Source organism: Haliotis rubra, unplaced genomic scaffold (genome assembly GCF_003918875.1).
Source record: "Haliotis rubra isolate DU_JTF1 unplaced genomic scaffold, ASM391887v1 Scf784, whole genome shotgun sequence".
In the NCBI taxonomy this organism is placed as follows: domain Eukaryota; kingdom Metazoa; phylum Mollusca; class Gastropoda; order Lepetellida; family Haliotidae; genus Haliotis; species Haliotis rubra.
This window is the reverse complement of record NW_025767506.1, coordinates 248,347-320,435: the sequence shown is the minus strand read 5'-3', so window position 1 is coordinate 320,435 and position 72,089 is coordinate 248,347. Positions and strand designations below refer to the sequence as shown.

General features: G+C 40.5%; 1 protein-coding gene across 1 annotated transcript; it reads left to right on the top strand.

Annotated features, from left to right (window-relative positions):
* Positions 1-17,811: 17,811 nt before the first annotated feature.
* Positions 17,812-56,410, top strand: LOC124261008 (nectin-3-like). Its single transcript, XM_046695328.1, has 9 exons — positions 17,812-18,002; positions 40,467-40,865; positions 43,234-43,593; positions 44,731-45,006; positions 45,589-45,681; positions 48,227-48,346; positions 49,146-49,167; positions 50,481-50,559; positions 51,414-56,410. The coding sequence occupies exons 1-9, from the start codon at positions 17,945-17,947 to the stop codon at positions 51,534-51,536; spliced, it is 1,530 nt and encodes a 509-aa protein (XP_046551284.1). The 5' UTR covers positions 17,812-17,944; the 3' UTR covers positions 51,537-56,410.
* Positions 56,411-72,089: the final 15,679 nt, after the last annotated feature.

Genomic DNA, 72,089 nt, shown 5'->3' with positions numbered 1-72,089 from the left:
CGATGTTTTGAGTTACGTTTGACAGGCTTCCTCGTCTTTGTACATTTCAAACAATGGAGCCACGCGCGGCTCAGATGACTGTCTGGAAGACTCAGCAATCATATGGCTCTTAATTCACACATTCTGGTAATTAAACGACAATATTTTTTTCCCCTTTGTGCCAATGAGAAAGTATGGTGTGTTTTTAAAGGATAGAATTATTATTAAACGATTTTGTTCAAACTATTGCAATTTCCAACGATCCTAATGGTGTTTGAGCAGTTAACATGTTTTTCATAATTAAAAACATATGTTCGGGGTCACGGCTACAGAGGGAGCTGGTGCGAGGGCGATAACAAGAACTTCACTCTTTGATTGCATAAAACTTCTTCAGGCACCGCAAGAGTTATGTACCTTAGTCGTTACAGGATCCATAACCTGAAAATGTGAATTCCAGACGCTGGCTGACTGACTGACTAAGTTTGGTTTTACGCAGCTTTTAGCAATATTCCAGCAACATCACGGCGGGGGGACACCAGAAATGGACTTCACACAATGTACCCATGTGGGGATTCGAACCCGTGTCTTTGGCGTGACGAGCCAACGTTTTAACCACTAGGCTACTCCACCGTCCCTCCAGACGCTGGTGAATCTTTGGTTGTAGTTTTGGGACTTGGGTCCCAGTTAAATCATTTGTCAAGCCTCCATCAACTAACGGAAGAATACACAGACAGTATGAAAATGTTGTTATTTATTTTGTTGTTGTTGTTGTATTACTGCTGATTCGAGGGCGACAACTTCTTTATAGACCCATGGTAACATTATTGTTCACTGGTAACCAAGGTTTTACAATAAACCATACAGGGCCACATAGTCAGAAACTACTGGTTTATAGACTTAACTGTGAGAAACTTGGATATAGGTATAGTGAGATTTATATATGAAGTATTTAAAAGGCATATTTAAAAACTCAAATATTGGATCAAAGTGATCAGTTGAACCGAACAAGAGAGTTTCCACAGAAAATATTTGCTGTCAATACTTAGAAAGAAATTTTGCATAATCATTAAGCATTGAAGTAGGAATCACAAAGTTTACGCGACTGAAAACAGTCGCCAAAACAACGTAAAAAAATAAAGTCCAAAACGCAACCATGATACTGTCTCAAATGGTATATCAATATCGAACAACACTTTCTTGTTGGTTTAATTTAGGCCTTCACAAAAAATGGGTGCATGTTTCCTTTTCCAGGGCAGTTTATTTCTTAAATACTGTTTAAAGCGTGTTAAAACATCACTCGCTCGTTCCCCCCTTCCCTCCCTCACTCATTCACTCACTTCAAAGAAAGATCGCACTTTTATAAGATAAAACACCAGTTTCACGTCCGACTTTCTCTCCAACATGGTAAAAAGTACCAGCGCCCTCTTATGGCAAGTTGCTCAAGAACACTTCACAAAGCCCATTGTCTATGCACACCGCTCAAATTTGATGTGTTTTGAATGCAACAGAACCATGACAGTAGATTTCTTCGTAGTCTGTCTCACAGTCCCTGAACCATTATATTTTCCCTACAGCCGAGCCCTCCCTGCAATGCTAAAGCCCTAAATGAAGCAAGTCTACATTTCCCCAAGCTCTCTCCCTGGGGCGCCTTTTCAATTTAAATGGGTTTATTTGTTACAATCAAAATGAATATATTCAGAGACTAAGCGTTAGTCTAATTTCTTCAGTGTGTGTTAATATCTACAAGGGGCGGTGGGGTAGCCTAATGGTTAAAGCGTTGGCTCGTCACGCCGAAGACCCGGGTTCGAATCCCCACATGGGTACAATGTGTGAAGCCCATTTCTGGTGTCCCCGCCGTGATGTTGCTGTAATATTTCTAAAAGCGGCGTAAAACCAAACCCAGTCAGTCAGTCAGTAATACCTATAATGTTTTTGCCCCTTCTATGTACAATCTAAGTACAGTGACCTTGTACCATGCGTACGCAGTGACCTTGAACCGGAGCTTGACGCAATGGCTGAAGCAAGCATTACGACGATGTGGATGAAGATAACGTATCGAGCAGCACACTTGTCATTGTGTATACTCTTGTAGATATCGTACATTAATAATGCCAAGCACCTGTCAATCATGACTGCAATAGACAAGTGACAAAGACCCTGTTGCAACATCTGGCGCAACACGCTAGGGTTAATATTGACGACATGGAACATTTCAATATATGACTGAAATATATTTTTCCATAATATTGCCTGCATGACTATATATTCATGTCTGGGAAGTTATGGTTGGCAAATCTGAAATAAAATTATGAGTATGGTTATTATAATAATGATAGATATTGTTGGGAGACTGACGAATTCACACGGCAATGTAGACGTTATTCAATAGTTTCCATCTGAAACTCAATCAAATTGCCATACCAGAATGTGCATATTTCTCTGTGTATCATAAACACTGGCCAATGTCGTGGAAAGGAAAGTACATAAACTCATATTTGATGGCGGCGAAGAAAACAGGCAAGAATAGGTTATTCGACAGTCTCACAGTGCAATGTTAAAACCCTAAATGAAACAAGTCTAGATTTCCCCAGGTTCTGAATCTCTCATCTCACTGGAGATGGAATCTCTCTTTCTCTCTCTCTCTCTCTCTCTCTCTCTCTCTCTCTCTCTCTCTCTCTCTCTCTCTCTCTCTCTCTCTCTCTCTCTCTCTCTCTCTCTCTCACACACACACACACACACACACACACACACACACTCTGTCGTATTAAAGCCAGTTTACCATCACTTGTATAACTTGCATTTTGTGAACTAACTTTCAATATTTACTCAATATAAGGAAGCCTTGAACTACACGCACATCAAACAGTTTTCCTTCTTGGTAACGTTGTTTGAAGTGTTGACTGTAAGGAAACATTCGATGAATGTCACGTTTGTTATCGAAGCATGTCCCGTTGCATTGTTTGAATCTAAATTCACATCTCCATCCTGATTGTAAGGAAGCTGGTTCAGGGATGTGTTAATTCGAAAATAGTTACATTTCCTCGTTTGTTTATTTTTGCCTTATACTCTGTCGTCACGTCTGCGCCGATGATGATGATGATGAAGATGAGAGTGAATGGGGGAATATGGTTTTACGCCACTTTTAGCAATATTCCAGCAATAACACGGCGGGGGACATCAGAAATGGGCTTCACACATTGTGCCCAAATGATGACTGACTGACTGAGTTTGGTTTTACGCCGCTTTTAGCAATATTCCAGCAACATCACGGCGGGGGACACCAGAAATGGGCTTCACAAATGACGATCCAACGAACCATTCGGCTACCCCACCTTCCCCCCAAATGATGATGATGATTTTGAGATTTAACGTGGGCTTTCCGACGCTATGCGTATTTCGCATCGAAACAATGGACTCAGACATCAAACAAACTGTCGTGTTTCCATGGCAACCTAATTCGAACAAAAGGGAATAGCGTTCTGCAAAAAAACAATATCATATTTTTGTTGAGTCATTTAGGTTTAATTGTTGTAGTCAATTCTCAACAGACCATGCGAGTATCCTTTCGCAGCGACTTCAGACAAACCGGAATTGGTTTTCGTCTTTGTTGGAACAATGAAGTTGAAAGATTTAACGATTTCCATGAAAGAAAAGAGCTGCGTTGCCATATGGCAGCCGGTGTCCTAGAGGGTTCGGATAAAGGAAACAAACATGTGGCGAGTAGAGCCACACAACCGTGTAAGGAGTCGTAATTATAAGGTCAAGGGTTAACACAGGTTTACAGTACATCGGCACGTAAAAGTCCGAGATTTCCTGTGAGCACTGCAGGTGTTGTTGAATGTAAACGCTGAATGAAAACCCGTGTCAACTGGGCGCCGGCTTGCTCTGAATACCGAATTTGGCAGTCGTAATTATTATGCATAATCTTTTGGCCTGTAATGTTATATTTCTGATTACATTTGTCATCTATGCTGTGCTAATCTTTTCAAAATCTATACCATATGTTAAAACTATCACATTCTGTAGGAATGACAAGTCTTAATGGCTGATCAACATCCTTTAGCGACGTTTCGGTATAGATACTTTTACCGTTTCCAAGCATGAGGTATAAGTATAGGGGTCGTTGTCGGCACGGGTACTGCAGATATGTACCCCAGGTACTTCTGTATACAGATATGTACCCTGGCCATAATGAGAATACAGAAACGTACCCTAGGACGATTCCATTCCCATTGTGTCGTATTCTTGATCGGAACTGTCGTGTTGTTGTATTAGATACATTTGATTGCGTTATGTAAGTAATGAGAATACACAGTAATGGATATTTCGCGATGCATATGAATACCACTCGCAATCAGTTGAACGGGAACAACTACATACGGTTTCGGTTTTGGACTGCGTAATATGGACTCGTCCGTCGTTTAGGGTACCGGGTACGTTTCTGTATTTTGACTTTGTTTAGGGTACATATCTGTATACAGAAGCGTACCTGGGGTACATATCTGTAGTACCTGTGCCGACAACGACCCCTTCAGCGGTATAAGTACCTATACTGAAACGTCACTATTGTACAATAAAGAAGTTGATCATCCATAAAGGCTTGTCATTCACACTGCTCACAACTTCTAGAATGCCTCTCAAACAGTTTTATCACATTCTGTGTGTTCTATTCCTGGTGAAGCTATCCTAAAACACTCAGATTTACTTAAGTAAGAAATAGTTCACGAAACCAAATACACTTGTACTCCGGAACCCAGCACACTCTACCCATATTGTAAGTACAGGACGGGAAACAGACCCACCCACTTCAAAGAAATGTCTGTCGCTCGTTCCGAATCTCTCTTGATAATAAATGTGCAAATTTCCCCTACCATTGTTTCTAAAGATTGTATCTGGGGCATCACAGCGTCTCTGGAGATCGCCGGGCCTCGAAGTCGGGCATTGTTTGACGCCTGCAGCACAGAACGGCTGTCAGCGAAGTCGGAGCGGAACCTTTAAACCTGACCTTCACTTCACTCAACAGAAAACAGCAGTAGATTCGTTGAAGTTAACGGAAAGAATTTAGATGTTAGATTAAATATCAGTTTGCTTTAAAAGGTCACTGTGAAGTGTATGTACCTCAACCTCTATCACTCTCCAACTGGCGGGTAGGAAATTGAATGGCGTTGGATATAGCCAGAGACCATATAATGGATCTATTATATGGTCTCTGATATAACATAACAAAAGTGTAATTCTGCATAAATTTAGTTTGGATAACAGTGACCAAGGGTTAGATATAAGGGATGTTTATGAAATACACATTTAGGTCCTATATTTACAATATAGTGTAAATATCTCGTCTTGAAACTCTTAAAGAAAGTACTTGGGTAGACTTGCACAAGTCTCTAAGGTAATGATTAAAAGTTTAAATGATAATTTCAAAAAACATATATGTAGCACACTGGCGTCCGATTATCTAGACTTGCCTCTTAAAGGGAGTGAGTGAGTGCGTTTAGTTTTACGCCGCACTCAGCAATATTCCAGCTTTATGGCCGCGGTCTGAAAATAATCGAGTCTGGACTAGACAATCCAGTGATCAACAACATCAGCATCGATCTGCGCAATTGGGAACCGATGTGTCGACCAAGTCAGCGAGCTGACCACACGATCCCGTTAGTCGCCTCTTACGACAAGCATGGGTTACTGAAGGTTCATTCTAACCCGGACCTTCACGGGTCGCCTCTTTAAAGGATAGAATTACTACACATGCATGGGCTTAGCACTCAGTACAGCCTTGGGTAACAGCTAGTACGTGGGTAACCATCAGTGTCATGTCAGTGTTACCGGGAGGTACACGGCAAGGGGCTAGTTTTCTCCTTCTTCTTGCATAGTATTGTTTGTTTGTTTGTTTGCGTGTTTTTTGTTGTTTAACACCGCACTCAGCAATATTCGAGCTATATGGCGGCGGTCTGTAAATAATCGAGTCTGAACCAGACAATACAGTGATCAACAGCATGAGCATCGACCGATCTACACGATTGGGAACCGATGACATGTGTCAACCAAGTCAGCGAGTCTGACCACCCGATCCCGTTAGTCGCCTCTTACGACAAGCATGTGTTACTGAAGATCAATTCTTACCCGGATCTTCACAGGTTGCGTATACCGTGAAAAGAGCTGGATAAACTTTTTCCATAACCTAGATACGGTTTGTTTTCAGAACATACGTGTATTCCACAGTCGTGGGGCAGAGTGAAACAAATGGCAGAATCTGAAGCTGTAACCAGGTTGGTTCTTCTCTATCGCAATAGGGGCGGTGGGGTAGCCTAGTGGTTAAAGCGTTGGCTCGTCACGCCGAAGACCCGGGTTCGATTCCCCACATGGGCACAATGTGTTAAACCCATTTCTGGTGTCCCCGCCGTGATATTGCTGGAATATTGCTAAAAGCGGCGTAAAACTAAACTCAGTCAGTCAGTCTATCGCAATATCAGCTGTAGTGACTCAGAAGCCACCATGTCTCTATACTTCATGCCGAGCGGTGGCAGCCAAGTGGTTAAAGCGTTTGCTGGTCACGTCGACCGACCGGGTTCGATCCCCCGGTACAATGTGTGAAGCCGATTTCTGGTGTAGCTTGCTGCGATATTGCAATAATTGGAATAGTCCTCAAAGCGGCGTAAAACCATACTCACTCACTCCACTGAAAGCTGTGTAAAAGCATACACAGTTACTCCCTGCAATGCTCGTGGCTTCCACACAGGTCATGTGATTGACACGTGAGAAACACTTCCTGAAATTTACATGAAGCTGTCAGGATTCAAGAATTCGTATCACGCGCGATTGAGATAGGGTCTGAATTTTTAATTTCAAAAATGCAAAGCGTTTGCGTTTGATTGGCAGGTGCGAGTTTCAGCAACGCCGCCCCGGCGCTATTGATTGACATCTTGCATGTTTCACATTGTTCAGTTCACAGAGGTGAAGGTCATATTGCGTGATGAGTTGTATAACGTACTTTGAAGAGTGACGGTTATTTTACGCCGTTGTACGAGTTATTTTAAATATTTCGTAAACGTTTGCCAAAAGGAATGAATGTGTAGAAAGGAATGTTTCGATTTTTCTCACTGCCCTCGTGTTAAAAACTCAGCAAAAGCGGTCACAGTCGGTAACGAGGGGTGTTCGGATTAACGAAGTTCAGTGGTGGTGTGTGGTCTTGTGCATAGAGCTCAGGGTTCAAATCAGTTGAAGTTACGCAACGTTGGCCGCGGAGAGTCATTGGATGGGTGACCGTGTTTGGCAGCTTGACACCTGAGAGTTTCTAGGACTTCAGTCCTGCCCCACAACGAAGCACATGTGATACATGTGGTCTCACCTTAGGCAAGTGGGTTTGTTCAAAATTTCCCTCTGTTCAGCCAGCAGAAAATGGGTACCCGGTGGGATAAGTCATGTGACTTTTAACCGTCCAGCGCCTCACGGGCAGCTTGGGTTAACCGGGGTAATAATCAGATTGTGATTCAGTGTCCAGTGAGCTACTAGACAGATTGATACTAGGCGCTATATAAATGAATTATTATTATCATCATTGTTAGTTATGGAATTTCGCTGTACAATCAACAGAGCGAAGACGTTTTAAGGTAGCGTGCGAATGGTTGTTATGTTTTCGTTGTATATAATTATTAGAACCGATTATTGTGGATTTTCTTATTGCCTGTCTGGCTTTTCACATTTGATGTTGGAAAACATTGGCCTAATGTACACACATAATAACACTTCCTGGACTGAGACAGCGATAGCGGTCACAGTATCAACGTCAATGAATATTATAGTGCGCAGATTCAATACAACACCGAGACAACTCTCTGGCCGCCTGCTGTGAATAGAAAGCTCAAACGACAGCATCCCATTCCCAATTATCAAAATCTGCATTATGGTTTCAGATGTCCCATATCTCTTCCATGTCTCTTCATCCCCACATTTGTGTTTGACTGTAACCAGGAAAAAAAGATCTGATATGTTATTCATACGGCGACATTTAGGTGAGCATTGTCAAATGTTGAAGCGACGAGCCCGGTGTTTATTTATGCATTCTCTGAATTCAGATTGTCAGCTTTGCTGGGGATACGGCGTGTCCTCGCACGTTCATAAAGCATGTCTCACAGACCATAGACAATAATATATAAGGCGCAAAACTAGGGTCTAAAATGATTGGGCATGTCTTATTAGTCTCACACTCCCTGAACTGCACTATCTTCCCTCCTGTCTAGCCCTACAATGCTAAAAACTAAATGAAGCAAGTCGATTATTTATTATGAGCCCATGCCGAGGATGGAATATATAGATACATCATACCGGACAAAGTACAGCACGCCATCATGATTCGTGGTAAAGCCCAACTCACGGTGACTAAAATGAGAGTGAGTGAGTGAGTGAGTTGGGTTTTACGCCGCTTTTAGCAATATTCAAGCAATATCACGGCGAGGAACACCAGAAATGGGCTTCACACATTGTACGCATTTGGGGAATCGAACCCGGGTCTTCGCGTGACGAGCGAACGCTTTAACCACTGGGCTACCCCACCGCCCCAACGGATAAAGGCGGGATGAAGGGATCTAGTAGCCAGAGATCAATGTCACGGTGCGTATGCAGTGACAAGGCTGAAACATACACGTGGCTGAAATTGACACAAATGTGTTTTAACATATGCAGATGGTCCGTCGTGCATAACAACATCTGTGTTATCTTCAGGCGATTATTTATAATTATTCCATGCCGAGGCTGGAATATACAGACCTATCATGCTGGAGAAAGTAGACTAAAATGGTGACTAAAATGAGACAAATGAAATAGCTATCAGGGCTGATGTAATTGACACCAGTATCACTGTTGTGTTCTGGGAGTTACCTTTGCGGTGTTTGTAAATTTTATGACGCCTTTTTTTTTTGTTAAATCCAGTTTAACACAGACTTACAACAGTCGTAGCACTAATGTCGCTTTGTGAGTGAGTACAGTTTTACGCCGCCTTTAGCAATATTCCAACAAGATCACGACACCAGGAATGGGCTTCACACATTGTACCCATGTGGAGAATACAACGAATTTGAGCATGAAATTGAGTTGAGCACGACATTTTTTTTATAACCTCGGGGCCTGGTCTCCGCCTGAGAAAACGCTTTAACCACAAGTCCACCCCGGCCCACATCGTTTGTGCAACGGGAACGAGTATTTTGCAAGGTTAGCTAATTGGATCCGTTCGACTCCCAAACGTACATTTGTCAGTATATTGGATGGAATGATACTGAAAGTGTCGTAGAAAAAAGACATTTCAACGTCTGTGGCTATCTACCCTGCAATGTTTGATAACGTATTAACACAGTTCTTCAAGTGATACTAACAGTGGTTTAGAAAAACACTGTCACGATGTTTATACTGGCTTAGGAATATTGATCTTGAAATTTACAAACAAACAGTCCAGAGTATATCGTATCACCGTGTGCTCAAACACACAATCTTACATTATGTCATACACAAAGACTGTGTACCAGTGCGTTTTGATATGCGAGACATCAGAATTGACAATAGACGCGAACTGTTGAAAAACCTTGTCAAACAAGGAAGTGTTGGCATGTCGATAGCGCCTACACTGCACGACCTCCGCGTGCATAGGTAGTGTGTATATTTCACTTGTTGAACATGACAGGTGAGTTCAATGTAAACGTGTACAATCACGCTGCGTACTTAACAATGCGTGTCAATATCGGGGGATTTGACTTACATAAACACGGGGACTTGAGAAGGGATTATGAGGGGTATAGTATACCAGACAAAAGGTATAAATCTTTATACTTCGAGATAATGCAACACCGTGTTTAAACTGTAGTTCCCGTTTCAAATTTGAATTCAAATTTGATCATACCATTCACAGCATTCGACCCTCCAATTCCAAAAATTCATTTGCACCACAAAAAACATGGTAACATTATGAATGAGAAAACAGACTTGAACTTGATGCTGCTTTTGAAACAGTTACGTTTTTAATGAAAATTGTGTTGATGGTGGTCGTTACCGGTATGGAAGGACATGTCTATCCTTTTCTCAAACAACTGGTGTCATCAGCGGTTTAATGTGTGTGTTGGTTGATGTGGAGAAGTCTCGTATGATCTCCTTGTGAACCCCAAGGTATACGATGACAGCAAACAACCACTTACATGATGCCAACAAACAACCACTTACTAGTATATGGTGCCAACAAACAACCACTTACATGATGCCAACAAACAACCACTTATATGATGCCAACAAACAACCACTTATATGATGCCAACAAACAACCACTTATATGATGCCAACAAACAACCACTTATATGATGCCAACAAACAACCACTTATATGATGCCAACAAACAACCACTTATATGATGCCAACAAACAACCATTTATATGATGCCAACAAACAACCACTTATATGATGCCAACAAACAACCACTTATATGATGCCAACAAACAACCACTTATATGATGCCAACAAACAACCACTTATATGATGCCAACAAACAACCACTTATATGATGCCAACAAACAACTCATATATGATGCCAACAAACAACCACTCATATGATGCCAACAAACAACCACTTATATGATGCCAACAAACAACCACTTATATGATGCCAACAAACAACCACTTGTATGATGCCAACAAACAACCACTCATATATGATGTCAACAAACAACCACTCATATATGATGCCAACAAACAACCATTTACATGATGCCAACAAACAACAACTTATATATGATGCCAACAAACAACCACTTACATGATGCCAACAAACAACCACTTACATGATGCCAACAAACAACCACTTATATGATGCCAACAAACAACCACTTATATCATGTCAACAAACAACCACTTATATGATGCCAACAAACAACCACTTATATGATGCCAACAAACAACCACTTATATGATGCCAACAAACAACCACTTACATGATGCCAACAAACAACCACTTATATGATGCCAACAAACAACCACTTATATGATGCCAACAAACAACCACTCATATATCATGCCAACAAACAACCACTTATATATCATGCCAACAAACAACCACTTATATATCATGCCAACAAACAACCACTCACATATGATGCCAACAAACAACCACTTATATGATGCCAACAAAGAACCACTCATATATGATGCCAACAAACAACCACTTATATGATGCCAACAAACAACCACTTATATAATGCCAACAAACAACCACTCATATATGATGCCAACAAACAACCACTTACATGATGCCAACAAACAACCACTTACATGATGCATACAAACAACCACTTATATGATGTCAACAAACAACCACTTACATGATGCCAACAAACAACCACTTACATGATGCCAACAAACAACCACTTATATAATGCCAACAAACAACCACTCATATATGATGCCAACAAACAACCACTTACATGATGCCAACAAACAACCACTTATATGATGCCAACAAACATCCACTTATATGATGCCAGCAAACAACCACTTACATGATGCCAACAAACAACCACTTATATGATGCCAACAAACAACCACTTACATGATGCCAACAAACAACCACTTACATGATGCCAACAAACAACCACTTATATAATGCCAACAAACAACCACTCATATATGATGCCAACAAACAACCACTTATATGATGCCAACAAACAACTCATATATGATGCCAACAAACAACCACTTATATGATGCCAACAAACAACTACTTATATAATGCCAACAAACAACCACTTATATATCATGCCAACAAACAACCACTCATATATCATGCCAACAAACAACCACTCACATATGATGCCAACAAACAACAACTTTTATGATGCCAACAAAGAACCACTCATATATCATGCCAACAAACAACCACTTATATGATGCCAACAAACAACCACTTATATGATGCCAACAAACAACCACTTATATAATGCCAACAAACAACCACTCATATATAATGCCAACAAACAACCACTTACATGATGCCAACAAACAACCACTTATATGATGCCAACAAACAACCACTTATATAATGCCAACAAACAACCACTCATATATGATGCCAACAAACAACCACTTACATGATGCCAACAAACAACCACTTATATGATGCCAACAAACAACCACTTATATGATGCCAACAAACAACCACCTATATGGTGCCAACAAACAACCACTTATATGATGCCAACAAACAACCACTTATATAATGCCAACAAACAACCACCTATATGGTGCAAACAAACAACCACTTATATGATGCCAACAAACAACCACTTATATAATGCCAACAAACAACCACTCATATATGATGTCAACAAACAACCACTTATATGATGCCAACAAACAACCACTTATATGATACCAACAAAGAACCACTCATGTATGATGCCAACAAACATCCACTTATATGATGCCAACAAACAACCACTTATATATGATGCCAACAAACAACCACTTACATGATGCCAACAAACAACCACTTACATGATGCCAACAAACAACCACTTATATGATGCCAACAAACAACTCGTATATGATGTCAACAAACAACCACTTATATGATGCCAACAAACAACCACTCATATATCATGCCAACAAACAACCACTTATACGATGCCAATACTGCCCTGATCCCTGTTTCACATAGATATCGCTACGACAGTCGTAAGTCTATGTTACAGTATAGGAGGTACGAGAGTCGTAAGTCTATGTTACAGTATAAGAGGTACGAGAGTCGTAAGTCTATGTTACAGTATAAGAGGTACGACAGTCGTAAGTCAATGTTACGGTATAGGAGGTACGACAGTCGTGAGTCAATGTTACAGTATAAGAGGTACGACAGTCGTAAGTCTATGTTACAGTCTAGGAGGTACGACAGTCGTAAGTCAATGTTACAGTATAAGAGGTACGACAGTCGTAAGTCAATGTTACAGTATAGGAGGTACGACAGTCGTAGCGCTACGATAGCTGCATGTGTGAAATGGGGCCCTGTATACCGAGGATGCTCTCCGAAATGCTGTCCGAGCTTGCTGTTTGCACACGTGCAATGAATCATTTACCGTCACGCCCATGTAACTGGCATCTGATACATGTGCTGCCTAGCATTAATAACTCCTGGAACACGATATTACAGCATATGTTTAATAACAGATGGTATCGCAGGTTGTATTCATCAGATATTTTGGGATGTGACAGCCTTTGGGAATCAAGTGAATGTTATCAGTGTCTATATATGTACAGATTTGTTTTCGCGAGGGATAAAATACATGTAACTACGTCACTTGATAGTCACGTGGATGTAGAATTGAGTGGTGCACTGCTGTGTAAAAAGATTATTGTGGGTGAATTGACTGACTGACTGACTGACTGAGTTTGGTTTTACGCCGCTTTTAGCAATATTCCAGCAATATCACGGCGGGGGACACCAGAAATGTGGGGATTCGAACCCGGGTCTTCGGCGTGACGAGCCAACGCTTTAACCACTAGACTACCCCACCGCCCCTGTGGGTGAATTGACGAGTTAACGAGGCCTTTGCTCCAATGGCTACAAATTGTAATATTTAGTAGCAACTTTCCAACTTTTACGGAACCAAAGACTATATGCAATTTTCCAATGCCTTTGATCATCAGTATGGGCGAAGGGGATTGGTAGCCTAGTGGTTAAAGCGTTCGCTCGTCACGCCGAAGACCCGGGTTCGATTCCCAGAATGGGTACAATGTGTGAATCCTATTTCTATTGTCCCCTGCCGTGATATTGCTGGAATATTGCGGCGTGAAACTAACTCACTCACTCTGCATGGGTGCGGTGAATACAGGAAGTGAAACCTTGCATCAAAGTCAACAACAAATTAAGTTGCCTCTGATCTAATTTGAGAGCGGACCAACTCGTGATAAGACTGTAGTCAGTATACTGGTAAGATCGTTTGCTCATCGTGCCGAAAACCTGGGACCGATACCCAACATGGGTCAAAGTATAAGGCCAATTTCTGGTGTTCCCATCTCTGATATTGCTCGCGCAGTGTTAATGCGGTGTAAAACACTATCCACTCATTTGTGCATGGCACAACGAAGGAGGCACTCGCGCAAAAGTCATTGGGAAAATTATTCTTTAGGGGTTTATATATTTGAAGGCGCGTGCATTACATTTTTTGAAAAGAACAAAATATATTTTCACAACATCCATCTTATCTAGCGAACAATTACACTTTTAGAAAAAGCCTGAGGCTAGTTATTTTTCCAGTATTTTCTGAACAGATGAGCCAAAAATATCGCAGCTAAAGAGCAAACAGTTTAAACAGAGGGCTACTCGCATCTGAAACTGCGTTGGACCAGAAAAGGAAAACTGAACTCGATGAATAACACACTCCACTCTTGTTTATCTCACCTAAACACAGACAGTTATACATATATACACCTCCGGCCATGTCGATAGCAGTCTATATACACCAGTCGTCATGCATATTGCACTAAGAACAGCGTTACAAGTCATACGTGCAAGTTGTATATCGCGTGCACATTTCATTCAAACCGGCAATAGGACAAGTTGTATATATAAGCGATATACATTCTCATACCCACGCCGTCTCTGAAACAACATTACCGTGTATATTGACAAGTTTGACTGTGAAATTAGCATCGCGTGTCAATCGTGTATTTACATTTCCAGGTCCACGTGGTATGAACTGGTGCTATAGCTCGCGGCGGTCTTGTTCCGGGTTTAGTCGTGGGCCCTTTCATAGGACTTGTTTACGTAGTAAAACGATATATCAGTTAATTACCACAACTGTGGGATCGACTGTGGAGTTTATCAACAACAGGGGTTAATTATCATGCAGAGAATACTATCGAGAGAAACAGTATTACCCGATCTCATATTTGCATGAATAAAAGCGTTGTTGAAAGGTAACGAATGGTTATGTATCACGTTGAGTGAGTGAGTGGGTTTCTTTTGCGCCGCACTCAGCAATATTCCAGATATATAGCGGCGGTCTGTAAATAATCTAATCTGGACCAGACAATCCAGTGATCAACAGCATGAGAAACGGTCTATACAATTTGGGCAGCTAGTCTGACCTGCCGATCATGTTAGTCCCCTTTTACGACGACCAATTCTAACCCGGGTCTTCACGGTTATCTTGAAATAGACAATGCTACTGACGATGTACGTCATATACATGTCACAATACAGATGAACGGACTGTTTGGACGATGGGCTGACAGATATAATGAACTTGTCGGCAAACTTAGGAAACTTTTCAGTCTTGGATCTCGTAGGAATTCCGGGTCAGAATTGATCACCTCTTCAAACCCAAATGGCTCATAAGAAAAGAATGGATCAATAAGTGCGATGCTGGTGTGGTAGGTGTAGGGACTATTCCTCATCAGGACAATTCCCCTCTAGGAAAATTCCCCACACCTGTTTTGTAATCAGTAGGACAATTCCCCACACCCATCACAAATAATGAACACACACAAGCTGAGATTTTGTATTAATATAGCTAAATATATAAAATCATATAATGAGCTCATTTTTCATCAGTTCACTCTGTTTAATTGGGAATTTACTTGGAATGGCGAATCCATCTATACATTATTGTAAATCTCATTTTATCTTGGAGAAAGTACAGGTGTGGGGAAATGTCAAGATTGGGAATTGTCCTAGTGGGGAATTATCCTGATGGGGAAATGTCCTACACTCGGTGTGGTATTATTTGTCCTCGTTGGTACTTTCTAATTACTCTGTTATTGATGGGAGGTGAGGTGAGGTGAAATTGGGTTTAACGTCGTGCTTGAGAATATTTCGCTCACATGACGACGTGCATGCGTGTGTATGTGTATGTGCGGCTGCTTGTACTAGCCCAGACTGAAGCTGGTTTTATAGTGCTAGCTCACTGAGATGCCATGCCGCAGTGAAGCATGAATACCCCACTCAGACACATTATACTGACTCCGAGCCGACAAGTCCTTGTTGTACCCATTAATGCCGATGGGCCAGGCAGGGACCAACAAGTACCATATTTTAACGTCTTTTGGTAGGACGCGGTCGGGGGTCGAACCTGCAACCTTCCGGTTATTGATTGGATATGATATAGAGATGGAGCATAGGTGACGGAAGACAACATATTCAAACACATTTGAAAAAAATGCTTATGACTTTGAAACAACATTAAATAACTGACCCAGAGGACACCAGCAGTGTAGAGGCCTCTATACTATATACACCTATGCCCTTCCTGTGGGCCTCGTCGTGTGACACGCTAAATGGACACTGGTCGTTGGCTTGACCGTTTGATTAAAGTACTATATTAACAGCGTTCAGTTCATTTACTTCTGTATCACAATACAATATATATGTAAATGTGTAAGAAGGATATACATTATGCATGGAACAAGTAAATAGATATGTTTTCTCTTCGTTGTTCACTAACTACTAAATTCTAAGGCTTGCGCTGTTTTAAGCTGAATGCGTACAATGAATACAAGACAAATGGTGCATAAATCTAGCGTGATGTAGCGTAGTTAAAGTGTTCGCTCGTCACGCCGAAAGCCCGGGTTCGATTCCCCACATCGGCAAAATGTGTGAAGCCCATTTCTGGTGTCGCCCGCTGTAATATTGCTGGAATATAAGCGGAGTAAAACTAAACTCACTGACTCCCCCAAAGCATTCGGAGACTATGCCATTCGTCAACCTGTAAGTACAATGATTCGTAACGCCACGAACGCCTTGTGGATTCACAAAATCTACGTATTGCTAGGGTATTGCTGACTGCGGCGCAAAACTGCACGCACTCATTATTCTGTAACGACGTAACTGAACGCCAATGTCTGAAGCAATAAAAAGTCTTCAAACAAAACTATGTGGTACAACATGCAATTACGATATCAAGTTATAACTGTCACGGACATTAATTGCATCTCATATGGAAATTTCAGTTAAATTGTGATGAGATTAGACGAGCTTTTCCTGGTTTCGTTGTTCGTTCCTTGTTATAATAATGGACAATTGCCCATCCAAGTTTTGTTGTATATTTAGCCTTTGTGAAATGTACCAGGAAGGAAGTGAAAACGATTGTACACCCGCCACGATGTGATCATACTGATCTATTTTATAAATTGTTAATTCCCTGTGATAATCCAAAATTGTTCACAATTATTGAAATTAAGGAAGTATGACAGTATACCCATAACAATATTTGAAAAATTATTTGTACATAATATCGATGGCAAAATCATGACTACTTCATTATGTAGTTAATATTCTTATAGATAAGATATATATTTTTAAAAATTGAAAAACTATATCGTGTGGTTATGTAACATGCATCTGTATCAACATAACAGGAGTTAATAATCGAGCGAGGTTCACACAAAGCAATAAACGTTAGCCTAAAAGAAATGTATTTAAAATCGAACGCGTCACCAAAGACAAATTCAGCATTCATTGTATGTTTCCAAAACGTGTCAGTCAATATTTTGACACTACCAGCAAAACATCAGGCGACATGTTGTGTCAACCGTGTCTGTTTTACTACTGGCTTTCTGCTGAAACACAGGTCATTTTCCAACTATTGTGACGCGTAAACTGCCCCCTGTCAAAAAAACAAATGACAGGTATTTAAGTTTGAAAAAGCAGTCGTTTGAAACAAACAAACGTTAATCAGATAAGGTGGCGTAACATGGTGCAGTATTGTGTGCGATGTTGATAAATGCTCCACATTCAGTATTCTACCAGGAATACATTGTCGGACAGTTGTTGATTACAGGTGGGCTGAGGAGAAAGTAGGTCACCGCAAAGCATTCTGGGAGTAAATGACTCATGGCGGATACGTGAAGCCAAAGAGCTTGTTTTACTATCGGAGCTCGCCGTGGACCGCATCTGCGTGTCGTTTGTGTGTGGAAATTACTAGCAAAACCTTCGACAATCATGGAACGGATACCACAACATACAGTTGGATTATTTTCAATTTTCCTTCTTATAATAGGTAAGTAATGTGACGTTTGGCGACTCGCTGAAACAGGTTGCCGTGCTGTGTGTGTTTTTGATTTGAATATCTACATGGGACGCCCAACAATAGCTTAAGTGGGACACGATCCAGCAATGAATAAGTAGATTTGAAAGAGTTTAAGAAAGTTCATTCTCGCTCTGTTATTGCGTGTGCATGTAATGAAATTTACCGAGAATGTTTTAGGTGCTTTCTTTGAATATTTGTTTGACTGCACCGATTTGTCTGAAAGCAATTTGACCCGTACGCTGGGTCACACACGGGTTGTCAACTTCAAAAAGATATGTCCACAGCCGTCATAGCTGCACCCTACTTCAGGTGTGGTATTGTTGATACGGGTCTAGTCAGTTTAGATATGTAAGTTTACAACCTACGACTCTTAGCACAACCGTACTTGCTTCGGGAGAGGTGACATGTCTACTGTATATTCGTGTAATAACCTTTCAGGTGAAAAGACAGGTGTGCTATCTTGCTGAATGTCCACACAAGCTTATTCAGAACTGGGAGTGGTCATTTCAGGATTTCCGATGATTCAGTCAGAATGTATCATTAATGAACTATTTGTCTATTCACAAACGCATTGGAAGTATTTTTTCGGTAGATTTCGTGTTTGTGTACAATATGTTTCCGTGGTAATCGTACATTTCACTGACTAGCCATCAGCTAGATCGGTGATGTTTAGTCATTCAAATTACATAAGACTGCTTAAAATATATATGATACGAAGAAAAAAAACGGGACTTTTGTAATTAATTGAATATACATTTTATTTTTAATTATTTTTTTTTTCAAATTTGAAAATACTTCAAACCATATATACAAATGATTAACTAAATAAAAATAACAAATGTAACTAAATTAGTCTCCGTTTTAAAACTCATGAACATAGCAAATCGTAGTATCAAGAAACATTCACTGTTATCTTTCTAATCACATGAACGACTGTAAAACATTTCACTAACTTCATCCTAAACTCAAGCCGTAAGTCAAGAATTTACAATGACTGCATGGCACAACACCCCTCGTTACAGGGCTCAAAACAGGTGCCCGAAAACCTATGATTTGATGTAACTTAAATGCAGTAATTCTGGAACATATATACATATTGAGTGCAGATATACACAACCTTTATTAGATTCATTAAATTTTCAGAAACACTTCACTCTATTGTTCAAAATTGATTTCAGTCCTACATGTTAAAAATGTTTGGGATGCATCTAAACAACTGTAAACAAGTTTTCATTTAAAAAATCCAACGGTAACAGTTTGATTTATTCTAGGCATTTCGCAACATCTTACGGGTTGAGTCAGTTCTAATCCTTTTTACTCACAGCTTGGCATGCTGTGGGCATTCAGTGATAAACCAGGCATGACCCAGCAACCAGCAGCGTTCTAGACTTTGAAACAATTCTAAATAGCAGAGTTGACAGTGGACTTGAAACTCCACATAAATCAAACTGGGCTCTGTCAGCTTCAGGAGCACGAGGTTCATGGGAAGGATTAGAGAATTTTATTAGTCATTAACTTTGAGGCCCTTGGGGATTAAAACTGAAGCTCGTAAGTGAAACTTATGGGTGTAAAATCCGAGGGGAAGGGTTCGCTGGGCTGATAAGAGAGTCACATTTCACATCAGCAATTAAAGTCAAAGAGGAGAGACTCGTAAAACATGGTGTAAAATGGAACAGAACATGTGTAAATATGTTTGATTGAAGAAATGAAAATGTACAGTGATGGCTCTCGTTTCTGCTTCAAAGAGACCTGGCTCTTGACAGAGATGTTTTATGAAGTGTCTTTTTGACCCTGGTAACATCATCAAATCTTGCACATACTGATTTGAAAGAAACATTTTCATGCTACTTATAGGGCAGACAGACATTAAGTCCCACTAATATACCTGTATTTTGTGTAAATATGTATATATAAAAGCACAATTCAAATGGGTCCCAGATCAATGCTTCATTTCTGGAGCTGAGACCATGTGATATCTCTCTAGACTTGATTTGGATTCATGTAATATATTCTCTTGCATTTGTTTGACAAACCTAATGTAGGGCTAAGATAGTAAAAGTATAGTAAGTTTGACCGCTTGGTTTAATTGTCTGTTTCACTATTTGCCTGAACTGCATAAAGTTTTCAGTAAATGCCTGAAACAAGCAATTTCAAACTTTTCTGTAGGAACTAAAACTTAACTCATTGAAATAAACTGCTTTTGATTCATGGTTAAATCCTGAATTTCAGAAACTGTTTTTTTACTGTATAAGGATAAATTATTGAAACATTTCAAAGTACTTTTACTTGCACTGATTCTGCAATCTAGCTATTAGGAACTTGCACCTGGTGCAACTTTTTACCATCTAAATAATTCAATACCATATTTCTTACATTACATATTGCAATAAAAGCAGTGCAACTGGAATTTGGCTGGTGCAACTAGGTTTTTATCTTAGGTTGCACCTGGTGCAAGTAGGTTAACATCTCTTAAATCGAGCCCTGCATAGTCCCAAAACAACTCATTCAGAGATATTTTTCTTTTTGGATAAAGTCGCCTTCAGTAATTGTTTGCCAGTTGGCACACCACAGCATTCAAGATGAATAAAGCAGATCTTCCTCTAAATATGCAGTTAATGAAAATACTTGTAGACAATGTGATCCCTTGTTTCAATAGGCAGTGTGTGTGTTGCAAATGAAGGCATGTCAAACTTTTTAATTTTCACCATGAGAAACTTATCATTGTCACACCTGTAACGAGTTGTACAAAGACTGGCCAAGGTAGGTGTGATTGTACCTGTGTAGTGTGTTGACTCTCAAACATCACACGGGGAATCTAAGCCACTCTCAGACAGGTAAAGTGACCTGTCACTTTCCAGGTGCTAAAAAACAGGTTGTATCAGATCTCACACCTGTAGGCTTGTAGACACAATATTTGCAAGTTACTTACTGAAGCTACTGTTCTAAACCTCGCCCCTTTCTCCCTACACACTCATTTGACGCCCCACACTGTTTGTATTACCCAAGTTGTGCTTGAATTCATACTGAATGGGAATGAAATATATTGAATTTAGATCATGTAGGTGACTATAAGAACTGTAATGATGCATCGAACTATCGATTGATTGCAATGTTGAGTCTCCGACATCAATTAATTGATGGTATAAACGAAAAACTATTGATACATCGATTGTATGTGTTTATGTTTTAACTGTTTACTTGATCTGGGTTTCAAGTTTCTTGTCAGTTAGTAAGAGAAAAACTTCATCTTGTTTATATTTAATATAAACTATACATTCATTTGGGAATTAAATTTAAATGAGACAATTCAAGGAGAGAAAAAACTATTGCAATAGTTGGTCGCAATAGTCTGTCGCTATCACAATAGTATGTTGCAGTAGACTGTTGCTGTCGCAATAGTCACCCCTAGTAACCATGGTAACTATGGTAATAATAGAATTGCACAACTTATTGACGACATGATAGTATACTCTGCAAATTGCAATGGAATCTTTCTATGTGTTTTTACGTAAAAAGAAGGGATGAACTTGGGTTATACTTACAGATTGAGTGTGAAATTAAGGCTGATTACAATCAAAGCTACAATATTCACTCCAGGCTAAGGAATCAAACCTAAGCCGTTGTAACTAAAACATGAGTTTTACACATTATCTTGACTTCCAGATAATCATGATGATCTTCAGAATTGAAAATAAAGGTCAACATTCAACACATATCTTTCCAACTTTTAAAATGCTGTCAATAATTATAAGGTTATAAAGCGCTGAAGATGTTTATTTTGCATATGGTGCAGGTGAACTGTTATATCAACATAAACAGAAGTGTGTCAAATACTCTGAAAATGCAGTATTTATCAAGAAGATTATGTATTCGTATCAAATTTGGTTGAAATGTGTCGTTATGATTAACTAGTTTGATCACGTTGATAGACAAACGCTGCTACTTACTGAACTGCTATAAGGTGCCTTGCATTGTTTGATCATGTTGATAGACAAACGCTGTTACTGCACTAATATAAGGTGCCTTGCATTGTTTGATCACGTTGATAGACAAACGCTGTTACTTACTGCACTAATTTAAGGTGCCTTGCATTGTTTGATCACGTTGATAGACAAACGCTGTTACTTACTGCACTAATATAAGGTGCCTTGCATTGTTTGATCACGTTGATAGACAAACGCTGTTACTTACTGCACTAATTTAAGGTGCCTTGCATTGTTTGATCACGTTGATAGACAAACGCTGTTACTTACTGCACTAATTTAAGGTGCCTTGCATTGTTTCATCACATGGTCAACTGAAATTCTTGTTGTTAAACCAGGTCAAAGTATATGATTTTAAAACTGAATGATCTGTTTCATTCTTAAAGCTCATTGTAAACATTCATTACATATTCATCTTCCGGTGGTAATTTTGAGTTGTTGAAAGACTGTTAGGTATTTGATTTACTAGAACTAAATAGGCCATCCGTTCACCTTTTAACCTGTTTTTTTAAAATACTCTCTTTTATTATTTTGTGTTATTAATCTGATGTTAATTGGGATATATTTTCTGTTAGAATTTACACTGAACAATCAATAAGTCGGTTCATGAACTCACACTCACAGTGTTGCTTGTATGAGATATTATCTTCAGTTCAGCAAGACTGGAAGAAGCGATGGCATGCAGCAATATGTCAATATTAGATTAACACCATGACATTCTGATGAGTTCCACATACAGAAATAATAACTTATTCATAAACATGTGTGTTTAAAAATAATCCTGAAAAAACATATTTGGGTTGAAAATATCTTTCAAAATCATGAACTGTTTTTTTTAGCAATAAGTGAGTCTTGTGGAAATCTTGTTAATCTGTATTACTCATGTCGACAAGGATATCCTGGCAGTCTGCAACGAACCATTACCCCAGGTCTGATGTTGTGATGTGCCTGGTTGAGCTGTGAGGCTGTAGGCATGTTTCACAGACATGCCTAATTGAAACTGCACGCTGCACGGGGACAGGAGATAAGTCTGGATGTGATTTATTGCTCTGATGGCGCTCACAGCCAATATATCACTAAGGCCAGGACAATGAGCATTGTCGGGAGTGGAGACATGTTCGTCCGTCACTGTGTTTATAAACCTCCCATGGGCGTGGTAACAATGGTTTCACAATATAGAGGATTCACTAACAGATCTTATAAATCGCCTTAGTCATGTTTAGTAATGCAGTTTTCTCCAGAGACACTGAACAGTGTTGACAGTACTTACTACCTGAAAGTCATAATGTAATTTTGTCGAAGATGTCACAGCTCCTATTGAAGAGAGTTCAAGAATTTTGGATGCATAGAATTAAGAAAATAACAAAAGTGGCGTTTCCTTGTGGAACCACATTGCTGTGAAAGGGTTTCTTGTAGCAGATCATTTTTGGGTATCATGAAATAGAATTTATTTCTAAACCAGGTTTGTTGTACAGCATGAAAATGACAATAATTTGAGTTTTAATGACCCTTTAGGATCCTGGGTAGCAATAGAGCTATTGCAATAGAAGTCAAACGTCAACTGCCATCAATATTGAATGGCCTGTGAGGACTAGTGAACCTGGAGCGAACTTTGCACGATCAAATGAAGGACATGTTGCTTCTGAAGCCAGTAAGGGACGGTGGGGTAGTCTAGTGGTTATAGCATCCGCTCATCACGCTGAAGACTTGGGTTTGATTCCCCACATGGGTACAATGTGTGAAGCCCATTTCTGGTGTCCTCCGCAGTGATATTGCTGGAATATTGAGAAGTGGCGTAAAACCATCCTGACTCACTCACTCCTTGCTACAGGAAGTCGTTAGTCCCAGCCCTGCCAGGTATTTCCGGGCAGCTCATTAAAAGAAGCGGCAGGATTATCCTGATTATCTCCAGCTTACCATAATCACCAGGACTTGTTTCATTACAGCAGAAAGTTCTAATTTCATTACCTCATTGTGGATCTGCATCAAATAAAACCAGAATTCTACTTGGATGAACTCACAAAGTGTCAAATTCTCATTTAAATCTTTATTAGTTTGGAATTCATCATTCCAAGCGCGTGGTGCCTCTTGTGTTTGAAGCACAATAAAGCCGGAGACCATCCGACTGGCGGACCTGCATAATGTAATCAGATCAGACTCCTGTTTAAATTGAATTTTAACTGAAATGCTTCTTGGCGTGTAACGTTACTCGACAAAGAGTAACCTGTGTTTCAGCCAATCCCTGCCACTTCCGACACATCTGATGTTACATGAGACTGGGGTCTCAGTCATGTTCTTGCTTTTTATTCAGTGAAGGACATGGAAACATTGCTTGACAACATATCACATGGAATGGTAGTGATGATGATATTTTTGACCAAAAAATAACATGATTGACATGTTGGAGATGATGAAGATAGACAGAAGATACAAGTAATTTCATGACATTTGATTTGCCAAACAACCATTTTTTATGTTTGTTTCCAGATAAACCTAGAAAACAAGACACTGCCGAATAAATTTAATAGGACTCCTACTCAAGTCATGAATGATTTGGCAATTCCAGATTGCCTCTGCTCTAGGGTTGTTCTGGGATTTGTTTTGCAGAAAAGTTGAAGACGAGTACATTTCTGAGATTAAATGTCAATTCAGCCAATATATGTACAATCCATCAATCCATTCTTAAAGAATATAAGGGTGGGTGGGAATGTTAGCCCAGTGGTTCAAGTGTTTGCTTGTCAAGCCGAAGGCCCGGGTTTGATTCCCCACATGGGTACAATGTGTGAAGCCCATTTCTGGTGTCCCCAGCCGTGATATTGCTGGAATATTACCAAGAGCAGCGTAAAACCCAACTCACTCACTCACTCACTCACTCACTCACTCACTCACTCACTCACTCACTCACTCACTCACTCACTCACTCACTCACTCACTCACTCACTCACTCACTCACTCACTCACTCACTCACTCACTCACTCACTCACTCACTCACTCGTAGAATATGGAGACTATACACTGGGCACCCAATTTGAACAAGGGCATGTAATTGTTTATCAGACGTGGTGTGGGTCAGATAGTGATTTATGCGTATCATGATTATTGTGTCTTGGACTTTGTATTCATTGCAGTCCGATCAGTATGATATCTATCCCAACTTTAGTCTCGGCAACCATTTTGTCCTGGAAACAGAGATGCTATTTACCTGGCCTTGTGTTTGAACACTCTTGGGGTTGGGAGGTGTGTAATGTAACACTGGATGTAGATATCTGGCTGATGGCCTGTGTAATGTGACGCCCAGGGCTCAGTGTTGGTAGTGATGGTGGTCATGACATGCAGATTTCTCCAGGAACTTGATTCAGACAGTTACATGTTGGCGGAAGGGTAGACTAACAACTAGTCTCTGAAATGAACATATTTTACAGAAATAAAAACAGTTCATAATAATAAAAAAAATATAATGAAAAAGAGCCTGGAGATCAGACTTTTAAAAATGGGAGTCATGGTAACTTACAATATTTATTTTTGGCTTGGTTGACACATGTCATTGGTTCCCAATTGCGCAGTTCCATGCTTATGCTGTTGATCACTGGATTGTCTGGTCCAGACTCAATTATTTACAGACCACCACCATATAGCTGGAATATTGCTGAGTGTGGTGTAAAACTAAACTCACTCACTGTTTGAATGATTAAGACAGATACTTTGTTGGGCTGCACGATTACTGGATAACAAACACACATTATCAAGTGAGCAGTTGGTGTATTATTCAGCGAAACAATAACAAATTATTTGACGTTTTGACTTAGATGATAGTGTTAAGTAATCACAACAATGACCAGTGACCACACTACTGTCAACTTAATTGACTGCATAAAACTAAACTCACTCACTCACTCACTCACTGTCCTTGGAGGGGAGACTGTCCTGTATGCAATTAATCCTCTTATAATCCTCTTATAAAGTCGTGTTTCCTGAATACATTCCAGTGGGTACATGTGATGTATTGTTCCTGTTATTTACAAGTGAATACATTTCATGCCATAGATTTTCTATTCCAAGCCGCATGGCAACAGTTGGCCCAATATATTCTGGTAGGATCAATACTTCCTGGAGTTTATTGTGTTGTATATGAACTCATTATTACAACAGTAACCCCACACTTTGTTATTTTTTTCATTTTTGCAATTTGTTCATTTGGTGACCAGTCTTGATGTGTGTCTATTTTAGACAAGCATAAATCCCATGTGACATTTTTTGATCGTCCCAAAACTGGAATATGTCTTAATAGTGAAACAATCTGTGGCAAAGGGTTCTGGGAATATATTCTAAGGCTCAGATGGACAGACATTTATTCAGTAGTTAAAGCATCATTCACTTGTGCAAGATAAATCAAAGAATGGTAGGTAATTCAGTGCAGGATTACATATTGATCAGTTGTTCAAAACATTTCGGTGTAACATTTAGAATTTAACACCTGCACCTATTGTGTTTAAAGTTATGCAAGGAAATTAAGTTGTGTCATGACTCCAATGATGCTGGACCCGTGAAGATCCGGGATAGAATAGGTCTTCAGCAACCCATGTGCTTGCCATAAAAGGCGACTATGCTTGTCGTAAGAGGCGACTAACGGGATCGGGTGGTCAGTTTTGCTGACTTGGTTGACACGTCATAGGTTCCCAATCGTGCAGATCGATGCTCATGATGTTGATCACTGGATTGTCTGGTCCAGACTCGATTATTTACAGACCGCCGCCATATAGCTGAGATATTGCGGAGTTCGGCGTAAAACTAAACTCACTCGCTCACTCCAATGATGCTGATAGTGATATTGTGATCAAGAGACGGTTTGTCTCCATGCTTGAAATCTGTTAATTCTGGGGAATCCTAATGAATACTAACAAATCCTACCATGTAACTCTCTGCATTCTTCATGCTTGTTTCTGAAGCTATAAACACCCAGATTGTATATGCTCTGTTCTAACACAAGAGATGTTATCTGACTGATTTCTGTAATCCTAGTCAAACCCGGTCAAGAGACGTACACCAAATATTAAATCCCTCCCAGTATATATAAATACACTCTGGATTGTAAAACTTGTAGAAGCTGATTCAGCTGCTTACTTAAAGTACAAAGGCGTACAGAGGCGTAGGGAGGCCTGGCTCCGTTAGGTCCCCATCTGGTTGTTGTGAGGGACCAGGCACAAAGTGGAAGCAGTTACTTGCCCACCTGACATTTGCAAGTTTAGATAGCAGAGTACGGCAATAGGTTACACACAAATGTATTGGGAGAAGGCTGGTTTCTTTGAAACCCTATCTTCGTGCGACCTCCTCGGCCCATTGTTATGCTTGTGTAGGTGTTAAGGACATCTCTTGCGGAAGAGTCCGAGAGAATTTCTTCATTAGCTGTCAGTTGATGAAGTAAATTATGTCAACATCTCTTCTCCCTTGATGTCATTGTTTGGAGGAATTAGAGAGTCGCTCGGGTTTTGTTTCGCAACAATCTTATTTCAAAGTAAACACAGGGGATTTTATCGGAGATTGGAAATGTTAATTTCTGCGGAACTGAGAGGGAAAGTTAAATACTGGAGGGTCCTTGCAGCTTTCTTGGTTTGCTAAAAGGAGAATGGATTTAGCAAGAATAAATAAAGGTTCAGAGAAACCATAGTTGATTGAAACTGGAAACCGTTAAGAATAAGTGAGCTGGACCCTGACATCATTAATGTTGGTCTTCAAGCTATTCATGATGAATCAGCAATAGACAAGATACTGGCTTGGACATAACTGTTCGGCTTTGTTTTCAGTGTAGTACAGATTAAACATTGTGTAATAATGTTGGAAGGAAGGACTTTTGAGGTGTTTTTCGAATGTTAAAAATTCCTAAAAGTTTCTACTGAAACTGGTGAATGAAAGAAGCTGCTTATAAAGTTCCAAGGAACTACCACCATAAGCCACAAAGGAGACCGACCACAATAAGCCATGAGTGCTTTAAAGAGGCCTTTGTCTTTTTCATGTAATCTTCAGAACATAGCCTAGTGAACTCAAGGAACTGAAGGATTATATTCTGTTATGGATATTAAACATGTTAAGCCTGCTGGTCCCAGTGTGCGCCCACTGGACTAATTAGGGGCTAACGTGTTTAAGGGTTTAACGAGGCATGCCTGTAGGTAATTACTTTGATTATCTGCTTTTACCGATGCTTAACACTCTGCTTGTAGTGCTACAGGGATAAGTTCCCCGTGGGGATTCCTGAATCCAGATTAGAACTCGGCCCGGCAACCTGCTACAGGGATAAGTTCCCCATGGTAATTACAGATAAGAACTGGGCCCCGACAACCACAGTTGTCACATGAGGCGATGTAATGCCTTGGTGGTCAGAGAGACTTGGTATATAGTGAGTGAGGGATTTGGGTTTTACGACACTTTTAGCTATAGTCCAGCAGTATCACTGCAGGAGACACCAGAAATTGGCTTCACACAATGTGCCCATGTGGGGAATCGAACCCGGGTGATGAGTGAACGCCTTAACCACTAGGCTACCCCACTGCCCCGAATTGGTTTATAATATGTCGAGGTAACCTTGTTGTTCCTAATATCTCTCACTGGTTGGCCTAGTTTTGACTCTAATTCGTTAGAATTGATCTTCTGAAACCATTGCTTGAGTTAAGAGATGATTAACATGATCATGTAGTCAGGGTCAGTAGCTTGGCAGATTAGTGTCATTGGATCTACATTGCTCAGATTGATGCTCATGATGTCGATCACCTGTTTGCTCCAGACTCAGTTATGTTCAGACCACTGTCATATAGCTGGAATATTTCTGAATGTAGCGTTTAATAAAGAAACACACAATCATATACATACATGCAACTGATGCTGTCGGTCGGGCCAGTGATTTGCTGGCCTGATTGGATTTTTACTAGCCACAGGCTCGCAGGCCAGAGGCTATTTCTCACACTGATGCTGAGTGCAAAAACAAACAAATAACTTTTATACAAAATTTGAAGCTTCAGTCATTAATGTTGCATTAATAAAAATATAAGGAAGCAGATTGGGCAGGAAGCCCTTGCCATGTTTAGTTAGTTGCAATCAGAAACGTTAATTTCTGTTCCCAGTTGTTCTTGAACTGTGACATTTAATCGGTCAAATCATACAATGAACATGCTTCCTCAGCAGAAACTTCCCTATGCTAACCACTAACATCAGTATTATCAGGATGCTGGTCATTGGTCATTGTTTGAAGACTGACGGAAGACGTCCGTGTCGTCTGTGGTAGGGAAGTACCACATGCAGTACGTTTAATAAGGGTCAGTGGGGTAGCTTAGTGGTCAAAGTGTCAGCTTTCAATGTTGTAGACCCAGGTTTGATTCCCCATATGGGTGCATTATGTATAATGTGTGCATTCAGTTTCTGGTGCCCTCCCTGTGACATTGTGGGATATTGCTTAAAGCTTTGTATAACCATACACACCCACTCACTGTTCCGAAACATGACTGACAGTGTGCAAGAGGTTTTGATTATGTGTGAGAAATTTGAATTGTTTGACATATTCAGTGGTCAAACATTGTCTGATCGCCACAGATTGCTCTGCCAACCCTTAGTCATTCCAGGGTTTGGTGGAAGGTTATAATTAGACCCTGCAACATATGCTTGTCATGAATATGTTTTAACCGAAAATATTTTTAAATCAGTAGTCCACCTTGGCATTTTAGAATCCTGCATTCTGATTTGTGCTTCTGAGGTTTTGACAAAAATGTTACACCGTGATTTTACCAAATACCTCTGCTGTGGTGCAACAATTTACCAAATACCTCTGCTGTGGTGCAACAATTTACCATATACCTCTGTTGTGGTGCAACAATTTACCAAATACCTCTGCTGTTGTGCAACAATTTACCAAATACCTCTGCTGTGCTGCAACAATTTACCAAATACCTCTGCTGTGCTGCAACAATTTACCAAATACCTCTGCTGTAGTGCAACAATTTACCAAATACCTCTGCTGTGGTGCAACAATTTACCAAATACCTCTGCTGTGGTGCAACAATTTACCAAATACCTCTGCTGTGGTGCAACAATTTACCAAAACCTCTGCTGTGGTGCAACAAGAATGGAGTGAACATTCAAAAGCATTTCTTTCCAGATCCTCCCATTTGGTGATTTCAAATTCCTTAGTTTTTGCTGAATATCACGTTGTCGTTCCTACATTATAAGAGTTACCTTGTTGTTGCCAGCAACTGAGGGAGTTTGGTATATTCAAGGCTAGAAATATGATGTACAATTACTTAGAAAGTGTATTTCAAAATTCAGTAGCACCAATAAGGCTTTAGGGTAACACTTGTACATGTTCAAATTCAAAATCTCACAGTATCATTTTCAGTCAGGAATGTTACTGATATTGAATTTACTTTTGAAACACTAAGGTATATCTCCGAACTGACCACCAGCTTGCTCACTCACAGCAGGAGTATGAATACAGGAAAAAAGTGTTACATTTTTTCACAGAGTTTGACTGTGTTTGTGGTGCGATGTTGACTCGGTGTGTCTGTGGCATGACGAGCGGGATGGCGGACAGATCTGACTACGAATGCTTGTCTGTGTGACAGTCAATATGGAATAGGGGATGTGTGTGTTAGGGGCAATTACAGGTGGCAATCACACGCTAACTACCACCGTCCTCACATAGATCGTCACTGGACACAGGCCGATTCCGCCATTCACTGCATTCTGATCAAATATGTGAAAAATAACTCAACTGTCAACTTTTGAGAAAGTCCCTGATAAGTGAAGCTTGGTCAATAAGCTTGTTTTTCTGGATGTTCTGTCCTATAAAAAAGTGCTGGGATCTCCACAGCAGTGTAAAGATCCTTAATTGTAAAGGACATCAAGGTAGTAGTGGTGGTAATTAATGGTTATAAAGATAGACTAAGTTACTAAACATGAGCAATGAATACAGAATGACTTTGAGGAGCAGGGTTCGCTTATTTGGATATCACTCACTCACTCACTCACTCATTCACTCACTCAGTTAAAGAAGTTCCTGCAATCACTTCAGTGAGGTGAGGTGAAATTGGGTTTAACGTCGTGCTTGAGAATATTTCGCTCATATGACGACGTGCATGCGTGTGTATGTGTATGTGCGGCTGCTTGTACTAGCCCAGACTTAAGCTGGTTTTATAGTGCTAGCCCACTGAGATACCACGCCGCAGTGAAGCATGAATACCCCACTCAGACACATTATACTGACTCCGAGCCGACCAGTCCTTGTTGTACCCAATAATGCAGAGCGCCAGGCAGGGACCAACAAGTACCATATTTTAACGTCTTTTGGTATGACGCGGTCGGGATCGAACCCGCGACCTTCTGCTCTCGGGCGCACGCTCTAACCACTACACCACGGAGGCGGTCCAATCACTTCAGTCAGAAACTTGAAATTAATGAGTGAGTGAGGTTAGTTTTATGTCTTTTAGCATTATTTCAGCAATCACTTCAGTCAGAAACTTGACATTAATGAGTGAGTGAGGTTAGTTTTATGTCTTTTAGCATTATTTCAGCAGGCGGGAGACACCAGAACTGGACACACATTGTACAGATTTGTGGGACAACGAACCAGGTCTTAGGCGTGACTATCAAACTTTCTCCAAAGTTGACACTAAGCACTGGCTGCTGAACACAAGACACTCAAGTGTGTTATCTGTTGTAGCCACACAGAGGGATGATCTCATCACTGACATACTCCATAATTATCGGAATAAAGAAATCAGTGACCTGTTTCATTTGAAAACTCCACCACGCATGCTGCGGATGTCATCAAACATGACTAACTGCTCATTACTTTCCAAATTGACAATTTGTGATTGACGTGTTGTACAGTCCATTGTGAGGTTGAGGGAGATTTGTTGTGGTACACTGAAATGTATTGTACTCCAGAGTTGTCGAACTATGTACTGCTGACATTATTTTTATTGGTGATGGTGCATTTATCTTCAGGGTCAGACAGTATGGTTTTACTAAGGGTTGAATTCACAGTTGCTGACTTAAATATCTATCTCAAGTCCATTAAGTTCCAGTTGAAATATTTTAGGAATGGCATTTGTTGATCTTAGAAATAAATTCAATACATCCCCAAATTCCAAAGATCCATCGTACAAGGGCTGTTACAATTCACTCACGCCATTTGGTGAACCGATCCGTATACCTTTATTCGTTAGTCATGATCATAAGAATCGAAGATCGAATTTGGTCATTATTTATCAAAATGAGAAATGCAAAATGGATTTTGGAAAAGGAATTGGAAAATGTAAAATTAAACAGTCCTATGTAATTAAGTTGACAGTAATGTGGTCACTGGTCATTGTTGTGATTAATTAACACTATCATCTAAGTCAAAACGTCAAATAATTTGTTATTGTCTCGCTGAATAATACACCAACTGCTCACTTGATAAAGTGTTTTTGTTATCCAATAATCGTGCAGCCCAACAAAGTATCTGTCTTAATCGTGCAAACAGTGAGTGAGTTTAGTTTTATGCCACACTCAGCAATATTCCAGCTATATGACGGCGGTCTGTAAATAATCGAGTCTGGACCAGACAATCCAGTGATCAACAGCATGAGCATTGATCTGCGGACTTGGGAACCGTTGACATGTGTCAACCAAGTCAGCGAACCTGCCCACCCAATTCTGTTAGTCGCCTCTTACAAGCACATATATTGAGTATTTACTTAATAGGAATTGAGTTTTCACCTAAATATTTGCGTAATTTACGCAGATACACAGCTTATCTGTACCTGTGACTCATGCATGTCTATGGTTGGTTAAACAATCATCTTGTACCAGTGAAGCCAGTACAATTCATAGAAAATGTTTTTCTTATGCTTTTTACTAAATGCGCACTTAACTCTCCAAACTGCACTTATCGGATCATCAGATGATTGTCATGTTAATGCCCCAACCATTCAAAAGTAACTTATTCATGTCTGATTAGAGCTTTAATGACCCTTTAGGATCCTGGGTATCAATAGAGCTATTTCAATAGAAGTCGAAAGTCATCTGCCATCAATACTGAATGGCCTGTGAGGACTAGTGAACCTGGAGGGAACTTTGCACAATCAAATGAAGGACATGTGGCTTCTGAAGCCAGTAAGGGACGGTGGGGTAGTCTAGTGGTTATAGCATCTGCTCATCACGCTGAAGACCCGGGTTCAATTCCCCACATGGGTACAATGTGTGAAGCCCATTTGTGGTGTCCCCCTTGTGAACTCATTGAATATTGCTAAAAGCACAGTAAAACCATACTCACTCACTAACTGAAGGCAGTGAGATGTCAGCTGTTGATGGGTGTGGTGGTCTGTAGGGCTGTAACGAATACACCAGGGGTGGAAATAGACCATTGCCCGACGTCCCAGTCCAGTGTTTTTTTCTGTTGGGCAAGCAAATTTGTATATCATGCTGTACCAGTGTCCAGTTGACTTTCCAATGTTAATAATGTTGTATTTTTAAAAAATCAACAAGAAAATTGGCTGGTATAGTGGAAAAATGATCAGGGCAAGTGAATTTACATGTGCAACTGTATAGGAGTACACTAGCAATTGTAAAGTTATTTCCACCCCTGTACACTATGTTGCGAATATGATACGTATCACAAATATTGGGTAGCGAATACGAATAATTATTCACGAATACAATATTGTAGATAATGATTGATGTACAATATTGAATGCCCATGTTGACAGTGTTAATTTGTCACAGCAATAACCAGTGATCTCATGACACTCAAATTTGGTATGTAATAGTTATATATGACAGTAAAATGTGCGGCCTTGGCAAACTAACATGACTTGGGCTACTACAAGGCTAGTACATAAGGGTTCAAGTAAAACACACTCCCTTAAACAAATTGTAAATATTCATGAATATTCGGTTCTGGGGAATGAAAATAACGAATTGAATTCATGAAGGGCTACGGTTCAATTCACCGAATATGCGAGTGAATCGTACCAGCCTTAGTGGTCAGGGCACTAAGTGAGAGAGTAGGAGTGGTTTTAGACCACTTTTAGCAACATCACAGCAATAAGTTGTGGAACAGCAGGCGACGGTATGCATAATAGTCTGCCTTTATTTGTTTGCACTTAGAACTGCCAGAAAATATTCATTTTCCACAATACCAAAATCAGATTGCATGTCTGAATGCTTCACTTGAATGGTGATTGTGAAAAGGCAAACAGTATTTACAGGAACATCTGTTTCTACAGTGGCTACAGTGCTGTGTCTAGGATGAAGTGCAACACATCAGTCAAGAACTAAATATGTTTGATATGTGACTAACTGTCAGTCAGATTGGGAGACAGGAACCAGGAAGCAGTGGTGACAGGATCAGAAGGGCTGTATCCTACTTCCTGTGTGGCAAGTCAAACTGATCCCAATACTGCCCCTCAGGAGTTTGGGTTAAACTGGCCCCAAGCAACTGGGGATGGCTACACCAGGGGACTTCTGATGCCTTCTCATGATGAATGGTCACCATGGCCAAGAATTGTGTACAGTGTGTATATCTATATAGTCGTGGTTATTATTGTTATATACAGTCCCAAGCTTGAAATATGTTTGGTTAAGCTCATCTAATAACATATAAGTAACAATTTATGTTTGCAACTTTCAGAATGTAAGCCTGACTTGAGTCTTTGTGCAGCTTGGAATAAACTGTGAATGTTTGGTTGGTGAAGCTCATCTAATAACATCCCGTGAAGATCCGGGTTAGAATTGGTCTCATGATGAATGATTGGTGACAGCAACCCATGCCTGTAAGAGCTAGACTATGTTTCCCAATTACATAGAAACGAATTGGATGGTTAGGCTAGGCTGACTTGTCATTGGTTCCCATTTGTGCAGTATAGCTAAATATTGCTGAGAATGATTGGTGAGGCTGAAAAGTGTTTCCCAACATCAACGATGCTCATGATGAATGATTGGTGACTAGGCTGACACATCAGTGTTTCCCAGTTACATAGAACGATGCTCATGATGAATGATTGGTGACTAGGCTGACACATCAGTGTTTCCCAATTACATAGAACGATGCTCATGATGAATGATTGGTGACTAGGCTGACACATCAGTGTTTCCCAATTACATAGAACGATGCTCATGATGAATGATTGGTGACTAGGCTGACACATCAGTGTTTCCCAATTACATAGAACGATGACTAGGCTGACACATCAGTGTTTCCCAATTACATAGAACGACATGCTCATGATGAATGATTGGTGACTAGGCTGATCAGTGTTTCCCAATTACATAGAGCGATGAATGAATGATTGGTGACTAGATGCTCATGATGAATGATTGGTGACTAGGCTGACACATCAGTGTTTCCCAATTACATAGAACGATGCTCATGCCGTCAATCACTGGATTGTCTGGTCAAGACCTGATTACTTACAGACCACTGTCAAATGCCTAGAATATTGCTGAGTGTGGCGTTAAACAACAAATAAAACAAATGGTTCCCTTTAATCTCGCTAAATACAAACTCGGAGCATTTTACTTGAAAGATTTTGGAGTCTGTATATATACATAACCAAATATAAAATACACAATTGGAAAGGTATAAATGTAAACCAAATTGAGTTAGATGCATAGGCATTGAGTTGTTCTGAAGACTGAACACAACAATTAATGAATGAAACAACAAATAAAACAAATGGTTCCCTTTAAGTGAGATAGTGTATGACATTGCAGGATTTTGTGGGCGTGGCACTTCGCCTTGTAACAGGACAATTTGCTGCTGCACATGGCTGAACAATAAAGCAACATGACTTGCTCTCAAATGGAAGTGAAGTAAAAACATGTGTTTATTCTACGCTGAGCATTGATGACTAAGTGTGTTTGATAATTGCCAAGGAGTCACAAAGAAAAATCATTTGATGGACCTTATCTGTATTGATCTTCATTGATTTGACATGCTCTTTAGGGGATGTGTCATAAATATTAAAGTTAGTTTTGATGAAATAGGAGATATATTGGTTAGAGATCTATACAGCACTTTCCTTGGTATTCCTGTTCTACTCTGTAGGTGAAATTGATTTCATATACTCTTTAGGGTAAGTGTCATAAATATTAAAATCATTTTGCTGAAATAGGGACATATGCCATTAGAGACCTTTGAAGCAAGACTATCATTTTTCTCTTGAATTCGTATTGATATTTCTGTTGCTCTAACAGGTGAAGTTGATTTTATGTGCTCTTTAGGATATGTGCCATTAATATTTAAGACAACTTAGATGAAACGGGGAGATATATTCGTTTGAGACTTACAGAGCAAGACCTAATTTCTCTTGGGTTAGTATTAATGTGCCATTACGTATGAAATCTGATTTGGGAAAAAAGATTTTCAAATGATATACCTACATTATTTGATATGTACATAGACAGTGATGCAGAATAGGTTCTGTGTACATGCACACAAAGTTATAGTATTTGCAGCAGAAACTGTAACGGGTACAGATCTGTACTCAAGGGATGAAGGGTTGGTACTACTAGTAGCGGTAATGTATTTGTTCAGCATGTTCTTTGTCAGAGGTCGGGATCAGGTGGTCAGGCTCGCTGACTTGGTTGACACATGTCATCGTGATCCCAGTTGTATAGATCAATGCACATGCTGCTCAATCACTGGATTGTCTGGTCCAGACTCGATTATTTACCAGTCTCTCCTGTATTCCGTGACGAATTTCTAAGAATTCCGCAGCAAATTTAAGTAAATTCTGCAAATAATTCTGCAGTTAAAAACTTGAAAAGACCCACACAAAATTTTGCAATTTCAATTTTCAAAAAGATCGATTTTGTAAACATAATTGCAGTGTCAAATTCAAATAATATTATTGTAAGGTGCTGAAGAAAATATTACCTCATGAAAAAATCATCTTTATTCGTGAATATTTTGAAAATATCGTTATAAGAAATGTCTCAGTTAATTTTTGTGTAACCAATCATAGTTTGATATTTACTCCTACTTTGTTTCGGTTGATGGTCAATCTGGATTCAACTTTCAAAGTAAGTAATTCCGCGGCATAAAAATGGCTTATTCTGCATGAAAATGCATCTTCTGCAGACCAGATGTTTTTCTGCATCAAAAGGTGATTTCCGCGATTTATTCTGCAACAGCAGAATCGCTCAATCATTGAGGGATTGATGTACAGACTGCATGCCATATAGCTGGAATATTTCTGTGTGCGGCGTAAAACTGAACTCACTCACTCACTGGCAGAGTAAGTTTCTAGTATCCATCATTGAAATATGATGTCTCAACTCAATTATTAAACTTGTTAAGAGTTTCTTAAAGAAGACTTTGCAACAATGTATAGGAACTGAGAGATAGTGTGAACCTTAGTTTAATCAAAACAACTAGTACAAGCAGCCGCACATACACATACACATGCATGCAAGTCGTCATATGAGCGAAATATTCTCAAGCACAACGTTAAACCCAATTTCACCTCATCTCTTAATGTTTGTATCGCAGCACATTATTTTGATGCATGGTTCTTTAATGAATTGTAACAACCCTAATAAACACCACTGTGAAGTTGAAGATAATGTACAATGTATTTCTATTTACCCTCTGTGTATGTACTTAAAATATACTAATATGTTTCAGTACTCAAGCTAAGTAAATAATCTTTCCCGGAGGGTCTTTGTGCCTGTCCAGGTTTACAGATTAACTGCATGCTATAAATGTAATATTGCCCTCGTGGGGACTATCTATTGTTATCAGGCTCCCTTGAGAGCCTGTGGGTTTCTCACAGGTGCTGATCTCCAATGTCACACGCTGTCAGACCTGGGTAAATACTGGGCTCGTATTTCATCGGTCATGTCAACCGGTTGTCCAGCTTCAGGCCACTTGCTGACCAAATATGAATATTGATCTTTCGTGTGGACCATATGAACATAGTTTGTTTGAACTTTGAGCCTCCATATTTAGTCAATGTGGTCTTGTGGTGTGAAGAATATCATTATTTACATGTATGGATGTAAACACATGTACATCAGTTGAATGTTTCATGGGAATCTGAACAAATTAGGAAGACGTGTCCTGAGCTGAGTTAATTTTCATGGCAACTTTCCCTTGAAAATTGAAATATAAATATTGGAATCTTCTTGCCACCTGATTTTGCCTTATGTTGGAATGAAATTAAGTAATTAATCAGCAGATTACCTATCCTTTTGACATCTGTGTTAATTTTTTATTCAGCTTCTTAAACTAAGTGCACAAGTGAGCATTTTTAGAAGGAAAAAAGTAGATATACCAAACACCATGGACACTGGTCAGTAAGGTCCTGGGGTTTGTTGAGGTTTGCCTAGACTTGCACAGGTATTTTAGGTAATAATTAATAATTTAAATGAAACATTCTGAAACATATAAATAACAGACTGGCATCCTTAGACTGTCCACTTATCTGGAGTTGCTTCTTTAAAGGATAGAACCATACCATACATCCATGGGCTTAGCATTCAGTACAGCCTTGGAGCAAGGCTAAGGTTTGCTCACATGGGATCTAAATCTAAGTCTAATTATAAAGCCCCTCACATTTAATATTAGGGTGATTGCTGGATCCTTAGTTCAAACTCCTAACTAGTGATAAAAATCCATTTAGTTTGCAATACTATTGTGTGTGAATAATTGTATTAATATGGGAATTTCAGACTAACTATCTTTTAATGGAAGTTTTGGACGAGAAGACTCAAGTGTTGATGGCATTTGTTACATTGATGAACAAATATTTGAAATTTTGAAGGTTTCTCAGCTGCTAATTTCTGTTTAAGTTCTAATTAAACACCCTCTACTTCTAACAAGCAGGCCTTTAACTTTAACAGACTTCAGCCAGGTGAGGGAAAATCTATGGCTTGGCCAAGAAACAGGCAACTTCAAAGGATGCGTTTCAACGTTTGTCTGTCTTGGCAGAGGACCCAGACCCTGTCTTTGTGACCTGAGTGTAGGCTATTTACACAGTGCAGATAATTTGTGACAGAGAGGGCAGATTTGACACTCACTGTTTGCTGTTGGGGCGCAGTCAGTTGAAGCAGGGACTGGGAGGAGTTGTCTCCCCTTTCATCTTCAAGCAAGCTATTATGTTGCATATACACGAGTTCATCACAGGATGATTATGGCTTTAAGAAATATTTTGAGTATGTTTTTTGATGAATAAGCTTCATATTCAACATGTACATATAACATTACCATGATGATTGTAATGATTATCAAGACAAAAAAACTGAAGGACCAGATATCAGTTATTTAGCTTTACTTCGAGACACTGATAACCTACTTTGCCATGTGGTTCAGAAGGATGTAATTAATGTATTGTTTTCACTGGCACTACAATAAAAGGAACTTTCAGTATATTTCATTTGCCATCTTTTTAACAAATATTGTAAAATTTGTACAATTACACTAATCAGTTATTCATGATCGGGCTGTTGGGAAGCCTAGTGGTTAAAGCGTTCACTCGTCACGCCGTAGGCCTGGGTTCGATTCCCCACATGGGTAAAATATGTGAAGCCCATTTCTGGTGTCCCCCCTGCCGTGATATTGCTGGAATATTGCTAAAAGTGGCTTAAAACCAAGCTCACTCACTCACTCAGTTAATCATGCTAATGTTTCTTTGTTGATTTGTTGTTTAATGCCGTGCTCACCAATGTTCCAGCTATATCGCGTCTCTCTGTAAATATTCAAGTCTGGACCAAACAGTCCAGTGATCAACAGTATAAGCATCGATCTACCCAATTGGGATACAACAACATGCTGAAGATCAGTCGTAACACAGATCTTCATGGGTATCATTATCATTATAGGATATTTATATAGCACATGTCCAGGCAACTTGTACATGGGTATCATTATCATTATAGGATATTTATATAGCACATATCCAGGCAACTTGTACATGGGTATCAATATCATTATAGGATATTTATATAGCACATATCCAGGCAACTTGTACATGCTCAAGGCGCTGGTATTTTTTTTCCCTCGATCACTGGATGTCAATCTCAATGGCACGTCATATTATCAATCTCAACTCCCTGGGGAACATACAGCTCTTGCAGCCACTAGGTGCACCAAGTTATTGCGGCTTTCTCATCCTTACGAGCTACCCATTCACAGCTGGGTGGACTGGAACACATTCATGATGGTGATGATGAAGATGATGATGATGAGACAACAGAGTGAAATACTACACGGGTCGAGTCGTCATTTGTCTCAGCTTGCTGCATCAGTTTGTTGATTGTTAGCGAGACTTGTGGACTGTTACCATGGTTACTGTGATTTGTCATCAGTAGCCTATAAAAGAATATAAGGACAATATACAAATCGTTTCAGTTCTATCTACGATGTAGTAATATGATATCCTTTAAGCTTTAAGCATAATATATCATGTATCTTTTTCTTTCCAGGTATTTCTCATGTGTATGGATTAACACTGACAACAAAAGATGAGACGGGGACTATAGGACCCAACCCTGTGACTGTCAAGTGTGACTATGTCGTGGAAACAGGAGAAACACTTTTTTCAATGACCATGAGTAGGAAGAGAGCTACAGACCCAGGTTTCACAAACATTGCACTGTTCACACCACCTGCAAGCTCATCACTCTATGATGCAAGTGTTACACAGAATTTTAAAGATCGGACAACTCTCATCTTATCTGGTGATTTATCCAATGGTTCCACAAGTGTGCAATTTGATCGTGTTGAGTGTGAGGATGAGGCAGCTTACAAGTGTACTGCTTCTTACCAAACAGTTGCTGGCGCGGCTGCTTCAGAAGAAGCTGAGATGAATCTTCTTTTGCTGGGTAAGTGAATTTTATCAACATCACCTTGAAACGTGAGATGAACCTTCTTTTGCTGGGTAAGTGAATTTTATCAACATCACCTTGAAACGTTAAGTAATTACTGTGGGTAAAATGATACACTCTCCACTGGGTTCATCATGAGCTTTTATGCAACAGTATGATACAGGATACGTTTGTTTCTGTATCGATACACTTGCTGAGATACTTCTCGTTCAGTTACACTCTCCTACCCATGTTTTGTCAGTCAAATATTGCAAAATGAATCGTGAAATAACTACATGAACATGCATCAAAGCTAGCTTTTGTTTATAGTCACAAGAAGTTCTTCATGCTGTAAAATGTTTATAGTCACAGAGGCCCAGGGGCGGTGGGGTAAGTTCTTCATGATGTCACATTGATATAACCCATTTCTGGGATACTACATCATATCATCAGAGGCCCAGATAAGCTGCATATCGGGTAAAAATATGCATAGAAAATTTCCAATTACGCATTGAAAAATATTTCTTGCGTACCAATTATGCATTTAAAATGTTAGATACGCAAAAAGTTAAAAACAAATGTGTACAGAATATATTTATAAAAATCGCTTGCGCTATGAAAAAGACATCGATTGCTATCAAGTTGTACTGTTAGTATAGGGCAAGTGTTGTACTGTCAGTATAGGATGAGTGATTTTTTATGAAATCATTTCCATTATATTTAAGTTGGTTTTGATTAGGTATGACATAAGGCAGAACATACCTGCTTAGTAAACTTACTCAATGACATAATACTTAGGTGAGTAAAATGACTGAAATACGCACATATTTGAAAGAAGTGGGTAACGGAAAATGAAATACCCACTCAACAGTCATAATACCCACTCCCAAAAATACAGTGGGTACAGTACCCACATAAGCTAAATCTTATCTGGAGCTCTGATATCATGACCTTTCCGTTTCTTTCCACCCCAGTAATTACAGGACATTGAGGATCATAGGTAATTTCACTCACTTGGATGTTCAAAAACCAAAAACTGAATTTCATTGTGTTCGTAATTTTCATTTTGTTAGTAATTCATGCTTTCTGATTGCTTGACTTCGGGACATGTTCTTGTATTCATTTCCCAGTCAGGGCTCGATTTAGGGAATGTTAACCTACTTGCACCAGGTGCAACCTAAGATAAAAACCTAGTTGCACAAGCCAAATTCCAGTTGGAATGTTGTGTGCTAAAACATCAGAGGTTTTGGTGCACATAAACATATTTCCGTGATGTAGTACCCATGAAATCATAGCAACACAGATACGCAGCTGATTCCCGTTTACAAGAGCTGTCATAGCCGAGAAGTGTCTATAAATGGCAATGTATCGGTGCCATAGCTATTCAAAGTTTAGAAGAAAAATGAACTGATATACTTAGATTTGTTATTGATTTATTTCTCAAAAATTGACTTGCACATGGTGCACTTTTGACTAATAACTTGCACGTTGTGATATTGAGTTGCACCAGTGCAAGTAACAAAGCACTAAATCGAGCCCTGCCAGTGAATGGGAAAAATAAAGCCATGTTCATTAAACTGGACTACTTTAGTACATACACCATTACTGATAGTCAGAGGATCACATTTATGGTGCAGGGAGGAAACTACAACAAAACCACAGACAAGAGAATTTGTGCCAACAGAATGAGCATCTATCTAAGCAAATGGGATATGATGACATGGGTAAACCAAGTCAGCGAGCCTGACCACCTGGTCCCGTTTGTTGCCTCTTACGGGCCTGACCACCTGGTCCCGTTTGTTGCCTCTTCACGAGCCTGACCACCTGGTCCTGTTTGTTGCCTCTTACGAGCCTGACCACCTGGTCCCGTTTGTTGCCTCTTACGAGCCTGACCACCTGGTCCCGTTTGTTGCCTCTTACGAGGCCTGACCACCTGGTCCCGTTTGTTGCCTCTTACGGACCTGACCACCTGGTCCCGTTTGTTGCCTCTTACGAACCTGACCACCTGGTCCCGTTTGTTGCCTCTTACGGACCTGACCACCTGGTCCCGTTTGTTGCCTCTTACGAGCCTGACCACCTGGTCCCGTTTGTTGCCTCTTACGATCCCAGTTACGAGCCTGACCACCTGGTCCCCTGGTCCCGTTTGTTGCCTCTTACGGGCCTGACCACCTGGTCCCGTTCGTTGCCTCTTACGAGCCTGACCACCTGGTCCCGTTTGTTGCCTCTTACGAGCCTGACCACCTGGTCCCGTTTGTTGCCTCTTACAGACAAGCATGGGTTCCTTGTCCACATGGACGACCTTAGACACACTTGTACTTCAACATGCTGGGGTCACCTGTTAAATGTATAGTGATATCTTAGTGATGGTGTTTTTGTTTCATTGCAGCTGAGCCAGGGACACCAGCCATAACACCGTCTCCTGCAACTAGCACCGGCTACACGGAAGGGCAGCAGGTTGAGTTCCGGTGCCAGGGAGCTGTTGGAAAACCTGCCGGAGACTTCCTGTGGTTCCGGTACCGTGACAACACCCCTACGGACATTACCAGTCTGGCCAGACTAAATCCTCCCTATCCGAGTTCAGGAACTTGCACCTCTGAACGAATAAGTCAGCTCACTCTGAATGTCAGCAGACTGGACAATGGGATGATCATCCGATGTGCTGCAAACCACTCTACAATCACACCGCCTACGGGATCCGACACATGCGACTCTACATGCTATCAAACTGACGCCATCACAGTTTTCTGTAAGTATAGAGGTTTGAGACAAGGGGACATTGATTGACTGTCACTCAATATGTCCAAATGCCTCTTTTTCAAATTCCGCAATGAAGAATGTCTGTTAAGAAGTTGATAAAGTCCTGAAAATGTTTTGATACCCTTTGTCTCAAGGAAAATGAAGGGGGCAGTGTGTTTTATATAATGTGGATATGTGCCATACTTTGATTTTGATGTAGATGAAACGCCAGTTGTTTTTAACTGTACCTTGAGATCTGTGATGAAAACATGTTAATGGTTCAGCAGACTTTGCTATCATTTGGGTGTCAATGAAAAAAGTGTTGTTGGTCGTAGTTATAAAGGTTGGCAGTGACAGTTGTTATTATAAGGGTAACGCTATTATTATAGATAAAATTGATAGAATTTTTGATCAAATAAAAACAAACAACGGTATCGGTTTTGAAGCATTTACTGCTAACAACAAACGACGGCGGTCACTGACCCACGTTTTTACAAATATGGAAACATCATAGAACAAAACAGATGACGTCACTATTGAGCGTGACACCATTTGACCTTGACCTATGCCCATACTTCCAGCCGCCATTCTTTTCATTGCTCAACAACGTTAGAGTTCCAGTCGAAGTTTTCATTGCTGCATGTTGTAATTTATGGTACAATTGTTAAGGTTGGCACTGGCAAGAAAGTGCATAATGACGAATGTGAGTCAGAAATATCATCAATAATGAACCGAAGTTCAAACGAGCCGTAGGTGTTTGAACATCAAGATTTGAGCTACTTATGACGTCACCTAACAACGGGCTTGATAATGGCCCGTCGTCAAGCAATTTGGGGGCATTATCAAGTTACAGTGGCCCGCTCATTTCTGATAACGTGCAGGCATTTTAGTGATAATTCTATCCAGTTTAGCTATGAAACATTATAACAGTTGAATAATGGTAGTTATAAACATGCTCCTCCTTTAACCCCCGTTTCCATATTGGCCTCGGGCTTGTTGGGTGAACCTTGTTGTTTTGAGAACCTGGTTTGAATCCCACGTGTGCAAGATGTAAAACCCAGTTCTGGTGTCCCTGTGAAGTGTATTACTGGAATGTTGCTGAAAGCAGCACAAAGCCAGGTTATATCACTTGTCCTGTTGTTTTCAGATACGTTCAGTGACAGTGACCCCGATGTCAGCTCCAACCCATCAGGGGGCACACACATCGTTGGCGACACCGTCACCCTGAAGTGTAACGCTGTTACCAACCCACCAGCGACCTACACCTGGCAGAAAGAAGGAGAGGATAATTCCACATCATCTGGCGATGAATTAACGCTTTCTAATCTCCAAATTGAAGATTCTGGAATATACACATGTTTGGCCACCAATGTTGTTGGGGGTGTGACGTACAATGCATCAAAGTCCCTCAACATCAATGTTGGTGAGTACACACTACTGGTTTAAAAATATATTTGATGATATCAGTTCTAAAGCAAGTACCCAAGGTACCCTTCTGGAAAATCCAGATTATTCTGGACGAGGTGTTTTATCTGCGAACTAGACAGACAATTATGGCTATGGAGGAGAATTTTGTGGAACGCTTCAGTATATGACAGAAACCTTTTGAAAATTGTTGTTTCCACAGCATTGTAGACGTCTGAAACTTTATATCGAAGTACTCATCCTTAATACTGCTGTGTGTCAGGATCAATTTGAGACTGCAGCATTTGAGCCCTGATTTCAAAACGTGACATTTTTCATATTTTGAAGTTTATTACTTGCTGAAGTAAGAAAATAAGTTACTTTTTTCAACTGCACATGCGATTGTAGTAGCCACCCAGTGTTAGAGCTGCGGCTTTAAAGTGCTAAATAGCAAGATGAATAAGGTACTGATATGGCAGATATATCTGAAGTTGTTGTAGGAATGACTTGTATATCTTTGCACGAGCATGATCATCTAACTGTGACTGAACTAATGCATGTATTCCTCTCTGTCTGTCTCTCTCTTCACCAACATCTGCAGTTGCTACAACCACATCCCCTCCCACTACAACCGCTACGAGTACACAAAGACCTTCTCCTGGAAATACTGATGCTGTTAAACCAGAACCTCCAGGTATGTTGACCTGTTAACTGTAGTCATGTGTCAGTCACATGTCTGTCATGTCTCTTCATGTCATGTCATATCTGTGATGAGCTGTGACCTGTCACGTGACATTAGCATAGGATGCACTTTGACTATACCTCTGTCATGTGATGTGATGCAACAATATACTTCTGTCATGTGACATTTTATCAAATATATGATGTGTGGTAACTACATCTCTGTCATGTGATGTGCTGTGACCATGACTCTGTCATGTGATGTGCTGTGTCTGTGACTCTGTCATGTGATGTACTGTGACTTTGTCATGTGATGTGCTGTGACCGTGACTCTGTGATGTGATGTGACCATGACTCTGTGACATGATATGCTGTGATCGTGACTCTGTAATGTGATGTGTTGTGACTGTGGCTGTCGTGTGATGTGATGTGACCGTGACTCTGTGACATGATATGCTATGACTATGACTGTCATGTACTGTGCTGTGACTGTGATGATGTGATGTGCTGTGACTCTATCGTGTGATGTGCTGTGACTGTGATGATGTGATGTGCTGTGACTCTATCGTGTGATGTGCTGTGTGACTGTGATGATGTGATGTGCTGTGCTGTGACTCTGTGCTGTGATGTGATGATGTGATGCGTGACTCTGTCGTGTGATGTGCTGTGAGCGTGACTCTGTCGTGTGATGTGCTGTGGCGTGACTCTGTCGTGTGATGTGCTGTGATCGTGACTCTGTGACGTGTGGTGTGCTGTGGCGTGACTGTCTGTGATGTGCTGTGACTAGTGACCGTCATGTGATGTGCTGTGCGCGTGACTGTCATGTGACGTGCTGTGACCGTGACTCTGTCGGATCATGTGCAGTGAGCGTGACTATCGTGTGATGTGCTGTGAGTGTGACTCTGTCATGTGATGTGCTGTGACTGTGACCGTTTTGTGCTGTGAGCATGACTCTGTCGTGTGATGTGCTGTGAGTGTGACTGTCATGTGATGTGCTGTGAGCGTGACTCTGTCAGGTGATGTGCTGTGATTGTGACTGTCGTGTGATGTGCTGTGACTGTGACCGTCATGTGATGAGCTGTCACTGTGACCATCATGTGATGTGCTGTCACTGCGTCCGTCATGTGATGTGCTGTGACTGTGACCGTTTTGTGCTGTGAGCGTGACTGTCATGTTATGTGCTGTGAGCGTGACTCTGTCATGTGATGTGCTGTGACTGTGACCGTTTTGTGATGTGCTGTGACCGTGACTCTGTTGTCTGATGTGCCGTGACCGTCACTCTGTTGTGTGATGTGCTGTGTCCATGACTCTGTCGTGGATAAGCTCAAGTATAATGTAATGTTTTTGCCATTTGACTTTCAAAATATCAAGAAAGCACAATAGGTATTTTATAATTATTGGGTGGAGTACCCTAGTGGTTAAAACATTTTCACACTATACTATCTTCTATTATCCAGAAAACTATATGTGGGGCCGTATCCTTATACAATGTGATCGATGAGCTGATGATTTTCACATGGTGAATGCCTGCTACTTCACTAATGTCCAAAAGCCCATTTCTGGTGTCCCTGTCGTGATATTGCTGGAATATTGCTTAAAGCGGCGTAAAACCAAACTCACTCACTCACTCACTCACTAATGTCCAAACTGAAAAATATCTTCATGTGTTTGCATCGAGTGAGATATGGTTGGATGTCAGCTACTGTGATGTGTGTTATTATGACTGTTCTGTTGCATGTTTGCATGGAGGTTTGTTTGCATCAGTAGCAGTGTAGAAAAAGGCAATCCTCACAGCAACATCAGAGTCCACACCTGCCTACCTTATCAACACCAGACAGCTCTCAACCCCACCCTTTTCATTTTACCTGTAGACCCACTACGGTCTGCCCATCCCACCAGCTGTATCTTGACAGCCTCTTGAATTTTCTTCATCCAGCCTCAGTTAACCTGGCCCTTTCCTTTTGACACCACTTCCCATAATGCTATCCCACTTTACTCCTTCCCATCCCACTAAATCCATCCCTACCCCCACTAAACCTCACCCATCCCACCTAACCCCATCTCCCATAACTCCAGCCCAACCCACCCAACCCCAGCCCACCTCACCTGAACCCACATAACCCCACCAAGGCCTCCTTTAACACCCACCCCATCTAGCCCTCACCCCAGAAAGTTAGTGAAAACAAAAAGTCCAATGGTGTAGCATGTCCACCCCAAAAGGTTTACTCCTTCCACTGGCATATGCTTCCCTGAACTTGAGGTAGTGTCAAGAGCTAGATAATGTTGATATCCATGTACAAAAAGACACATTTAACGCTGTCATTGGGACTCAAAGTTTATTCTAAATTAGTGTTGTCCTATAAGTGATCGACGGCATGTGTCTCTTCATTTCTGTACCAACAAGGAAGCTGCATGCCTTTATTGTTCTATCTAGTTGCAAGTTTCATTCACCTGTTTATTATTGCAGTTTTACAAACCTTGTTTCGACATATTCTATCTGTGCAACACAAAGACTATGAAGACAATGTTGTATTGTACATATCTACCTTGTGTTTCAGGCGACAGTGACAATACTGTCATCATTGCCGTGTGCGTCGTGGTTGGGGTGTTGCTCATCGTCGGCATCATTGTTGGTGTCTTCTTGTACAGGAGAAAACAGGCAAAGAATCACATTGAAGGTCTGTGTTGTGACGGATAACAACCCTCACTTTAAGTCAGTTTTCCCACCAGGTGTTAGCACACCTGGCTGTCCTACCAGCAAGTGGTCCCCCCTCATAAGAAATAGTGAAAAGTGACAACAAAATAATGAGTGTTTGTTAAACAACATTTTTATTCGGGTTTCCAAAATTATGAGACAAATCATCAGAGTTGGTCTCTCGATTTTATGTGACTGTGCAAAATTTGGTTTTGTGAATCATCAGTGTTGGTCTCTCGATTTCATGTGACTGTGCAAAATTTGGTTTTGTTGCAATTTTGTGTTTGAGAGCAATTCATCGGTCTAAAATGAAATCAAATGGACTATAAGAGTTGACAAACTGGATCAGGTGGTATTACCTGGTGATTTGACTGGATGCCAACATATTCCAGTTTTATGGATGGATGCGCATTATGTCAGTCATCGGATTCCCTGGTTCTGACATATGTTGATGTGTGCCGTTGTAAGCAGCTAACAAAAACAAGACAACAGTACAATATTTGCATAGTCAGAATTCATGTTGATCATGTGTTTGAAATGTTCTCCAGTGACTGATTACATGTGGGGCGGTGGGGTAGCCCAGTGGTTCAAGTGTTTGCTCGTCACTCCGAAAACCCAGGTTCGATTCTCACATGGATACAATGTGTAGCCCATTTCTGGTGTCCCCCGACGTGATAGTGCTGGAACATTGCTAAAAGCGGTGTAAAACCAAAACTCACTCACTCACTGATTACATGACGTATTTTCCTGTGTCTCACATTCTGTTTTTATCTCATTTACAGAACCATCGGAAAAACCGTACAAGTAAGTAGAAGTGATTAATAGAACTCCAGGCCCTGATTTCTCGAAAAAATATAAGTTTTACTCAAATTTTAAATTGAGTTTGACAATTTGAAACAGCTGATTTCTTAACTCAACTGCATTTAAAAAAAAAAAAAAGGCCAAACAATTTAAGTAGCCGATCTACCCAACTCAAATTGTCAACTATGTTTGAGTGTAATATCGATTTCAGTTCATTCTGGGAAATGCATTTTCCTGCCTTTTCTCAAATTTGAGTCAAAACTCTTACTTAAGTCAAAACTCAGACTTAAGTTTGTTTCGAGAAATCGGGGCCAGATGTAAATTGTCGAAAAATACAAATATGGCATGGAAGTACAGTCAAACAAAAGTTGAGGGGAACGTACATAAATACTTCCAGTGCACTAAGTTCAACACAACTGAAAAAAAAATGATAATGAAAGAATATGAATATTTAAAAACAGTTGTAAATTGAAATACAACATGGCAGTGTTTGACCGTATCTGACTTTATTTTTATGAATTAAACATTTCATTGAAGGTACATTTATGTGAATAAGTTATATTTCTGGTAGATACTTTGTAACTCTGCTTCAAGGGTCAACAGAATAGTATGTATACCATTACCTAGAAAACGACACGGTGGAAGGGAGATTATTCCAAAGAGTTTTCTCTATTCATCTGCGAAATATAATATGCTCACACAGTACCCAATTTTAAAAATATTTTTAATGTTCTGAAATGCAGCCATAATATATAAATATATGCGGATACACTATGTGGCGAATATGATACGTATATAGCATGGATATTGGGTAACGAATACGAATAATTATTCACGAATACAATATTGTAGTTAAGTGATTGATGTACAATTTGGAACGCCCATGTTGACAGTTTCGATTTGTCACAGCAATAATCAGTGATCTCATGACACTCAAATTTGGTATGTAATAGTTATAATCGACAGTACCATGTGCAGTCTTGGCAAACTAACATGACTTGCGCTACTGCATTGCCAGTACATGTTCCATTCTTGCATATCTCACTTTGGAAAGGACATAAGGGTTCAAGTAAAACATGCTCCCTTAAGAAAATCGTAAATATTCATTAATATTCGTTTCTGGTGACCATGAATTACGAATTGAATTCATGAAGGGCTACAGTTTGATTCTCCGAATATGTGAGTGAATCGTAACAGCCTTAGTTGCATCATCTTTGTTTTTGTTGTTTATTGAGTTATTCTTTTCACTATTCAAGAAATGTGATACATAGATTTGAGTTTCAGTGTTTATCAATATCCAATCTGTCTCTTTACAGCAACCAGAATATGTCGATATACAGCACAAAACCAGACCTGGTCACGAATGATCCCAAGAAATACAACCAGTACAATAATGTGAGTAAACTTTCTCACTGACAAAAAGAGATGGGCAGGAAATTAAACAAAGAGAGACAGATGTTTTTGGAATCCAGTTGATTTCTAGAGTCCCTTGAATAGTGGTGCCTTGAATAGGCCCTGGATATTAGGCCTTGATCTTCTGGCCTGACTACACCCTGAACATAAATATACTTTAGATATTCTTTGGTCTGTGATATCATCTGATGTCAGTCAATGCAGAATTACGGTCACCAACCACTAAAACCGCCAGTTGACCAAAGTTTAGTTCCCTTCAGGTGGTAATTAGACACAATCATCAACACTTCACAGAAAATACTTCTTGTTGGTTCTGGGTGCAGTGGGTAGCCTAGTGGTTAAAGCGTTCGCTCGTCTCGCCGAAGACCCGTGTTTGATTCCCCACATGTGTACAATGTATGAAGCCCATTTCTGGTGTCCCCTGCCGTAATATTGCTGGAATATTGCTAAAAGCAGCGTGAAACTTAACTCACTCACTCACTCACTTCTTGTTAGAAATGTGGATTTTATTCATAATAAGAAGAAGAATATTTATTATCGCCTTTCCAGACTTCATATCCTGCTCAAAGGGCACAATCTGATTATTATCAACCCGCATAACCCAAGCTGCCTGTGAAGCGCTAGAAGGTTAATGGTCACATATCTTATCTCACCTGGTACTCATTTTCTGCTGGGTGAACAGAGGCAATTTTGAACAAACTCACTTGTCTATCAATTTTTCTTTTAAATTGAAACTAGGATCATTCACATGATTTGTGCATGAGATGTTTGATCATGTGCCAAGTAAGTTGTTTTATACAATATGTATTAACGCTGTTTTATTTTTGTTAAATCAGAAAAATGAGGATGCTCTGAACTATGCAGACTTGCAATTCGACACAAAGCCTCGGAGTCGGAAACCAGTGGCCCTGGCCGACACCATGACGGATTATGCGGACGTTTCCATGCCCCAAGTCTGATGAAGGAAGTGTCAATTTCCTGCATGGTGATATGAGCGTTATCAGATGTCATGTTCATTGCCATATGAACAATATCACTTGTTAAGAGATATCATGTATATTGAGATACGTTACCACACACGATGTGCATGATCATCAGTCAGTGCTATGTATGGTTTGTGTTACTTAAAAAATGAAAAAATGCGCAAAAACAACAAAGGTGATTTTCTCGATCAGCGTTTGTTGAAACATGGAGTGATGGAGATAAACAAAGGATGATTTTCTTTGAGTGTTTCATAGACTGTGAATGTCCAGCTATACAGATTACCATTACCCGGAACATTTGTCCACAGAGATATAGAATCTTGTGAGTCATTACAGTGTGATCATAGACATTCTGCAATACTACAGTTCCTGCAGAGTGACTCTTCGAATGATTTTACCCAAATGAATATATGCCTTTGAAAATTCCTGCTTTTCATGAGAAACATTTTACTGAAGTTTCGAAAACCATTGCTTTCTCGCGTGGATACAGAAGCTGGAGCTATCACAAGGGATTTGCCAAAAGATGGAAAATGATGTACTGACCTGTGGAGAAGCGACAAGGCATGATGAGGACCACTGTTTTCCTCGTGGTCTAGATCTTGAAGCATGTGTCCTCTTGTGACATTGTTCCAGGTCTAAGGTGACCAATCCTTGCACACTGATTCCAACTGTGGCTTTTGTATCGGACTCTGTGATTTGTATTCAAGTATTTGTAGTTAATTTGTCTTCAGTGAGAATTTGTTTTAAATGGAAACTTGATGATACACTTGGCTACCTGTGGTTTTCAAACCAAATTAATTAAGTCGAATTAAGTCCAACTAGCAGGAAGTGATTTATTTTTTTAATTTGCAAATCTGAAACATTTGTTATTTCTTCTCCCACCCCTGATATATTGTCATGGCAAATTTCAATGTTGGTGAAATGATTATGTGAAATTGAGACACTACAGATTTAAATGACATATTTAGCCACTTGAAACTGAGACACTACAGACTGGCTTGTTATGAGCAGAGGTTTAGAAGACAGAATTGTGCTTTGTTTTAACACAGAACTATGAGTTAAATGTGTTCTATCAAGTTTGCATTTGGCAAATTTGTATTAAGAAAGTTACTTAGTATTTGCCTTTTGAGGCCTTAGAGATCTAGAGACTTTTTTACCTTCCCAAAGTTTTTCTTCCTACCCTTAAATTGCAGTGACATTCTTTTATTTTCCTTTTTTCAACAAAGATGAGAAAATACTTTAAAAGGCCAGCGTGAAAGCACGATTCCTCTGTTGAAAGATTCTGAGTCTTGTTAATATTTATAATTGATTGAAACTGGACAGGAACATCATTGTATGTAAGACCATACCAACAGCTCAAGACAAGATTTACAAAGGCAGTTATTCTGATATCAACCATGCTATTATTTTATGTAAAATATTACAGACTTGACTTCAAGTGGACGTCTTCAGGACTGCATTTTACATGTCATTGCTCGGTGTTAGGGACTGACCATTTTAACAAATTGAAAGATTGTTTTAATGAACTTTTTTTTACAAAGGCTTTTATCAACAATATGTTGTTTTGTGTCAAGAATGTATGTTTTTACTTACAGTTTAAAGATTGAAGTATATGGAAAATCATTTTCAGGGGACAATATATTTTTGTAATAAAATCCCAGCCCCCAACCCTAGGACATCAGATGGTCAGTTCCTTAATATGTTTATTTCAATCTCCCTATTTTAACCAAAGACATTGTGTTGCCATCATGCTCAGTCTTTTATTACCATGGCGATACTAACGCCATTAATCCGATCTGTTGAACCTTGAATAGGGGTAGTGTGATGTTTGATAGTGTGTTCTAGGTTTGGACATACTTTGTTGTCTTAATATCAGAGAATCCTTTGAAATCAAAATGTATTTTTACGTGTGACATTGTAATGTTTTGTTTCACGCACTTTTTAAGACTCATGATTGATTCATCACGAATAAAACATTTCACTTCCTTATAATCTCAACCAATATTCTACACAGTCATATTTCACCACATCTGATGTGTCGTGTTTTTTGTGTTTGTAAATAACATAGACTATTGTCATGCTCTTTACTCAAGTCTGCTAAAGGTCAGTTGGATATTGTATTCAGTTTATCAGTTGTCATAGTAACTTAGATTCTGTTACTAAGATGAAACGTCAAGATACTTAATTAGCTCTGATGGCCAGTTTCAGTTTAGACTGTCCTTGAATGTGTGTTTATAGCTGTCCTTTAAACTGGATCTCATTCTGTATTTGGTGTCTATAACGATCTGTCATTTTATTCAGTGTTCTATGGAACTTGATCAGTTTTAATACAGCTTTGATAGAGCTCTTCATTATGTTTAGAGAATGATACCCTCTTGATGTCTTTTTTTATAACTTTGCTAAACATAATAGAAACTATTATATTTTTTTCATGAAAAGAAAGACCTTGATAGTTACATGATTTCAGTTAAGGTTGCTGTAGATGAGATCTAATCTCAGCCATTGATATTATTTTCTCACATCGGCTGTGAAACCAACCAAAAGATATATCTTTGTTTAGCTAGATATAGAATGCAATAGATAGAGTGTTATGATAATAATGCTGATTGAGAACGAACAGTTTTAGTATGTTCTGCCCATCAGATTGCTTTAATGAGGTTGTGAACTGATACTTTGAAATACTGCTACATGTTATTGTTATACAGTTTTAAGCATGCTTCAGAGCCTATTTCATTTTCATGAGGAAATGCACATTTCTTCTTTAATTCTTTTACATGTCTTCTTTGCTAAATGCCTATATGCAGAAAGCAATCTTGCATTAAAGTTCTTGAAATTGAAGTTATAACAAATTTTGACTAAAAAGAGTGAGAAAATGGAAACTTATTCAGGATTAGATATACAAAATTATGAAAATACGCTATAGGCTTTCCTAAGCTCATTAATTTGAAATAAGTGACTAGTAGTCTTTCCAATTTCAGAAGAAATTTCCATCTCATGTATTCTGTATATTACAAACTGTGTCCTTGCAAGAGGATCCTATACACATTTTGCCTACTATATGTATTGCTGATGATTGATTCTACATTCATATCTTCTCATTTGGATAGATCATCGGCACATTGTACTGATTGTGAATATACATGTTTCACATTTTTTTCATGATTGTGACTGTGTTTCACATTTCTTTCATGATTGTGAATGTGTTTCACATTTCTTTCAATATTGTGAATGTGTTTCACATTTCTCTCATGACTGAATGTGTGTTTCACATTTCTCTGATTCACACATGATTCACATTATCAAGGGAGACAATCCCATGAGTGACACAGTGGCTATTACGCTGCTAGTATTTTTTATATGAAATCAACATTTTGGCTTCTTCGGAGGTTAAAATGGATCTTGGTGTCTTACTGTGATCATACTGACCAAACTCAGTTCTCGCACGTTTTCATACTCGGTTTGTGAGACAAAGGGTTTTCTACATCTTCAAATTGGTATAGTCTTGATATTTATTCCCAAGTTGTATCTGGGTAAGTGGTGGTTACACAATCAGTCGTTTTAAGATCTTGCATATTATCAGACCTAGTTGTATGATCTCATCACAGTGTACAGTAAAACTTCACATAGTTCTGGCCACCACCTTCTGCTTTGTTCTGGCTCGGCGCTACTAGATTGCACCCAGCTCCTATGTCAGATTTAAAGTAAAGTATATAATTTATATTTTGCTTTGTTACTATTTGTAATTCTGTTCAGAGTTAATTTAGGTTAGTTTGAGTTATTGGAGCTAAATTTGAGAGCATCATGTCATCTCATGATGGTTTTGTAAGATTTTATATGTTTGATGTTCATTTGTCAAATCTTTTAACGATAATGAAAATCAGCACTTCTTGGAAAGTATGTTGAAATTTGTTCTTATCTGTTTGATTTTAAGAATTGTATTGAGTGTATTATATAATATAGTTATATTATTTTTTGAAGCTGCACACCACATCAGCTGCCTGGATTTATTTAGACATGTGTCTAGAAGACCGTACGGTGATAAAGGTTTCTGATGAGTGTACAAGTGGCTCATCTGTATGCATGAATGTTGGTTTTGTTGTTTGTCCCTTTACCTGTAGTGGTGTTTTACTTGCATGTCATCCAATATTGTCATCACATTGTCATCATTGTCATCCCACTGTTGTCGTCATCATTGTCATCTATTGTTATTTCATTTGACATCCTCTAGTCTCAGGTGTTTTCATCAAGCCTCCAGAAAGTGCCTCCAAAAGTAAGACAGCCTGTACTCTTAATGTTGGGTTCAAGAGTTTTTGTTGTGTGGTTTAGGTCACAGGTTTTTTGTTAACTAGTTGGCTCCGTTGGGTTAACTCTTACTTCTTGCTGTGCACAAGATAAACCTAAACATCTAAACAAAATTTTAGAGATGATTTTTACAGTTTTATCAGTTTTTAGGTGGCCAGAAGCTGTACTGTTTTAGTATCAATCTTGATTATTTTTTTAAAAGAATCAGATTTTGTTAATCATGTAGTTTTTGTGTATATATCAAATTTGGCAAATGATAACATTTTAAAAAAATTATTTTATTTTTTTTGTCTGACTTTTTGCTCCAGTCGTTCTTCTGGTACCCTGGACATTTAAGCTGTGTGTACTGAAGGGTAAGGTGTTGATGTACATACCCCTGTGATTTGAGGATGATTCCTGGTCATAATTGCTTATTTCTGATTCATTTGTAATTACATCATGATTAGATTGTACATAGGTCATATTAGATTATTATCTCAGAGCATATTTTATTGTATTGCTAGCATGATCGATCACTGTAAAGAACAAATAAAACAAATTTATAATAACTCTTTGTTTTAGATGGGTGTGTATTTTGGTTATTTGTTTGTAATATGTGATCATTTTCAGCTGTTAACAAATGTTAACAGTTTACAAGAAACAAGGTGTCTGTTAAGGTGTCTTGTGAGAAACACACTGTTTGTGAAACAAGGAGTCCGGATAACTGGGCTCAAACAAGAAGTGAGATCTTACCAAACAGGGCCAAGTTGCCCCACCAAACAGGGCATATGTGAGACTCAAGATGTTTGACAAAACAAAATGTGACAGAAACATGGGCACTTTAGAGAAATAAGATGTGTCTCACCCAACTTGACACATGAGAAACAAGGTGTCTTACTTGCAGGACTCATTGGAGAAACATAATGTCTGACCAAATAAGGCATGAGAAACTAGATGTCTCACCTAACAGGACACACATGAGAAACTAGATGTCTCACCTAACAGGACACACATGAGAAACTAGATGTCTCACCTAACAGGACACACATGAGAAACTAGATGTCTCACCTAACAGGACACACACGAGAAACTAGATGTCTCACCTAACAGGACACACATGAGAAACTAGATGTCTCACCTAACAGGACACACATGAGAAACTAGATGTCTCACCTAACAGGACACACACGAGAAACTAGATGTCTCACCTAACAGGACACACATGAGAAACTAGATGTCTCACCTAACAGGACACACACGAGAAACTAGATGTCTCACCTAACAGGACACACATGAGAAACTAGATGTCTCACCTAACAGGACACACATGAGAAACCCTGATCAAACAGGACAAGTGAAAACAGGTGTCTCACTCGCAGGAAACATGGGAGAAACAAGTGTCACAAGGTGTGTCTCACTACATGACAGACCAGTAACAAATTGTCCCCGAAAACAAGGTGTGTCTCACTACATGACATGCTAGTAACAAATTGTCCCCCAAAACAAGGTGTGTCTCACTACAAATGTCCCCCAAAACAAGGTGTGTCTCACTACATGACACGCCAGTAACAAATTGTCTCTCAAAACAAGGTGTGTCTCACTACATGACAGACCAGTAACAAATTGTCCCCAAAACAAGGTGTGTCTCAATACATGACACGTCAGTAACAAATTGTCCCTCAAAACAAGGTGTGTCTCACTACATGACATGCTAGTAACAAACTGTGCCCCCAAACAAGGTGTGTCTCACTACATGACACACCAAAGTAACAGATTGTTCTACAAAACAAGGTGTCTTTCACTTCTCACAGCATGTCAGTAACAAATTGTCCCTCAAAACAAGCTGTGGCTCAGTTCTGACAGCACGTCAGTAACAATCCTTTCACAACACAGGACCCTGTCACCAACAAAATGTCCCACAAAACAAGGTGTCTCTCACTAAACACAAACACATCCTGGTAACAAAGTGACTCACAAGACAAGACCTGAGAAGCAAGGTCTTATTGATAGGACAACAATCTAGCAGTGACAGGTTATAATGACAGTGATCCACTGATTCTGACCTTTGGGTGTTTCATACTGGAATCTCTTATACAGATCAACTCATATTGGAATCTCTTATACAGATCAACTCATACTGGAATCTCTTATACAGATCAACTCATACTGGAATCTCGTATACAGATCAACTCATACTGGAATCTCTTATACAGATCAACTCATACTGGAATCTCTTATACAGATCAACTCATACTGGAATCTCTTATACAGATCAACTCATACTGGAATCTCTTATACAGATCAACTCATACTGGAATCTCTTATACAGATCAACTCATACTGGAATCTCTTATACAGAATCTCATATACAGATCAACTCATACTGGAATCTCTTATACAGATCATAATCACTCTACTGTCGAACAGGGAAACCGATTACTGGAACCTGACCAAACTTTCCTCATTCGTCAACTGACAGGCCTTGTGTGAGATTTTACGCCCGCATGGAAAGATAATTGCCATTCGTAGTACAGTGAAACGTCGGTAAATGCAGTTACATCTGCTCTTTGATGGTTGCAATCTCCGAATGGGCAATGGTGAGTCTTTTGATAAGGAGAAAGCCCTTCGCAATTTCTATTCATCTATATAACATGTAATCAAAGTAGCTAAAGCAGCACTGATATTTATCGACTTACGGATTCGACCAACCGGAGCCTGACTTGCTTAAAGTCAGAGCCATAGTTTAAATCCATATACTCTATCGTGCCATCTTTGATGGATAAGGTGAGGTGAGGTGAAATTTGGTTTAACGTCGTGCTTGAGAATATTTCGCTCATATGACGACGTGCATGCGTGTGTATGTGTATGTGCAGCTGCTTGTACTAGCCCAGACTGAAGCTGGTTTCATAGTGCTAGCCCACTGAGATACCATGCCGCATTGAAGCATGAATATCCCACTCAGACATATTAAACTGACTCCGAGCCGACCAGTCCTTTTTGTACCCATTAATGCCGAGCGCCAGGCAGGGACCAACAAGAACCATATTTTAACGTCTTTCTGTATGCCGCTGTCGGGGATTGAACCCGCGACCTTCCGCTCTCCGGGCGGACGCTCTAACCACTACACCACGGAGGCGGTTTTGATGGATAAGGAAACTACAAAACTTGCTTGTGTATTTCGTAACGCTGCACTCCGCAAAATTTAGTACTGTAAGGCATTGAACGTTAGACTTCTTAAGATTGGATCACGTGTACGCGTGACTGTCTAAACAAGCGTCTCTTTTCGCATGACAAGTACGAGTCTGAGATAGGTGTTTGGTTTGTTTGGTTGTTGTAGAACGCCACACTCAGCAATATTCAAACTATGTGAAGGCGGTCCGTAAACAATCGAGTCTGGACCAGACAATCCAGTGATCAACAGCATAAGCATCGATCTACGCAGTTGGGATACGATGACATGTGTCAACCAAGTTAGGGAGTTTGACCTACGTAGCAGTAACGATTGTAGAAAAGAAATAAAACAATATTAAGTACAGTTACAGAAAATCATATTTGTTACCGAATGACAAGAATATAATTATTAAAATGAATGGACATCACATTTGGGCCATCCGTATTTGTTATACGCGTTTTAAATCTCCAACGAAAGAGAGCGGGTGGGAGAGAAACATCAGTTAAATACACTAATTGTGTACTTTATTTTATGAGTGAGTGAGTGAGTGAGTGAGTTTAGTTTTACGCCACACTCAGCAATATTCCAGCTATATAGCGGCGGTCTGTAAATAATCGAGTCTGGACCAGACAATCCAGTGATCAACAGCATGAGCATCGATCTGCGCACTTGGGAACCGATGACATGTGTCAACCAAGTCAGCGAGCCTGACCACCCGATCCCGTTAGTCGCCTCTTACGACAAGCATAGTCGCCTTTTGTGGCAAGCGTGGGTTGCTGAAGACCTATTCTACCCCGGATCTTCACGGGCCCTTTATTTTATGAAGTTTTAAAATCTTGTCACATGGTACGCGCTTTATAATGTAGATCGAACAACTTTGCTTCGGAAACCATTTATTAATGCATGTAGATGAAGAAAGATCAAACTATATAATCAGATTGTTTTGTGACAACGGTAAAGTATTCTTTATCACATCAGGACGAGCATTTCCACAACGGCCGTGAAAAATGACACAAGAAAACTTTTGATTATTCCACGTCAGAAACAGGAATATAACAATAACAGGTTAAAATGAAATAATATACTTCTGAACGCCTCACGATTAGATTTTATGTACGCTGCATACGTTACCGTGGATTTTTTTCACAGCAAAACAATATCAGTTCAATGAGAACACAGAAAAAACATATTTTACCCGGGGTGCATTAAAACACTACCATTTGTTTATAAATCGTTCATGATAACATTTCACATATTCTTCATAGATTGTTCCTCATGATGACTAAGAATCTTTTGAATAGGGAGATAGCACATTTCATCTTGCCCCAGCACGGAGAGGACTCCGCGAAGCAAGTGGAGATCATATCAAACATAATAAATATTTCAATATGTTACAAATATGTAATGATATTTCACATTTTACCATTGACATCTCCAAAAATGGATTAATTGTTAAAACGCTGACTCGTGAATTAGACGCTTAGTTGGAGAGTGTATGTGTAGCAGTCACCTTTTTACACGATAGTATAGTGGTAATGACCGGTGTCGGGAGGTGATAGGAACAGCCGGAAAAACAGCGAGTCTATGCCAGCCATTCTGTGAGTACACAACGCCTTATCTGGGGTCTACATAAATCCTTAGGTTAGGGCTATATTACCGCAGAGTGCGAGCCATAGCTAACTCCATAGGTGTTCCGCCGTAATGGTGAACGAGTTTTCACTACAGTGACGCCGCGAACACCGTTCCTGGGTGGGAATTTCCGTTTTTCTACCTCGGGAGATCGCAGCGTAGTTTTCAGTTTTCCCGCTATTGGGGAGAGAGCGTAGTCTGCGACATACGTGTCGTAGGACTGTGTGTCAGCCAGCGTACTGCTGTTTAGGATATTTTTAAAGTTATTCCGGGGCGTTCTCGGAAGGTTAGCTTGAGGAAATCTTCTACAAAATAGATTAATATAAGTTTTTTCAACTTGAGTCGGCTCACGTGCAGGTCACGTGGGTCGGCGCACCCGACTGGTGCTCCAGCCAACCTGGCTGGCATACTGTGCTATCTAACTTTCTAAGATTTTGTTAGGTTTCTAAAGTTCTCAGGGGCCGGATTATTGAACATTCATCGTGTGCTGGACAAATTTTGGATGTTGTATGACTTTATTGATGTTATGCACTGTGTTACTCTTGTGAACTGTCTGCGCATGTCAAGAAGGAAGTAGCAGTGTTTACATTCGAGGGATGTGATGCGTTGTTCCGGGAGTGCAAACGAACAGCGGATAGCCGTAAAACACTAATTTTTGTGAATTCCATTGACGGGAGCTCGGACACTCATATTGTGTTTTATGGGGGAGTAATATTCACGGAAAGATTATTCACGGAAGGACTATTCACGGAAAGATTATTCACGGAAGGACTATTCACGGAAATATTAAAGCGTGAGTGCTAGAAACTGGACTTTATAGGCTATACACTATGGCTCAACAACCCATTTATGTAAATCTTTCAACCGCGAAGGATTTGAAGGAGAGAGGACTGTCTCCAAGTCAAGTGAAATCATTAGTGACAATGAGGAAAACAGGGTTTAATATTACCGCTCATGACATACCGGACTTGGAAGAATTCAATCATGATGCAGATTTAGTGTCAACATTTGATTACACCCCAAGTGGGAAGGTGAAGAACCGTATCCAACCCATCAAACAGGATAGTTTGGAAGATAACATAGAGTCAGAGGATACCACTGGTTCAGAAGGATGGCATGCCGGGGGCGAGGACAATGACGATATACAGATGCAGGCCAATGAGAGTAATACCCAACAGAGCTCAGGATGGGAATCGGCATGTGGAGCACACGGTTTTGGTTCACAGGATACCAGAATGGTAAACATGATGGACAGAATGATGCGATCAATGGAGGACTTGAAAAAAAGGAACGTGGACTTCATGATGAGGACGATGAGTGAAATGTCCATGAACAGTGTAGAATTGTGTAAAAACACCTCCGCAGCAGTGAAAGTTAGCACTGAGGCAGTGAAGAGAGCAATTCACCGGCTAGATAGCACAGGACATCCACTGACATCGCCGTATGGGTTCAGTCCGTATGGTCCCTACCCCAGGGGTATGCCTTTCGATCCCCAGTCTCTCTTGGACGAGGACGCATTACACAGTGGACCAAACCCTATTGTGAGATGGGAGCAAGGTGACGGCAGGATGGAGGGCTGGTTCCAGGGCGTAAAGCCGGAGCCAGCCACACCAGAGCAAGTGGCGGGATTGCATCATGAAGCCCCTGTGTGCAGGAAAACAAAACCTGGGGAGTGCAATGAAGGATATGACCCTATGAGTAAGATGCTGGATGAGAGAACTGCCAGGAGGTCCGCCCGAGTTACCGCCTGTGCATGCAGTGAGGGAGGAGTGGATCAGAATAAAGGAACTGGAGCCACTTGTTGCTAGATTTGACCATGAACCATGTATGACCCGATGTCTATGCCAATGTGGAGCGCTTTACAGGCAGTGACTGCTGCAATATCAGAAATGGAACTAGAGGACTACTATGACATTGACACTGATGAAGAGCTGAGACTATGGAATTACCTGCTAGAGCTTCTTCACACTCGTCACAGGAATTTGGAGTTGACACTGAGCCTGCACAAGATCTTCCAGGAGATGCTGTGCAACTTGGACTGGATGGAAGGGACCACAGCCTGGCTTACATCTGAGGGTGATGGTTGGCACCTGATGGAGGTGGAGGATCTCGTGCAGCAGCAACGCCTATTGGAAGCAGAGACATCCATGTAGTGGCAGAGAAGGTGGAAACTGTGAACAGTTCAGCCTCCCGCTTTACTGAAGACGACTTGTGGGACTTCTGTGACCCTGATGTGGTCGAAAAAAAGCGAATGCTTATTTTGGAATCGGCTTATGATGAACTGAAAAAACTTGTTGAGCAGAGACGATCTCGTGTGGAAGAGGATCGCAAGCAGCGGCAGCTCTACAGGAACATGAAAGATGAGGAAGGATGGATCAGGGAGAAGAAACAACTTATGTCATCACTTGACTTTGGACTTAACCCCACCAGTACTCGCCTGTTGCTGAACAAGCATGACACGATGGAGGATGAGATGAATGCCCGTCACAGCCATCTCCAGTCAGTACTACAAGTGGGAGACATTCTCGTTGCTGCAGGCAATTTCTGTGCTGACAAGATTCAGCAACACATCAATGAGGTCAAACAGCAGTGGCGCAGCCTGGTGGACCTCGCTGATGAACGAAGAAAGCGACTGTTTGTTATCATGGATTTCCACCAGTTCGTTGCTGATTCTGGCAAGGTTGACACTTGGATGAAGGACACTTTACAACTAGGGTCCATGGAAGACGTTGGCAAGGATGAGGCCAGTGTTCTATCGCTCCAGAAACATGAGGAGGTGACTGAGGAGCTCAAGAGCTATCAGAATGTTATTGTGAACCTGCATAAACAGGCCATCGGTCTGGGAGAGGAGTACTGTGAATGTCCTTTGGTCAGGAGTCGATTGAATAATATTGACTATTGTTACCAGAGACTTCTGGAACTCGCGCTGAATGGCGGAAGCAGAGACTGGTTAATGCACTGTTTCAGTACAAAGTCCTCATTGAGAGTGAAGGTGTGGAAACAATGATTGATGAGTGAACACACTCAGGATGATGCAGTCCTGGACCTCGGGATGATGATGGTTCAGTAGACTTGGATGAGGGGAATGTTGTAGATTATGAAGGAGTGAGGGAGGGTTTGACTGTCCCCGAAGTACCCTTGGTTCCTGCCCTTGCTACACCTATTACACCAGCAAATATCAAGACTGTTGCTCCGGCAGACAAATCAATGCGTTCTGCAGCAGCTAAAGTGACACGATCACCCACCAAAAGTGCTTTGGCAGCAAAGTCACAGGCGACACAGGGAGTTCCTGCTGGGAATGCTACTCGATCATCTTCACCTAAAGTAGCTGTATCAGCAAACACAGCAACAGAAAAAGGGAACATTCCTAAGCATCCGGTCACTCTGTTCGACCAAACAGATGATTCTTTTGAGGTGAGTCTTGATGACACTCAGATGAATGAGATTGTTGCGGACCAGAAGGAGAACGATGGAGAAAGAAAGACGGCTGACAGAGACACCTCAGCAACAACTGATGAGGTTGTGAGAGGTTGTGGAGAGAATATCAAAGCGAGAACAGGGGGCTTAAGCATGATCGCAGAAGGCGCCCTAGTGAGCTGTGGTAAGGAGGATGCAGATGGTGTTCTCCTCAGCAACACAGGTCTGAACGTTAAATGTTTGCCGCTGTGGATACCCGACGGTCACACCAGGGAGGGTGGTCAATCTCCCATTTTGGAGATTTGGGCTTCGATAACAGGTAAGGCACGCCTCCAAATGGATGGAGAGACGTACCGGCAGGAGGTGCTGGTGGCACAAATCAGCAATCAGCTCATCCTGGGACTTCACTTAGCTGACAGGCACTGCACAAACATTGATATGCAACCATGGACAGTTACCATTGGCGGGTGTGAGATCCCGGTAACGTTCAGGACTGTTGTGTGCCAAGGGGCTATTCCAGGGGAGCAGTGTCGTGGTGCACCGCACACAGCTACCAGACTACCATGCCTTGACAGTCAAGAGTTGAACCAATCCCGGTGGAGCCTGTTTCAGAAACCAGGCAGTGTGCATTAAGTTTGGGAACCTACATCAAGGGCAATGCTCTTCCTTGGCGCATTTTGATCAACCTGGCTGATCCCTTTAGTGAAGGTACACAAGGGTCAACACGCTGCTGGCAATGCAGTTGAAGACAGGCAGGGTGAGGAGACCAACAGCGCTATCTGTAGGGCCTCTTCCATTGCGAAGGTAGGGGAGGGTGTCCTATGCGAACTGTCATTGCTAGACTTGCCCAACGAGATGGGCATGTGTATTTTAGAAACAGACGGCTCTGGTCTAGCTGTCAGGATTGAGCTACCATTAGGGCAAGAGAGAGGGGCCAGTTGTGGTCGTTGCTCATTAACCCAGGAGCAGCGGAGGTATGGCCAAACTCACAAGAAGATGCTGGTGGACGTTCACCTTCCAAGAGAGTATTGCCACTACCTGTTGGGGCATTATTTTCTGATGCGAATGGACCACAACAGTTGGAGGTGGTCGCTTAATTTCGAATCGTCTGGCAGACAGCTGGCCTGCTGGCCTGAGACATTGAGCCCATATGACATGAGGGTTGAATATCGTCCAGGGACCAAAGACCTTGCCGATGAAGCAGACTGTGACAGCTACCAGAGGTTGGTTGAGTTACACAAGCCCCATCGGGCTGTCAAAATGCTCACCAACGAGGAGACCAGTTCCACAAGGACGTAGAGTACATCCTTCCATTAGCTGGCCGACCTTGGACAGTCAGGGGTGACAGGGGTGGAAGATAACAGCTACTTGGGAGAGATCCCTACCAGGTGGGACCCCGGGATGAACAAGAATCAGACAGACGATCAGGGGCATTCTCTGGAACAGAGTGACCCCAAATCCTACCCGAGAAGATTCACACTGATCCCAAGTGTTAATGCACAGTTGTGGGATTGCACCCCAGAGTGGACGCCAATCTGGTTGATCGCATGCCCACTGCCGCGTCTCTTTGGTGGGGCGTCCTCTGCGTGGTGGGGCTGGACGACACCGCAGAGGCCAACGAGTGGAGAGGACAGGAAGAAGTGTTGAGGGAGCTGGCACCGAACATCTCGGCTGGGTGCCCGGTAGTGGTATGGGTTCATGGGCCTGAGGGGGATGAGCTGGCCGGATCATCCCACACCCGGGTCATCCGGGTGTTGAAGGAATGCCTTCCCCAAGATAAACCCTTGGTAGTCCCCAACTTCACCAGAGAGGAGGGGACGGACCAGGAATGGTTGGAGGGGTTCTCACCATCTTGTTTCAGTTTCACCCCCCGGGTGGTTGTTTTTCCCCAGGGCCAGATGGTGTGGTTAAGGGCGGTGCCAGAGGATAGGGTGCTGATGGGGACAGACTGTCCTGACACTGGGCCAGAAAGTTGCACCCTGAACTCCAGTGTTGCTGTGCTATGGGGCGCAAGTGGTAGCAAGAAAGAGGGACTTCTCTTGATCACATACGTCACTGCGGCTCGGATGTTCACTCTGGGGACGCCGGGGGTCTCATCCAATGGTAGGGTGAGGCTCGTGTAATGCCTAATGTTTTCTGGGCTCCACCCAAGACAGGGTGGGGTCTGTGTACGCCAGTAGCAGCAAGTTGGCCCCACCTAATGGCTAGGTGGGGTTGGATGGCCTTTGGCAGGTCATTAGTGTCACTCCGCAGCGGAGTGGCACTTTCCGAGAGACTGTAAAAGACTGCGGGTCTTACTTGTTGGTACGAGTGGGACCCGAACCCTATATGTTATGGACGATTGGTCCCACCGAGGATACGGTGGAATCCACACCAGAAAGCCGGAAGCTCGGTGCTTGCGGAATCAGTGTGACTGAGGGGAGGACCCCTTGGTGTGCCTCACAGAAAGGATACCCCTCGGGAGACAGTTACGAGAAGACCCCTTGGCTGAGGACGGCATGGTGTACTTCCTGTGGAGGGGGCCTTTTAAAACGGGGAGGAATATGGTGATCACCGGTCACCTTTGCTAGAGATAGTGGTAATGACCGGTGTCGGGAGGTGATAGGAACAGCCGGAAAAACAGCGAGTCTATGCCAGCCATTCTGTGAGTACACAACGCCTTATCTGGGGTCTACATAAATCCTTAGGTTAGGGCTATATTACCGCAGAGTGCGAGCCATAGCTAACTCCATAGGTGTTCCGCCGTAATGGTGAACGAGTTTTCACTACAATAGTCTGTTTTCGAGTCTGGGCCAGACAAACTTTATCTCCCAAAACGAGCTGAATTCGACGTTCTGGTGATTTCGACGATTGCATTGCTCGCGCTATATTGGGGGAGTACGTGAGCGATCGGAGTGCACAAACAGTTTCATCAGTAGGGCGAATGCCCTGTCGCTGTCGTGAGAAGTTTTATAGACAATGGAAATCGGGAAGTAAACTTATATAAAAAGCAATCAAACATCAATATTGTTTACCAGAGATCTGATGCAACATCAGTTGCCTTTATAACAAAGAATAGCAGGCGAAAAATCAGTAAGATCAGTCGTCTGCTGGTGACAGGCAATATATAAATAGGAAGCCACGTGATCACAACACTCCCTCGCAGTGCGGAGCAAAAAAGTATGGCTCATCGTCCAAAACCCATACAAAATCCCCGGATGTGGCGAGCAGCAACAGTTTCGCAGAGTGTGTGTGTGTATTGCAATACGTGCAAAACACACACACACAATACACAAACACACACCCACCCCTGGGTCCGCCACTGGATACGATTTCATCAACGCTATGTTTGTAGGAAACACTGGATATTTTTGTGTGAAATAGATGAATATATCCTTTATCACTCAAGGCTAGTAAAATAAAAACTTTAAATGATATTACAGATAAAAAATACGTTTTTGTCTTACATCGTCGAAAACCCCTGACACCGGGTTATTAACCACAACAGGAATATCCGATTTAATCCGTATGAAATAACATACTCAAGTAAAATGTGCTATGATGGGACCCCGTGAAAGTTCCCGTGTAAATCACTGCGTCGATACTTTGTTTGGTTGGAGTTGCGTTCAATACCAAATTGTCGTCTGGAAGAAACGCGCGAGGAAAGTTCGTGCAGCGGAAGTTCGTTTTCATTGGCCGACGCAGACATCAGGTGACAAGGTCATCGAACACCTGCAGTGAAATATACAACTCCGAGTTTGCAAACTCTTGTTGGAGCTATCCAATTAGAAGATACGACACAATGGCGTTTCTCAGTATTGGATTTCCACAGATAATTGAAGATTATATCAATAATATATATCCTCATACTAAGATATGCAAAAAGGATTTGATAAATAAACAATGAATCGTAATCGGCATTCGCTTCAAAATCATCTGCAATCATTTTTTACTCGATACTTCCCAGAATTCTAAATAAATCGTGCGTGGATCCATTTTTTAGCTTGTGGACCTCGTCAATTCCTGTCTGCTTTGACAAGAGGCTAACCCGGCACTAAGCACTAATGGTGGCAAAACTCAAAGTAAAAGTAATGTGATGTTCTTTGCGATACGGAAAATAAAATCGAAGACCCTTTCCACTCCCATAAGTAGCCTCGACTAAAATGGTTCTTCTTTTATGGGGGTTGGGGGGTGGGGGAAATTTCATCCTTATGTGTGTTTTTTATATATTCGAACAAGGGAAAATGTTCGTGAAAAACTTGTAGAAACATTACCAGCCTATGCCTCTAGTAGTATACTGTTTGGCAAAAGCTATTCTATACAGATTGTCGGGATATAACCTATAAAAGGGTTAGATTTGAAACATTATCATGTCCACTCTATGTTAATTCTGTTGAGCTCAGAAGAGCACCACATTTTTTTAGTTTTGCTGAGATTTCACCATGCTTCACCAATGTGCATATGCATAAATTGCGAGCCGTGGGGCTAGTTGTTGGACATACCGGGGTGTTGAGGTTAAAAATGATCGGTCACTATCAGCAATACAGTTGTCATAAGTGTTAAAGACTATTCATATAGAGATTTTACTTTTTCACTTACATTTTTTCAGGTATGTGTCAGTATTTTATAATGTAATTTTAGATCTTTTATGAAAGTGTCAAAATGACAATCACTTCCAGTGACGTTGCAGCGATACACTATAAATTTAGCAAACATCAATCTATAATTAAATAATTTTCTTCAGAGTCTCCATGAAGGCAATATAATACAACATCTCTAATTTGGATATACCTTATCTTGAATATTTTATAAGGATATCTAAAATATCTGGAAATTCCATTTTCACAAGTATTTGGAACAATAAAGGTGCTTATAAACAGAAAAAGCTTATATATCATTTATGTTTGGCAATTACTAAGAAAAAATGGAAATTTCCTGCAAAGACATCAGATTGTATACCAATGCCATAAAAAGAGCTATTGGTCAAAATGTTTATTATAAATATATGACTTGTTCTTTTCCAAGTGATGTTTGCCTAGACGTAAACTTAAATCCAATTTCACCTCACCTCACCTAGACGTAAACGGTGTAAAAATAGCTGATACAGTACAACCAGAAATTATTGAGAATTTAAAGATTGTAATTTTTTATATTTTTTTCACTCATTACTCACGTATTAATGTGAATATTAGCAGAACATAACTACAGATTCAAAGACAGGTGAACAGTTAGTATCTTGTCAAGTCACCATGGGCAGCAATGCAGGCTTCAATGCGACGGGGTATACTACTGATCAAAGAAGTTAGAAAGTCGTGGTCCATGCTGTCCCAATATCGGACCATTTCTTCTTTCATTTCAGCAATATTTGTCAGATTTTTCTTATTGACACTTTCCTTCATAAGTCCCCAAACATTTTCTATTGGATTTAGCCCAGGGCTATAGCTTGGCCAATCTAATAATGTCATATTTTGGGTCTGAAATCAGGCCTGTGAATGCTTTGAACGATGTTTTGGGTCGTTGTCCTGCTGGAATATCCAAACATTTCCATAGAACACGTGAGCAGATGGAAGTAAATGTCCCTCGAGAATATCTGTGTACCGCTCACTGTTCATAATCCCCTTCAAATACACAGAGGGGCGTTGCCCCTAACACAGATATCCCACCCACACGTTAAATTTCGGACTGTACTTTGGGCGCTGATACAAAGGTTTTTCAGTTTGTTTGGTCCAGAATTTCAGTGTATTAGGAAACAGCCACACAGAACTTTCATCTGAGAAAATTACATTGTCCCAGATATTTTTACGGATTAAACTTCTTTATAATTTCTCTCACGACGTTTCGAGAAATTAAAAAGAAGTTTAATCCATAAAAATATCTTGGACATCAATGTACAACTTCTAAATGCCACTGAAAGACATCATACATTGTCCCAGTTAAAATTTCTATGCTGTAAGCACCAGTTCAACCTTCGCTCCTTTTGTTCAGGTTTCATGATCGGTGGTGGAATTCCTCGACTTTTCTGCCAACCCATTGCATGCAGTTCAGTTCTAATTGTCTCCTTACAGACAGCCACAGTTGCTCTATCAATCATATCCAGCCTTAAGTTTTCTAAACTCCTTCGTTTGCTTTTAGAAACAAGAATACCAAGTTGCCTCCTGTCACCGACAGTCAATTTTCTGGGCCTACCTGCGCCTCCCTGGTGCTCAATGCCATATCCATTTGCAATATTTTTCAAAACACGATAAACAGTGGACAAAGGGATGCCTGTTCTACTTGAAATCACTTTAGCTAATCTGATGTCCTTGTTATAATACTCTAAAATCAACTTTCCCTTCTCTAAATCATCCATACTGAAGATCACTGAAATGTCGTCTGCTAGCAAGTGAAGGAAGGGGGATAACTCTTCACAAACAAATGAAAAAGGATTAACGGAGTTGTCTCTCTTGAATGAAACCAAGCACTTAATAGCTGGTCAAGGTTGTTTATACTAGAAATCCAATTAAACATATTCCTAAAATTCTCAATAATTTCTGGTCATACTTATATTCCTGATAATGCCAAGTCCCGGTACAGCTTAATGCATGATATTTGTTGTGGCAGAAGAGGATACCTATAAATGGAAAACTGTACAAGAATTATGAAATTAAACTAGACTTACCTGTAAGTAGAAGTTTGATAATAATTCCACCGACCTATGGAGTACTGAGGGATCACACGAGAATCAGAAGTAGAAAATAATACAAACAACTACAGTTTAAAATATTCTTCATTCAGTTTAGCCTTGCAATTTATATCTGAACAAGTTCAATGTTAAATATAATACACTGTGTGAACACTGTGGCAATATTTACACGGTCAGATATTAAGTTTTATTGCTGTCATGTTTTGCCATTCTGGGTTTCCTATTTTAAATGGTTCTTGTTTCATTAAAGATCATATTACGTGCTGATAATGTATGGAAACTAGTGAGAGTATCAATGGAGGCTCTTACAATCTGTACTGTACCACTGAAGCAAAGTTGTGTATCATCAGCATATTGCTGTAATGTATTATTCTCGTTTTTACCCCTGTAATGTCTTTTGAGTATTTTATCATATTCCAAGTATTTCAGCAACCAAAAATGAAGGGACATATTGAGTCACCCTGCCCCTTTGATTATAGGAGAGTGAGTTTTGGTTTATGCAGCTTTTAAACAATATTCCAGTTCACACATTGAACCCGGTACTTCGGGGGTGACGTGCGGACGCTTGAACCACCAGGCTACCACACCGACCCCTTCATTATGTTGTAGATATATGGATCGGTCTCAGCATCTTCGGATTTTTCAAGACGAAACACATTCATAACAGGCAAACCAGACGGAGGCGGTTTAATGCCAAACAAACCAGACATTGGTAGTTAATGCCAGATAAATCAGAGATTTGTACACGAAGCCAGAAAAAGACAAACGTTGGTGGTTAATACCAGACAATCAAGACGTTGGTAGTTTATTCCCGATGTTGGTAGTTTATTCCCGATGTTGGTTGTTTATACCAGACGTTGGTAGTTTATTCCAGACGTTGGTAGTTTATTCCAGATGTTGATAGTTTATTCCAGACGTTGGTAGTTTATTCCAGACGTTGGTTGTTTATTCCCGATGTTGGTAGTTTATTCCCGATGTTGGTTGTTTATACCAGACGTTGGTAGTTTATTCCAGACGTTGGTTGTTTATTCCAGATGTTGATAGTTTATTCCAGACGTTGGTAGTTTATTCCAGACGTTGGTTGTTTATTCCAGATGTTGATAGTTTATTCCAGACGTTGGTTGTTTATTCCAGATGTTGGTAGTTTATTCCAGACGTTGGTAGTTTATTCCAGACGTTGGTAGTTTATTCCAGATGTTGGTAGTTTATTCCAGACGTTGGTAGTTTATTCCAGATGTTGGTAGTTTATTCCAGAAAATCCATATGTTGGTAGTTCATTCCAGACGTTGGTAGTTTATTCCAGACATTCAAGATGAGAGAAGTAACTGTTTATTCCAGACGTTGGTGGTTAATACCACACATTGGTAGT

What these genes read in the sequence shown, in the direction of transcription:
- LOC124261008 (XM_046695328.1), top strand. Translation starts at nt 17,945, where the DNA reads ATGGAACGGATACCACAACATACAGTTGGATTATTTTCAATTTTCCTT. An exon ending in GATGAATCTTCTTTTGCTGG is followed by an intron (nt 40,866 to 43,233) that starts GTAAGTGAATTT and finishes GTTTCATTGCAG; the next exon opens with CTGAGCCAGGGACACCAGCC. An exon ending in TGACGCCATCACAGTTTTCT is followed by an intron (nt 43,594 to 44,730) that starts GTAAGTATAGAG and finishes TGTTGTTTTCAG; the next exon opens with ATACGTTCAGTGACAGTGAC.